Source organism: Lygodium microphyllum, chromosome 16 (assembly GCF_053477565.2).
Source record: "Lygodium microphyllum isolate KBCC chromosome 16, Lygodium_microphyllum_v1.1.10, whole genome shotgun sequence".
Lineage (NCBI taxonomy): Eukaryota > Viridiplantae > Streptophyta > Polypodiopsida > Schizaeales > Lygodiaceae > Lygodium > Lygodium microphyllum.
The window spans coordinates 73,322,671-73,394,759 of NC_141150.1; the positions used below are offsets into that span (position 1 = coordinate 73,322,671).

A 72,089-nucleotide genomic window follows, 5' to 3' on the forward strand; every position below is an offset into this window, starting at 1 on the left:
TTTCAACAACTTCTGCATACCTCCCTTTCCAAAATTCAAAGCAAGAGGCAATCCCGTTTCTTGTGCATGGATCTTGGCATCTTTCCAAAAGATGAGCTATTGTGCCAAGGCCTCCTGATAGACAGTATAATCCTTTCTCTCATGTTGCAAACTATCACACCACATACATCTTTTTCCTGGCTTAGGGATTGCTGCCTGTTCCCTATTCTCTTGTTCTTTTTCATCCAAATTTGCAACCTTCAATTGAAGATCCTGCATCCCTTTGACCAATTCATCTAAAACATCTTCCCTAACAGAGGGAACAATAACAGGTATAGCCATAGGGTTAGCCACAGAAGTGGATGGCTTACTGGATACTTCAATTGTCTTGCCCGTAATAGTGGGCAAGCTAGAGACATGCAATCTTTCTCTTCTTCTATGCTTTTTCACAAGTGCAGTAATAACTTCCTTGACATGTCTCCACTCTGTTTTCAAACCTGTCTTTGTACTCTAATCCTCCAGCAAATCATTAAGCTTCTCTTGAAGCTTAGGATCAGCTGCTTGTAGAAACAATTCAATTTTCTGGCTTGCAAGAGCTTGCTGTTCTGCAAGAGATTCAACTGCTCAAATCGACTTTCAAATTCTCTTAATAATTCTGTAGCCACAAGACCCTTATTGGGTTGTAAAACCCACTTTTGAAAAGTCTTGTGCGTAATTAAACTGGTATCTTCAATGTAAAATTCTTCCCTGAGTGTCTTCTTGAAAGCTACCCAGTCAGCATTTTGCATGTATAATTTAGTAATCCACACTTTCAGCTCATGTACAGTAACATGTACAAAATACCGGCTCCATGCGAGTTGAGCTATCCCAAAGAATTCCATTTTCTGAGCATAGGTATGTACACATACAGATACATTCCTGTCATTGAATAATTTCATCTCACACTCAACTGCTTGTAGAGCATTCATTACAACACTTCTGTTTGTGCAGAAGCTTGTATCACCTGTTGTTGTTGTACCTGCGTAAGCATATTCATATTTTGCACCAACTGTTGCAAAACATCACTGGAGATTGTGTTGGAAGGTTCTCTCATCTTGTTTTTCCTTCTTCTGACGACCTTTCACGTCAGGTTCACCAATGTCGGAGGGGTTTTTGTCGAAAGGTCGTATCCACTAGGGATTAGAGGTAGAAGGAAGTAAAGATAGGAGATAGAAGAGAAGAAAGAGAATAGACGAGGTAAACATGACAAAGACAAAACACAATGAATTGAATTAATATGTATTGAAAGAACTTGGAATCCTTACACTACTCAGAAGCAATCTCTAAGCATTAGATCTCCTAGAGCTTTTTCGTAGAATAAAAACGTGGAACAGAAATAACAACTCATTCTCTGTTGCTCGAAATCCAAATCTGATGGCTTAGTTGGCTCCGAAAGGGGGGTAAAACCTCAGGATACCTACCAAGACACCTGGTCAGGGATCTCCCAGATCACTTTGCAGTTTTCTGCTTGTTTATAGCGATCGCAATGCGCGCGATTTCGTCCAGTTTTCTTTTTTATGAAAAATCTAATAACTGATTGAAAAAGTAACTTGCTTTTTGTATGCCATCCTAATCTAGAAGCTTTTCTTAGCTTTTTTGGATTTTTTAACAATAAATAATATAAAAAATATGCTAAAATGATCCAAAAATCTAGTATTTTTGGATAATCCATGCCACTCACACCAGTACTAATGACTCAGATCACATTGACTCTCTACATTAATAAGAAAGTCGGATGATGATGCATTTCATGGTTTTTTTCACACAGTGTCCACATAGTATCATGACAACGTCTATGATGATCAATTGCTCTCTTTTGCTTTTCGTGTGATCTTTGAAGTGTATACTTTATCTTTGTATAAATTGTATCCAAGTTTTCCACATAATGGTTAGCCTCAAAGATCTTATCCTTAGTTTGCAAGATAAATGGTACCTTTTTGCTACCCTCAACTACCTCAAATGGAGCTTTGCAAGTGGAACTATGCATTGTGTTGTTGTAAGCAAAATTAACCAAGGGTAAATATTACTTCCACTATGTCTTGTGGTTTGAAACATTGCACCTCAAATGGAGCTTTGCAAGTGGAACTATGCATTGTGTTGTTGTAAGCAAACTTAACCAAGGGAAAATATTTCTCCCATTATGTCTTGTGGTCTGAATCATTGCATCTCAAAAGATCTAACACTATGGGATTTGCTCCTATCTTATGGTCTGAAACATTGTACCTCAAATGGAGCTTTGCAAGTGGAACTATGCACTATGTTGTTGTAAGCAAACTTAACCAAGGGAAAATATTTCTCCCACTATGTCTTGTGGTCTGAATCCATGCCACTCACACCAGTACTAATGACTCAGATCACATTGACTCTCTATATTAATAAGAAAGTTGGATGATGATGCGTTCCATGGTTTTTTCACACTATGTCCATATAGTATCATGACAACGTTTATGATGATCAACTGCTCTCCTTTGCTTTTCGTGTGATCTTTGAAGTGTATACTTTATCTTTGTATAGACTGTATCCAAGTTTTCCACATAATGGTTAGCCTCAAAGATCTTATCCTTAGTTTGCAAGATAGATGGTACCTTTTTGCTACCCTCAACTACCTCAAATGGAGCTTTGCAAGTGGAACTATACATTGTGTTATTGTAAGCAAAATTAACCAAGGGTAAATATTGCTTCCACTGTCTTGTGGTCTGAAACATTGCACCTCAAATGGAGCTTTGCAAGTGGAACTATGCACTGTGTTGTTGTAAGCAAACTTAACCAAGGGAAAATATTTCTCTCATTATGTCTTGTGGTCTGAATCATTGCATCTCAAAAGATCTAACACTATGGAATTTGCTTTATCAGATCGATCATTTGTTTGTGAACAAAAGGATAATGAGAATTTTAGTATGGTACCTATATTCTCATACAATCCCTTTCAAAATAAATAGGTCATTCGAGGGTCTTGATCACTAATGATCGACTCTGGTATACCATGATACTTAAAGATGTGCTGCAAAAACAATCGTGCTATATGATCAGCCTTTATTTTCTTTCTCATTGGAATAAAATGAGCTTGTTTGCTAAACCTGCAAATCATAATTTATATCCCTTCATTCCCTATAGGTATTCTAGGAAGCTAAAAAATAAAGCCCATTGCAATGCTCTACCAAGGCCTATCTAGAATAGGCAAGGGTTGCAATAAACCCGACATATTTTGCCTAGGATGCTTTACCTTTTGACATATGATATATATTCTGACAAATTGTTCTACCTCATCCTCAAAGTTGGCCAATAAAAGAAATGCTCCATTGCCTTGACCGTAGCATTAATACCTCTGTGTCCTGCATATAGAGAAGTAGGAATTTCAGTGATAACTTTGGGCGTTTAATTGCTTTGTGACACAATGTCCATAGAAATCCATCTCTTAGCACAAAGTGCTCATGTCTCTGGCCATTGCAAAGCTGATCATAAACATCAGCAAAGTTTGAATCAGCAACATATTGCTCTTTTATGGCATCCAATTTAGTGCGATAAACTATGATGACGGCTGAAATTTGTAGCTTACGTGATAGTGCATCAGCCACAACATTCTTTTTACCATCAATATGTATAATTTGAAAATGAAACATATAGAGAAAATTTGCCCATCTCATATGCTTCTTTGATAACTTTGTCCACGTCAAAAATTACCTCAAAAGTTTGATGGTTTGTCTACAGTGTAAAATCCGCCCCCAACAAATAATGTTTCCATGTAGACAATGCATGAATTACAGCCAAGAGCTCTTTCTCATAGACCTACAAAATTTTTTCTACACCATGGAGAATTTGGCTCTCAATAAGCCAGAACTTGGCCATCTTGCATAAGAGTGGCCCCAAGGTTGTTACCACATGCATCACACTGAACTATAAATGACTTTCTTAGATTGGGCAACACAAGTACAAGATCTGAAGTTATTTTTTCCTTCAACTTTTCAAATGCTGAAATATCAATTGTTGTCCATCTAAATGACACATCCTTCTTGTGCAAAGCATGCAATGGAGATGCAATTTTAGCAAACTTGCGTACATACTTCTTGTAGTAAGAAATTAAACTCAAGAAGATGCAGATCTCATGCACATTTCTCAAAGGTTGCCATGATCGTATTGCCTTAACCTTTGCAGGGTCCATGCGAATACCATCAACAGATACAATATGTTCTAAAAAGTGGATTTCATGCAAAAAAAAATCACTTTTCTTGTCATTGATAACTAGCCTATGCTGATGTAGTTCATTGAACACAATGCTCTACCTCATTCTTTGAATAGACAATCATGTTATTAAAGAAAGTGTCCACAAATGCTATATGTGGCTTGAAAACGTGATCCATCATCTAATTGAAAGTGGTAGGAGCATTCGTAAGCCCAAAAGGCATGACAAGAAACTCATATAGCCCAAAAGGTGTTTTGAAAGCTGTCTTAGGTACATCCTTTGGTCTAATGCGTATCTGATAATACTCACTTTTCAAATCTATTTAGCTAAATATGGTTTCTCCTTGCAATCCATCCATAACATCATCAATCCGAGGGATCAGAAAGCAATTCTTTATTGCTTGTGCACCATTATCAAAGAAAATCAATGTATATTGATCTCTAATTTTGCTCCATTCTTTGGACAACTCAGTAGCATCATCATTGGGTTGATCACTAACAATATCGAGCACTAATCTCACTGATGTTTTGGGCTTCTTTTCTTTAGAATCTCCCTCATTTTTTGATTTTTCAACTTTCTGCCTATTGGGACAGTCCCTTGCAATGCAACCCTCATATTCATAAATAAAACATTTATTTGCAGCCATCGATTCCCTATGTTGTGTCAATGTTTTTGAGCCCTTTCTTTGTTGTTTTGGCCTCTTTACAAGTTGATTTTCAGATCTTCCCCTTTTCTCAGCCTTAAATAACTTTTTATTTGGCTTCTCCCCAATTTCTATGAAGCCTAAATTCTTTCCACACAACAAAGCATCGGCTGCAGTAGTAGTATCTATGAGTTGAGACACGCTAGACGCAGTGGATTTAATGCAAAAATCTTTGATTCCTTTGGATAGCCCATAAACATGTTTTTTCACTTGCTCATGAAGGGGTATGAGGCAATAAGAAGTAATAGGCAGCAATGCATCCCAAAACTTCATATTATATTGCTTCAAATTCTTACATTCCTTAGTATCTAGCTTATTCCAAGCTGTTATGATGTCCATCTCAAAGGTACTCGTCAACCAATTCGATGCAAACATTTGCTTGAATTGTATCCACGTTGACAGTACTCTACCTTGTATCAAAAGAGTGGACCACTACTGCAATGCATTTCCTTTCAAGAAAGTGGTTGCCTTTCGAATCTTTGAGGACTTTGTGAAGTTTCCCCCTGAATAGGCTGCATCAAACTATTGAATGAAAGTCAAAGCTTTCAGCCTATCTTGTGCACCATTGAAGGACTTAAACTTCACTTATTTTCCACTCTCATCATAGTCTTTTGTTGCCTCTTTGGGTGTCAAGTTGTCATATATTGGTTGCTGCAAATAGGGTGTACTCGCTGAATTTATATCAAAACTAACACCAAACGGAGAATTTGCATGACTAACACTCATTTGCATGGCAAAGCACATGTATTGGATGTAAAGTTAAAAGGGAAATCAATCCCATTTGTATCCACTTGAATTTTTTCTAAAGTAATGAAAAATCAATTTTCAGCATACTTGGTTTTGTCAAGGATAAAGATGATAGCGAGACTGTTTATAACATGTCTAGTTTAAATAAAGATCTCATGTCTTTGTTTGAAAATGTGTACTCATTGCTTGCCATAGTCACTTCTAGAGCAACTACCACCCAAGAGACTAGAGGATTATGTCATATATCTAATCCTTGGAAGTACCCCTCCTAATATGTCACCAAATAGGGTGAGTGTTGCCCAGTAGGAAGAGACTATGAGTCACATGGATAAGTTGTTAGAAAAAGGGCTAATTCAGCCCAGCTGAACATCCTTTTGATCGCATGTGCTTTTGGTATAGAAGAAGGATGGTTCATAGAGCATATGTGGGAACACTCTTTGATGACATGATTGTAAACTCAAAGAATGAAGAGGAGCATAGAAGGCGCTTGGACATTGTGTTCAACGAGCTGCGTAAGCATTGTTGGGTGATCAATGACAAGAAAGTGAGTTCTCCTTCCATGAAATATCAAGAGATCAGCCATCCACAATTGAATTTGGGGTGCATTTTGACCAGCCAAGGGTCAATTGGTGGCCAATCCCGTGGTAGACCAAGGAGCAAATTAGATTGAAGGCTTGCTCGTAATTTATGATAGCAAGTAGCATTTGATTATGAAGGAGATTGGAGCAATCTCAATGTACTTCTTTGAATTGCAATACACATTAAAGAAATGCCACAAGGGGTGCTAGTTTTGGGCGCAAATGAGAGACTACTGTCCAAGATTAGTTGGTAACATTTTTATTTCAGTTTTGCTTGCTGTAATTAGTGTATAATCAAGTCAACCACCACCCTTTCAGAGGAAGACTAGTTTCATCATGAATATGTGGAGGTTGTTTGGAGGACACAACTAGTGGTTTGTGGTTGCAGATGTGTCTTCTTTAATGTAGCAACTCTTCGTAGATTTGATGGATCATCATGTTGGACCACTATGGCAGGCATAGTCATTAGAATTGGGAGGACCATTGAGATATTGAGGATTGTTGCAAAGAATGTTGTGACCATGAGGATTGTTGTGAAGACCATTGTGATTGTGACACAGACTATGAGGGTGGATTGTGGTGAATGGCCCTTCTCTTTTTCCTTTTCTCATGCCCTTCTCTTTGACTGTTTCAAAAGGGTGTTGAGTGCGTATTCCTATTTTTGGAGTCCAGCCTTCAGGTCTTAAACCAAATATCAGCTTAAGCTATGTGAAATTATGGAGAACGGCAGACCACCTCACATTCAGTTGATATTACATGCCTAGTAGCTCTCCTATACCTAATGTAGTATGGTAGACTACGGACCACTTGTGGTTAGGGTATTGCTATATCCTCATTGTATTCATCATTGTCCAACTTGCAGCAGACATGCGATTTAGGTTTTGACTTTCGTTTTTTTAGTGGGTAACTGTTTCACAGTCTTCTAGTGAGATCCTTTGCTTGATGTCTCAAATATTTATATCTGTCATGCAGAGACACCCATTGTTGGACCTTTCTGCTCTTATTCCTATCTGCTTGCTTGTGTGCTGGCAATAAAAAGTCATTATTATTCTTGCAAATAAGTTATGTCAATAAGATCTAAACTTCTTTTTCTGTTTGGGTTCAGTGGGTTGGTTTAATAGAGTGCAAAGTTTAGGAGCTGCAAAAAATTTGGGGGACTAGGTTCCCTCTTTTTGTCATTCTTATGAGACACCTTGTAGTTTTAGGATGTCATACTCTCCTTATTTATTATCCTGTGTGAAGATTATTCTGCTACATGAATAAAAATCTAAATATAATGTATCAGTGCAGAGTTTTCTTGACCAAAGATCTGATTGTAAATTGTTTATTGTGTGCCATTGTGCAACAGTATAGAGTGGCACAAATGTATATGGTGACAAAGATGCAGCAAGAAAACACCTCCAACAAAGAGGGAGTGGAGGTGCTTGTTAACAAGCCTTTTAAAGATGAGGAATTTGGTGAAGGCCAATATACCTTGAAGATATATCATCTGCAGAGGTATGCTGTTCAATGCAATTAATCAATTTGATTGATGTATCTCCCTATCTTCCACTTATGAGCCACCACCACGACCATAACAATCATGAGTTGATTACTTATCCAACAAAAACTAAAGTGACTCTGTGGACGATGTCTTCGTTTTCTTCTTCTTCATGTCTGTTACAATTTGTCTTGATTGTTTGACCCAACATTCAATTTCTTGTTTCATTCATTTTTTTCTTTGGTGTTGAACACATTTATTTCAAGTAGCTGCATTAGGATTTTGCTTAAGCATTTTAAATGGCACTTGTTGATAATTGCAGCAAATTTCCTTCTTGGGTAACTGCCATAGCACCTGCAAATTCTTTGCAAATTGAGGAAGAAGCTTGGAATGCTTATCCCAAATGCAAAACAGGTGGTTCTCTGACATTATGCCTATATTGTATGCTTTTTATATGATAACTTTGAGTGGTACATGCAGTATTGGGAGATTTTGCTTCTTTTTGGTCCCTTTTTTGGGTGGGGGGAGGGGTCTTTTTGGGGGGAGCAGAGAGGGGGGAAGAGAAGAAAAAACTTTTACTGTCCATGGGGCCATCAATGACCAATGAGATGGATGGATATAAGGCATATTTCCTTTTGCGAGGTGGGGATAGGCTGTAGAGAAAGAGAAGATAAGACTGTTAATATCCATGGGCCATCAATGCCCAATGAGACACATCAATACAATGCATATTTTCTTTTTCATTAAAAGGATCATGGCGTGCATACACCATTGTTGCTTGACTACTCAGAGAGCTGCCATATGTAGGTACCTGGTTTTTGTGTCAGTGAATCCATCCCGAATTTCATACCCATGGAGTGTGTGGATGAAGAGAACATCTAAGAGGGATACCATAGACTTCCTGTCTGACTGTGCAGCCAAGAACAGATTGCATTTTTTGAAGAACATAATTGTGTCTGTAGTATTCTAATGGCTTTTCTTGGTTTCTAGGCATAGGGTGTGTGAATGTGTGGTAGGCTTTCTTATTTATTCACTTTATATTGTGCCAGTCTGGGCATACCAGCACTCCATATTTACATGTGTTTTGAGTTGCTGAGATGACTTCCTAGTTGCAGTCTGTTCGCATATGAAATGGATTCGTATGATCCATACCGTACGATCCTACTAGTATAGTTTGTATGGTTGGTGTACACTGTTCTGTCCAACATAAAATAATGACCCAAACAGCCCATTCAAATGTTTGAACTTCTTGCTCAGCCCTCACCCTCCAAAACAACTGGTCTCCTTGCATTTGATGTCACACTTTCCTTCATCTACTCTTGATTCTTGATCTGCCTTTACCATTCACCTCTTCCTCCTCTTGAGTCATCCATTCCCTCTCCCTCTCCCTCCTTTCTACTCCCTTCTCTTTACCTACCTCAAACCTCTATCCCTATGTCTCTCTCTTTCTCTTCCCCTTCTGCCTCTACCTCTATCTATATCCATACCTTTGCTTAGTCTCTCTCTACCACACTGCCTAAGCCTCTTCATGAAGCTTTTGGATTGTACACCATGAATATTGAGAAGGCCTCGAGCAAATCTAATTGTTACTAGTGAACTCACAAGTTTTGTGGGAAGTCCGACACAAGTAGCATGACTAGGCTTCTTATTCACTTGTCGAATTCAACCCCAAGATGAGTGGACAATCTGACCCATGTCCCAAAATTTCTTGAGCACCAGACAATGAGATAATGAAGTAGTCGCTCATGTCCAACCAAGTAGCAATGTATCTTCAAGCATGGCCAAGGCTCAAGAGGAGGTTGTTACCCTTGGCATGGAAGTTGCAAGAGGTTGAGGAATTGTGTGTGGATAGATGGGACTGTTACACTCACCTTTATATGCTGCAGGTTATGTTTTGCATCCTATATGGAGAGTGAAAAGTCTATATTGTGATGAGGAAGTCAATGAAGAGTGGATGGTTGTGCTTGAAAGGTACACTAATAATGGCATGGCTAAGCAAGGTGTTTTGTGTGATGAGCTAGATGAGTATAAGTTAGAATCAAGTGGTTTGCATGCCCTCTTGAAAGGGAGAAAAGGATGCATTAAGCTGTGAAATGGTGAAAATAATACATCATTGTTGCCAGTCATGGCCATTGACTGCACTTGATGCAAAAGTTGCATGTATAGAGAAAAATATGCACAAAATTAACTTGTGCTATGTAGCACAATACAAAGTATATTGTAAAGGCTTTTACTTGTAGAAATGACTGATGTTGAAAATTCTACATAGAAGGATGGAATAGCCTACGCAGTAGTCATAGTTGTGGAAATGAAGGCTAGAACAAAGATTAAAAAATCTAAGGATGCCAAGTTCTACGGGCTTTCTTGTAGTATTTGTTGATCTGTGAATGCTTTTTAAATCTCATCTCAATCAGAGGAAATCAAGTAGATTGTGTTGAAAAGTTTGTATAAGAGGTCAAAGTCGACTATGATATTGATTGTTGGATTTAGGATATAGGAATGCACATGCAGCTTGGGGAAGAAGAAACTTGAGAACACACAACACTATGTATTGAGTTGTAGCAATATAGGAGATTTACAAGGTTAAGTAAGCTCTAGAGTAAAATAGACATATATACAAGGCTGGGGAAAAAACCTCCTAGAGAGGAAAAAAAGTGTGTTGGTAGTCCAAGTGTGCTCTTACACATCATTATTGAAATTTGGTAATATGAAAGTGGCCTATGAGATAGAACCATGTACAATGGTGATTGTCACTAGACATCAAAGTGTGATGTGCCAAATGTAACAATGCAAACAAAGAAGTGTAAAGTGGTGTACAATACAATGCCCATATAGGGATATAACAAGAAGGTGGGTGGATGTATGGTGTAATACATGGCTAGTTGTATAATTGAATAATGATACACTGATGACTAGCCATTTGGTTAGGATTGGTGGATATAATATGTAATATATCCTTGGTGAGATAGTGTGTGGACAGCATCTGGACCATAGAAATGGGGAATGGCTGTTCCGGCTTGTAGGAATGGCCTAACGCGTTCCAAACCCTCCGAGGAGGTGAAACGGCTAGGGAACGTCCCCTGCCATTCCCAAGGCCGTTCCCTGCCGTTCCCTGTTTGGAACAGCCATTCCAAGCCTGTTGATAAAATATTGACGTCTTTTCTAGTTTTTTCTTTTTGCTTGTGTCAAACTCCTACCACATGTTCACCCATCTCCATTGCCTAATGTGCACACACTAATCTCTTTCTCTCTCTCTCTCTCTCTCGCTGGTTTAAGATTCAAAGTGTCAAGACAACCCACCAATTAGGAGTCCATGCAAAGTTCAAATTTGATGCATTATCAACTCTTGCAAATCACAATCAAATTTCAGCCTATCCTCAATTCCAAGGTAATCATCCATTTATATTGTCTAATTTCAAGGGAAATTGGGATAGTGGGGCAATTTAGAGCAATTTGGAGCTATGGGGGTAATCAAGTCAATTTTGGGACATTTGGGTCAATTTTGAGCATTGAGGGGTATTGGGGTAATTAGAGGGATATTCTTTGGGGTAATTTGGGTCATGCAGGGCATATTTAGGGCACTTAAGATATGTGCCATTCCCCCTGTTCCCATTCCCTGACCTTGGACGTCCCTCCCCGTTCCACGGGGTCCCATTCTCGTTCTCGTTTCCGTTCCCCGTTCCAGGTAATTATGATCTGGACTGATCCCTAAGCTTTCTTAGATATTGCTTGTATTACTTGCAGATCTCCCTTATCTCTCTCTTTGGTGTAGCCTATGTGTTGCAATGTGTGTGGTCATTTAGGAAAAATTTGTGAGTTGTGACGGTTTGTCCCCTTGCCCCATCTCTACAGGGTGCTTCCTTGGAGTAATGATGTGTGGAGCCTTTGGATCTCAAGTAGGATGTGACCCAAGCATCACTGGTTTGGAGACTCTATGACTAGTTTGAGGGGGTGTCTCCTTTGAATAGTGTGGGGTATTTTGCATGGACTGTATTGGTGGTGCTTGCTTGGAGTAATGATTTGTGGAGCCTCTAGATATCAAGTAGGATCTATTGGCCCAAGCATCACCAATTTGGAGACTTTATGACTAGTTTGAGGCGGGTGCCTCCTTTGAATAGTGGTGTATTTTACACGGATTGTATTAGAGGACTAGTGTTGGTGAGCCTTATGTGAAGGTTGGTTGATCCCTAAGTGTTTATCTAGCTGGGCAAGGATATCCTTGGACCACTCATGATTGTTTGATAGTAAGGATAGCTATCGAGTATTACTCCCTTGGGAGACTCTCATTTCTTTATCTTAGTCTTAGCTCTTGGATCTATGTTGTGGACTAAGTGTTTCATTTTGTGTTCCATTTCTTTATAGCCATATCTTGTCCTGCTAGTATGCTTTCACTTGGTGGTTTATAGAGGCAAGTTTTGTTCATAGATTCAATGGACCTATATTGGTAAATGTGGTTCCCCTCATTCTCCACCTCCTCCCAGCACAATTTGTAGATCCTCTTGGCTCTAGAGATATGGGCTACTCTCCTTGTCTCGACCTTGTATTGATGTTAGGAGACCTTGATTTGGCTGATGGCTACTCACATCTCATGTGATAGTAGGTCTAGTGGACAACACTTGAAAATGGTAGGGAATAGAGGTAAATGCAAGGAAAATGAGGATGTACTGCAATAAATTAGGGGCTCTATGGTTGAGCACACTCGAGAAGACCATCATGAGGAGTCACAAGAGCGTGGAGCTTATAGCACTCTCAATGCAACCTTATATAATCATGAGATGCCACACTCAATGAGGATTCTATGTTGGTTTCTAAAATTCACCAAATGGTTGAGTGGATGGCTCATTCTAGTTTGCAAAAATGTAATTGTTTGATAAAGAGAGCAAAGATAAATCTAAAGTTAGATGTCAATTTTAGCCTTTAAACTTGAATTCATAGCAAGGTATAATTGGAAGAAATGAAATTCCTAATAGTAGTTACGAGGTTGGAGAGTCTTCTCAAAGAAATGAGGAACCCAGTGTAAGTATTCGTGCTATAAACTCCCAAGGGATAAGAGGGCAGGGAGTTATAGGTAGATTTCAGCTTGCATTTCAAAAATCATTGTGGCATGTAAATTTCTAGGTATTCAAGTCTCAACGAAACCATCCGTTGTAGTCCTCCCAAAGTGGTCCTTGTAGTATGACATCCGTGGGAGAAGGGGTTGCTAGGTTGAGATTGTATGTTGCATGTGCAATTGATAAAAATCCTATTGCATGACTAGGTCCCTCTTAGTACAAGAGAGGTGTATAGAGGGGGAGTTAGGGTATATTGGAAGGGGAGAAAGTGGTTTGATACCATATCTTATGGGCCATTGCTCAAGTTATGCCATACCATGAGTTCTTGTGTCTTGCTTATGCTAGTTGTCTAGAAGCTTTGAAAGCTCTCTTAGGTAGTCTATCTAGGTGGATGTTGTGTATTCTGTATATGAAGATGATGGTTTGGAAGAGGGCCGCTATCATCATGGGGGATGCAATGTAGCGAACTCTTCTCTATTGATCTCATGTGGTAGTGATGATTTGTTGTAGATAATCTGTGAGAGCACAATAATTTGTTATTGTGAGAAAATAGGAGCAACAAATGGAGGAGAGAGAAATGAGACAGTGATAGTGAGTGAGTTGAAGCAAGAGAGTAGAGTGCACTTGGTGAAGTGAAAGATAAAGTGAAAGTACAACACTACTAGAGTTGGGCTCACTTACTCTAGTTCTTAGTGTCACTACTTTAATGTCTAAAGACACTAGGCACATACACTACATTGACATTTGCATAAGTGTCCATACCACACGAAATACATTGGACACTGCTCAGAATTACCAAATTCTAACATCCCCTTGTAGTGCCAATGTCATGAATTACAAGGATGATCAATCACCAAAGGGTATTAAGTTTATGGACTTTCGAAAAGCTTGAAACTTCTCACACGGTAATGCTTTGGCGAAAATGTTTGCAACATTTTTTGGTGTGGGTACATATATCAAGCTGATCTCTCCTACATAAAATCTCTCTTTGACATAATGGTAATGCACCTCAGTGTGTTTCGTGTGAGCATGAAACATAGGATTTTGTGCTATTGCAATAGCACTCCGACTATTAGAAAGAATGGTTGTAGGACCCTCCAATGATAAATGTAGATCAACCAACAATCTAGGCAACCATACACATTCCACTGTTGCTGTGAAGGCTGCCTTGTACTCACAGCCTCACAAGATGAGGTAGCCACTATAGGCTGTTTCTTACTCAGCCGTGAAATGCATGAACAGTCGAGAAAAAATCAGTGTCCACTAGTAGGCTGCCTAGTGTTTGCATCACCAGCCCAATCTGAATCATTGTAAGCATGTAAGTGAAAGTCTCCTCCCTTGGGAAATGATAATGCTTGTGATTGAGTACCTTGCAAGTATTTGAAGATCTACTTAACAACTTGCCAATGTATGTTCCATGGGTTGTCTGTCACGAGGACGTGAAAATTCGATGCTTTGCTTATGTTTAATTGACATTTGATTAAAGGATTAATCAAATGTGCAATTAAAAGATACACATGTGTTGCACATGTGAGGCACAAGCTACTTTATCACAGTTGAAGACCGAAGGACCCTGTGAAAAAGATAGGTGTCAAAGGCAAAAGTTGTAACAAGTTATACTTGTTAGATTCTAGGTGAATTTTGGTGTCAGTTTGCCCCTAGGACCGTTAATTGGCCATTAAGTGTCAGTGGTGACACTAGGGACTAGGCATTAATTAATGGATTAATGCTTGTCCAAGGGTCAATTAATGCATGGGATCACTTTGGGTTGCAAATGGCCTAGCCAATTAATTTTTGGATGGGCAAGGTCAATTTTCTGGGCATGGATTAAGGGCTGAATTAATTTTCAGAATTAATTAATTCTGAAAATTAATTAAATGGTTGGAAATTGCTGAAAATGGATTAAGAAAGCTACCACTTGGCAAAACTTTTCCATGCAAGTGGGGGAAATGCTAAATAGGGCTGAAGGGAGAGAGAAATCTCGTTTTTTCATTTTGGAGCTGTTGGAAATAGGTGTTGGACTGTTGCTGCTAGCTTTTGGGGCCAATTCCTAGCCATTGGAGACCATTTTGGTGATGGAGATTGCATATTCTTGACCTTGGGAAGCTGACAATTGCTGCTGATGCACTTTCTCCTGAAGATCATAGTCTCTGATGCTTCTATTGTTGTTGGTGCATCCGTTTGGGGCTGGTACAGCAGGGCGGCAACTGATTTTGATCAGTTCTTCGTTACAAATCTCAAAATTTTCTCTCTCTACAGCATTCTCTCATCTCCTTCAGCCTATGCTTAGCCATTCTCAGCAATTCTCAGCCGTTCGGAGGAGATCTCAGCCATTTTTGGTGGGCTGATCTGTATTTTCTGCAGTAAACCCTAATTCACAGCAGAAATTAGGGTTTAGCAGCCACCTTGGGATCCGTGCCAGAGATTGAAGGCTCAAGGGATTGAAATTAGCAGCTGATAATTGAAGATTATCAAGGGATTTCAGGAGTCAGCCCATCCCGAATTGATTTGGGGCAGCATTTGGCCAGCCAAGGATCAAATTGGAGAGGAAATCTTGGGTGAAACAAGGGGCAAATGACCCAAAAGGCTTGCTGGACATTTATGACAGCAAGAGCAATTGGTTAGCAGGAGGAGATTGAAGAATCTCAAGTTGTACTCTTTCCAATTGAATGAAAGCTAAAGAAATACCGCAAGGGGCGTCAATTTTGGGGCCAACAGGGTGTCTACTGTCCAAGAATGTTATGGTAAAGTGTGTATTTCATTTTATGTGCATTTATTTATTGCTATAATTAACTCTTAAATCAGGTTATCACCACCCATTCCAAGAAGGAAGACTGGTTTCAGTTGTGCATATATCTACTTACCTGAGATACTACATATTGAATGTTAGGACGTGTGTTGCAAAGGTAAATGAGGCAGCCAACAACATGGCTGTAAATTGCAACATCATATATTGCTTTACCATCATGTATAGACAGCTTTAAGCTTGGTTCCATAGGAGTGTACATAGGTTTGCAATCTTGCATATTAAACCTATGTAATAGCTTACCTACATACTGTGATTGTGACATGATGATACCATGCTGATTTTTGGTAAATTGAACCCCCAAATGATAGTATAGACAGTCCATATCTGACATAGCGAATGCATGTTTTAATCCAACCTTAAAATCTGCAAATTTTCCTTTTGTAGGTCCAATGAGCAGCATGTCATCCACATAAAGAATGATAATCAAGATCAGCAATGAAGGAGAGAGAAACAAGACAATGATAGTGAGCGAACTGAAGCAAGAGAGTATTATGTACTTACTAAACTGAAAGATAGAGTGAAAGTACAACACTAGTTTAGATTGACCTAACCAGCCTTCCACCAACTAACTAGAGTTATGCTAACTTACTCTAGTTTCTAGTGTCACTACTTTAATGTCTAAAGACATTAGGCACACACACTACATTGACACTTGAATAAGTGTCCACACCACACAAAATACATTGTGCAGTGCCCAGAATTACCAAATTCTAACAGTTGTCTCTCAATGTGTCCATAGATGTATATCTCGGCTAGATGAAATGTCCACCAAGGATTCATCAACCTCCACACGAGATTTGACACAAGCCATATCCATGAGTATATAGGAATTGGACATTAGATTGATCTCCTAGCCATATAGCCAAATGGGCTCACCCTCAAGCTTCAGAGCCAGCATCACATAGGCTCACAACCATGTCTCAAGACTTGGCGTCCTATATCACTAGCCCATACCATCCCAGTGTATGGGGTGTTGGTCTATGAGCCAAGAGTGTTGATTAGATAATGAATGTGATAATAGCGCTTGGAGTCCTATAATAGGACTCGACTAGGCTAAACCCGAAGTGCCTTTAGTGCATTCACATAGTTACTTCATGACCATTGTGACCAATGCTACTAGCACCTGTCTGGATATCCAAGGATGTAACACTTCTCCCCTTATGAATGATTGCCGTTCTCAATGATATCCTTAGGAACGAAGTGGGAAGACGACTCTTCAATGAACATACTGGCTCCCAATAGCCTTCACCTCCACCTCTGCCTTTACCTCTAGATGGTTCTTTTACTAAACCAAATACTTAGGATAAATGGTTCGACGAGATCGTTTAGTCCTATGGTCGAGAACCAATTCGGGTTCAAGTGGAATAGATTGAGCAATGTTCTTGAGCCATGAGGCTTTCTCGATTGGAACAATCAGTTCACGTTATCTAAGTTGTTCTTTTAAACAACTCACGTGGAATGTAGGATAAACTTGGATGTTTGGAGGCAAGTCAAGCTTGTAGTATATACTACTTATATTCTTGGTTATTTGGAAAGGGTTGCTGAGATGCCAAACTCAACATGAGCTTACACTCATGTACTTGGATGACCGCATACATGTTGGCCATAGATGTCCTTCAAGAAAGTACTTGCAAGAAAACAAAGAAGATGTTGCCATTGGGATGTGCTCCACCTATACGGGGTCAACAAAATATGTATTTGTAGTGTAGATGGGGTAGTATCCGAGATGAGAGAGACGACTCAATACTGAGCGGAGAGGGGGAGTAGTGAACGCAGATGAGTACAGGTCTTCAACATGTAAACACAGCCAATCTGAGGGTTGGTAATAGACCAAGAGTGCTTGGAAGTGGAATACTTGCAATAGATGCAGATCTAGCCTGCTTCAGTCCTGACAGAGAGGCCACCTAGCACCAATAACAAGTTGCCCAGGTCACAAAAGACCAGCCAGCATGAAACAAAGAAAACTAAAATGAAAGAGTCTCTTCCCCTGAAACAGGTTGCCCAACCTGCAAAGGTGCTGCTCACGAGGAACGGTGGCCTGCCCACACAAAACGCAGACCAGAGACAGCTGCCTGATCTGAAACGTTGGCCTGTTCCTATAGAGATGGTGCCGCCCAGCTTGTATAATGGCTGCCTAGCCTGTCAGAAGCTGCCCAGGTGCAGGAATAGTGCTGTCCACCCTGAATAATGGCTGCGTAGGTCAAAACATAGAATGGCCGTGGTAAACACAGCCTATAATGGGCTGGAAACAGGCTGCCCTGCACTTTATGATGTCAAACACAAGGGATGCAGCACGTGTGGATGACGCCTAGTTGGATTTGTCACGGACAGCACACTCCTCTTCAAGATCTCCAACTCCCAGCATGGCTCTGGTACCATGTGAGAGTGCACAATGGAAAGAGGAAAGTGAACACAGAGAGGAGACAAAGAGAGAATGTAGGAGAGAGAAGGAACAACGTGATTGCAATGGCTGAAGGTAGAAGGCTGCAACAGTCAGTCCCAACATGCAGCTCTATGTGTCAGTATGGGCACTATATGCTAGCAAGGGATGAGAGAATGAGGAGGGCTGGTTGATCATGAAGGATCAATGATGGATAATGAGAGTGGGAGGGCAAGCCGCCTATATATAGGCAAATTGGGGCCAAAACTGGTAATAAAGTGGCTAAGCCCAAAATAGGGCGCCCAGGATAGCCAAAAATGCCCAAAAAGAAATGCACTAATGTGCCCTTCACCTAAAGTGTCTAAAGCATATAAAATGATAGAGAAATACAATGTCAAAACTCCTAATGTCCTTGTCTAACTTAGATTTCAAATAGCTACCTTTGTGTGTGGGGCTTATGGAAGGGCACTTGATCACATTGTCTCTCTAACATGGTTAATACTACATATTCTCATGTAAGTCGATCTTTGGCTACCTATGCCATGGTGAATCTCCCAGTGGATGCAATGAATGTGATCCCCAAGGAGACATATGAATTTAATACTTGCAACTATTCAACTCCTATAGTGAAGATTGATCTCCTTTGTATTGGGGTTGCTGTTTGGAAAATTAGGATCCTGGCTTTCCTAAGATTAATTGTCAATCCATGCTATTTGCAGAAGTCATGTAGGGCATGGAGATGTCGTTGTGGACCCTCCTACGACTTAGAGATCAAGACAATATTGTCAACGTAAAGTGCGATAGAGAGCAATGTACTTGCTATGCCCACCCCATCTTCTCCTCCTCATGTGATACAGTTCTCTATCTCGTTGATGTAGAGTCTAGAGTGTAGGGGGGAGAGGGCATCTGTGCTTCATGCTGATAGTGCTAGATACACATTTGAGAGTGCTCTTGGACATCTGACTTGGCCTACCACCCTCTCTTAGGGTGCGTAGGTGCCCCCGATCATGTCTAATTGGAACCCAAGTGTTTGTAGCTCTATGGTATTCTATCTTGTAGGATTGTATCAAAAGCCTTGTGGAAATTCACAAAGTAGTAGTAAAGTCTCTCTCCCCGCCCCCCCCCCCCCCCCCCCCCCCCCCCCCCCTTTTTTTGGGGGCTCTTTGCATAGGTGCTCAGCTTTTCCTCCATATAACTTGTCCAAAGTGTGGCCCACAATGATTGTCCTATAATTAGTGAACCTAGGGTATCTCTAGACTTGTAGATAGATACAATGGTATGTACTTGTGTGAAAAGCCTTGTGCTAGTTCCCTATTGAACATAAATGCAAAGAGAGGGGCCAAAAATGTCCATTGCATAAATGAAGCATTCACCTTGTATACCTATCCATGCGATCCATCGACCATCCATGCGATAGGTATGTTATTGCTCTCCTCACCATATCCTATGTGAAGAGGTGGATGTGGTAGGGTGAGGTTATTGAGGGTGTGGATTTGATAGCTAGTGTGGTGCATCATATAGCCTCTCTACACAGGAGTGCCATGTCTTTGGGTTTACAATGGTGGTGAGCTGGTATGGCTCATGTAATGTGTGCCATGCTATGCTTACATCTCTACTCATGAATAGGTGGTATAGATCCCAGTATTGTGCTTGCTTGTATGGAAAGGGGGGGGGGGGGGGGGTTGGGGGTGGGGTGGGGCTAGTTATTTTTTTTCTATGCTTTTAGAGAGAGAGGGGAAGCAATGTAGAGTGAGGCTAAGTAGAAGAAAGGCCATTGTGCTCTAAAGGGAGATGTGATTTTGGGTTTGGTGTGGTGTGATTGGGGCATATTGACATTAGTTAATGCTATTTTGTTAAATTTTTTCATAAGAGGTTGGCTATGAGTGCACTGATGTCCTGCCAAAAATTGTTTTTGTCTTTCATGTGCTGGCTATTGGCTCTTGAAGTGCTCAAGGTTAGTCATTTACCTCTTCAATGGGGTTACATATAAAAATTACAAGCAATGCACAGACTTTTTTGGTATGTGTCATTAAAGTTTTCCCATTTCAGTGCCCCTATTTTACTAGGTTCAAGCTTACCATTGAGACCATTCATGTGGCTGATAATGGAACCTCACCAAATGTAAGTCTATATGGTCAAGAACTTTACAAATTTAGTCTTTGTTTTCAGTTGAATACTTGGTTTGAATTGTCATTGTAATTGTTTCATATACGAAAGCCAGGTGCATAATTTGGATGCTGAGTCATTAGCTCTCAGAAAAGTTGAATTGTTGGACATTGCATCAAATGCCACTGACTACTGGAGCTACATGCTTGGTGGGTCATCAGCTGATCTGACATCATTTCAGTCAAGAAAGACTGGACGTGGACCACTGATACCTGGATGGCAGGTATTATATCAACCTTTGCTATTCAAGGTTCCAGTTTCAGAAGTGGTTTTGCAAGTCGTTTGTAATCGCAGAGATACTTTCGTAAACTGAAAGATGCGAAGGATGATTGTTGTGTTTCTTGGCAGGTTGGGTTTTGTAAAAACTAGTTTGTTAAATCTTTTTTTCTGGTGTGTGGGGGCTGCGTTTGGTGAGAGATGATTAATAGGAACTGTAAAGGTGCATTCCTCAGGGCTTGCAATTTCTTGCACACAAGAGGGTTAAACAATTCCGAAAATTCTTTGTTTGTTTGTTTGTTTTGTTTTGTTTTTTGTTTTTTTTCTGTAATCAAGTGGCTACCCTAGCAGTAGCCCACTTGCTTTTATTAACCCACTGACCCGGGTTCAATTCTCCCTTTTTGTAACACCTATACTAAACGACTGTGCAGAATATGGGAGTGAGAATGATCCAGGGAGCAAGTAGCGAATCGATGGCAGCTGGTGTTTTGGTTTGTTGAGAGATAAGTAGATTATATTAGTGGTTGTGAAGAGACCAAAGTGGCCTATGGGACCCAACCGATACAATGTCAGGATTCCATCACATACTTCACCTGTACAAAAGAAAAGAAAAGTGCCTACTAGACTTAAATGCTGAAACTGATAAAGTGACCTAGACTACTCTAGATCTACAATCATTGTAGGCAGGAGCAGGTTACATGTACATATATCTCAATGAGAGGGCACAACAATGTGGGGATGAAGACTCGTGAGGACGAAGTTGGCTCAAGTAGGAAACTCTGTCATTTGAGAGAGAGAGAGAGAGAGAGAGAGAGAGAGAGAGAGAGAGAGAGAGATTATACTACCCCCATTGTGCTTGCTTTTCGATCCCCTTCTTCTATTCTTGTAGCCGTGTATTTTTGTAGCCTTTTGGCTTCATGAGTGCTTGCTGCCTGTTGGTCGTGCTTGATGTTGGGGGTAAAGGCGTCTCCGCCTAGCTGCCCGTGTATTACTACATTGATAGTACCCGCCACTGCACACTGCAGGTGGCGGGCGCCCGTCACAGTCACTTATTCTTTATTCTTTAGTGACAGTTTGAATAAAGGAAGGCCCGGCCACACATTGTGGTTGTTGGAGTTCTCACTTTTGAGTCTCTCTTTCTTGGCTCTTGCTCTCCATCCGCCATAGCTCTCACCGCCAAGCTTCTTCCTCTTGGGTTCTACTTCCCTTCCAACTGGTATCAAAGCAAAGGCATTGGTACTTACCCGGCATTCTGTTCAACCCGGATTTGAAGAGCTTCAACCCGAGCTTCAATAACAGCCATGGCACCTTCATTTGCAGGTATGTTTTGATCTCCCGCCTCCTCTCCGAGCTTCCGGACCTTCAACGGCTTCTTCCCGGGTTGCATTAGAGTCCCCTCGACATTGCCAAGTGCTCCCGAGGGTTGTAGAAGATCCCCCAGCCCCCAGAAGCAGCCAACGCAAAATGCGGCGTATTTTTAGGGGGCTGGGCTAATCCCCTCCTGGCATTTCCAGCTCCTTCCCCGGTTTCCCGGCATTGTTTGCAACCTTTCCGCGGACTCCCCGGCATTGGATCTTGGCTCCCAATGTCCGATTCGAGTGCTTCCCTCTTGAGCCCTTTGTTGTATACACAGTCCCAGGACTGTCAAAACAGGGAAACACTTGACATTTACTGTTTAATGCTTCTAAGCATTGTCTATTTGATACCTATTGATGCCCGGTGATGCTCGGATATTATGGGATGCTATATCTATGCTTTGGGACTGATTTGGAGCAGATTTGAGCACCATTTGAGCTTCATATAATAGTAAATTGCTTGCTGTAATACAATGGGCTGAAGCTCATTTACTTGGTGTATGCATTGGTTCATGGATACGGGGTGCTTACTAGAGGTTTGAATGATCATACCAATGTATTTGGAGGTTGTCAAATGCTTATTCTTGGTTTCGGAATGCTTTTGAGCTTGGATTAGGCTCCGAATTGGTCGTTCTTCATTGGTATTTGGCTTTAGTTGGCATGCTTTGGACTGGTCTATGCCTATTGTCACTGCTTGACATTTAGGCCTCTTGTATTTATGCTTTGGTCAAATATGGATGCCACTTGGTTTGCCCATGCTTGATAGTTACTTGGAGCTTCGTCTTCAGATGTATTTGAGCATTTTGGATCTATCGGGCATTACATTTGGTTGTCAGTTACCTACTCTTTGAATGCTTTCAGGCTTATGCTTTACGGGCTTGAGATACCTTGGGATTTATGCTCCGGATGTAACCTACTAGGATTTGGCATGTCTAATGCTATGTATTCGATGTATTTAAGCGTTGCTTGCTCTCTTTGCATTTGACTTCATTTCTAGTGGGAGCCTCTTGGTATCTTCAGATGTACGCAAAGTCTTATTTACAGATGAGCTTGAGCTTGAGCTTGTGGGACAGTTACATGCATTTGCTCTCTTGAGAGCTTTATGTCTGCAGTTTGTTTGTAGTGGGCTGATTTGATACGCCTATTGGGGTAGACACCTATCTCCGTTACACAGGTTTGTCAGTTTTGTATGCATCTTGGATGGTTATGTATTGAGCCTCTTGCTCTATCAGTTCTGCTTGTGGTTGGTCTCTTCTCTTACCCCGAGATCCATTACATGCATGACTTCTGGACCTATGAGATATCTCTTGCCTGACAAGTTATTGGTTTGACAGTTCTTGGTACCTTCTTGCCCCTGGAAACTCATTGTTGGATGTATCTTGTTACTTGGCAGTTATAGTGACATATGTATCAGTGATTGCTTCATTTTGGGACAATTTTACATACTACTGTCATTTATTACAACAGGCTGAAATTTGCAGATTTTGAGCACTTCTATGAGGGTAATACTTACTATTTGATGTTATCTTGGTCATGTATGGTGGACATATGTTTCTCTTGGTAAAATCCACTCTTTCAGTCAGTTTTAACAGTGGTTTTAGTGCATTTTTTGCTAATTACAGCAACTTGCAATTTTGCTTTTTTGCATTGATTTGGGACAGTATGGCTGGTCATCTGAAAGACGCAACTCTCTTTAACATTGCCAAGTTGGATGGTACCAACTATGGGTATTGGAAGTCCCAAATATGACAGGTTTTGGTGTAGAAGTTGTAGATTAAACCCTCGCGTTTCAAGGGTATCAAACCTGAGGATATGGATGATGATGTTTGGATGGAAGTTGATGAGCTATGTAAGTCTACCATCATTTTGTCATTCTCAGAAGAGGTCCATCATAATGTTGTTGAAGATGAAAATCAGAGTGCATGGGATTTATGGGAGAAGATTCAAGAGCTTTATGCGCAGCAAAGTCTTGCGTCAGAGATGTATTGATTGAAGTAGTTAATGGACCTTCGCATGAAGGAGGGGACCTCTCTTTCATCTCATTTTAGTCAGTTTCATGCTATCATGAAGAGTCTATTGTCATAGGGTATTGAGTTCAAAGACGACTTGCACCCGTTATTTCTGCTTGGCACCTTGCCTGAATCATGGAATGTCTTCCGTACTGCCATATGCACAAACAAGCTTGATGGGCTGAAAATCAAAGATGTTGAGAGTGCTTTATTGACTAAGGAAATCAACAGGAGAAACAATGATGCTTTCCGTTCTTCATATGCATTGATCGTTAGAGGTGGCAGAAATGGCAGGCATGATAATGATCATAAGGGTAGGGACTCTCAGAAGTCTAGGTCCAAGTCACATGGTTGCAGTAAGTCCCGTGGACGGAAGTCTGATCTTACCTGCCATTATTGTGGGAAAGTAGGACATATTAGGCCGCAGTGCTATAAAATGCAGATGATAAGCGCAAAGAAAAGGGAAAGAAAAAGTGCAAGAAAAGTCTTCTGAGCGCAGTATTGTATTTGCAAAGTCCAGTGCGAATATAGAAGAGGTTAATGTCATGCAGGCCATTGATTCCGATGATGATTATATATTTGCAGCTTCTTCATGCGATGCCTTACAGACTTTTAAGATACATTCTATGTATACGCAGTGCTGGCTCTTGGATTCGGTTGCGTCCTTTCATACGACACCTTGTAGAGATTGGTTTCTTATCTATTGTACTATGTCTGGTTCTGTGCGTCTTGGTGATGACAGGTCTCTTGATATTATGGGCATTGGAGATGTTAGGCTGCAGTTTCCTTCTGCCAGTTCTTTTGTTTGGCATGATGTATGCCATGTATTTGCGTTGACTCACATCCTTATGTCAGTTGGACAGCTTGATGATGTAGGGTATTTTGTGTGTTTTGGAAAATCTGCATGGAAGATTACTCGTGGTAGGCTTGTTCTTGCAAGAGGTGCCAAGTCTGGCAGCCTCTATTCCTTACTTGTATTTGGAGCTACATTGGATCATGTTTTGTCTGTGGGTTTCATTTCCCATGTATCTCTTTGGCATGCTCGTTTGGGACATATGTATCGTAAAGGAATGAAAATGCTCCGTGCTTTGATGTATCTTCCGCCTTTTGACTCTTCACATTTTGATTCTTGTGATCATTGTTTGTATGGCAGACATACTAGAAATACACATAAAAATTCTGGTAAGAAACGCATGGGTGAGTCCTTGGCTTTTGTGCACTCAGATGTATGTGGGCCCATGTTCTGTCAGTCACTTGGTGGGGCAAAATACTTTGTTATTTTCATAGATGATTACTCATGTAATGCTTAGGCTTATCTCATAAAGAGAAAATCCGATGTCTTAGACACATTTCAGCATTGGCTTGCATTGGCAGAGAACTAGTTTGGAAAAAGGCTCAAATGCCTAAGGTCAGATAATGAGGGTGAGTATGTATCGCGTGCTTTTGAGCAGTTTTGTGTTGAGCGGGGTATTAAGCATCAGTTGACCGCCCCTTACATCCCATCCTAGAATGGTATGGCTGAACGCATAAATAGGATCATTCAGGAAAGGGTCCGTAGCATGCTTAGCCAGGCTGGCTTACCACAGCACTTTTGGGCTGAGATAATTACTACTGCAGTGCATCTCATTAATAGGTCGCCTAGCAGTAGCATTGACTTTCAGGTTGCAGAGGAGGTATGGACAAGCAAGCCCCTCTCTTATGATTATTTGCGTGTCTTTGGGTGTGAGGCATTCTGTCATGTGCCCAAGGACAAACGCAATAAGCTGGATCCTAAAAGTGTCAAATGCATTTTCATTGGCTATGGAGATACAAGAGAGATGGGTTACCGTCTATGGGATCTGTAGGCGCGGAAAGTGATCCGTAGCCATGATGTCATCTTTCATGAGGACAAAATGCATATGCAGCCTGAGAAAGTGGTTGAGATACGCAAAGTTATCTTTCAGGAGGAGCCACCTGCTCCCGTTCAGTCCGCTCCATGGCTAGCTAGATAGCGTGTAGCATCACCTGATGCTCATGGCCCAGATGCTGGACATGCTGATGTTAGGCAGGATGTCGGTCAGGCAGCAGAGCCTGGATTGAGGCGTTCTATTAGAGATAGACGACCTCCTGATCGTTTTGCGCCCTCTATGGATTATGTACTGGTTACAGATGCAGGAATCATTTATGATAAGGCTATGCACAGGGGTGATTGTCACTCTTGGGAGAGGGCTATGCAGTCTGAGTTTGACTCATTGCATAAGAATTAGACTTGGGATTTGGTTTCCTTGTCTCAAGGTAAGAAGGCTTTGCCATGCAAGTGGGTGTACAAGTTGAAAAGTACCCCTAGACACCCCAAGCCGGTATATAAGGCTCAATTGGTTGCTAAGGGTTTTAAGCAGGAGCATGGTGTTGAATTTGATGAAGTCTTTTCTCATGTGGTCAAGATGACCATTCTACGCTTAGTCTTGGCCTTGGTTGCACAGCTTGACCTGGACTTGTACCAGATGGATGTCAAGACGGCTTTTTTACATGGGGACTTGAATGATGAGATTTACATGGAGCAATCTAAGGGCTTTGCAGACCCTGGCAGGGAACACCTAGTGTGCAAGGTAAAGAAGAGTCTATATGGCTTGAAGTAGGCACCTAGGGAATGGTACCATAAGTTTGATGCATTCATGTAGTCAGAGGGCTACAGTCGCAGTGCTATGGATCCGTGCTTGTATATGAAGAAAGCCCGTGATAGTTCTTTATTGCGTTTGGTACTCTATGTGGATGACATGCTTTTAGCAGGGCTAGCTCATGAGGAGTTAGATGCTCTTAAGGCTCAGCTCAAGAAGAGCTTTGAGATGAAAGATCTGGGATAGGCCTCTCATATACTTGGTATGCAAATTACGTGCGATCGATCTCAGGGACTACTCTATCTATCACAGAGGGAGTACATTCATAAAGTCCTTGAGCGCTTCCGCATGTAGGATGTTAAGTCTATTGGCTGTCCATTACCTTCTCATGTGAAGGTTTCACATGCCGATTGTCCGCAGACAGATGAGCAGAGGGCCGAGATGGCGAAGTTTCCCTATGCATCAGCCGTGGGCAGTCTTATGTATGCCATGATAGCCACCCATCTAGATATTGCTTTTGCAATTGGGGTTGTGGCACATTGTATGGCTATATACCTGGCAAGAAACATTGAGATGCTGTGAAGGGTATCATGAGGTACCTGAAGGGCACAACAGATATGTGTCTTTGTTATGGCAACCAGGATACAAGAGTCGTGAAGAACTGACTCTGATTATGTAGGACATGCAGATAGTAGGAAGTCCACTTCTGGCTATGTGTTCACTTATGCTGGAGGGGTTATCTCTTGGATGTCCAGGGCGCAGAAGTGTACGACCCTTTTTACTACAGCGGCTGAGTATATTGTAGCTACAAAGGCTTGCAAGGAGGCTATCTGGTTAGGCCATTTGATTGCAGAACTTGGTATGACAGATGCTATGCCTACACTGCATTGGGATTCTATGAGTGCCATTCAGTTGGCTAAGAATCCGGTCTTCCATGCGAAGATGAAACATATTGAGGTGACGTATCACTTCATTCACGAGGTTGTTGAGGACAGGTCTGTTGACCTTGTTAAGATTCCGATTGAGCAGAATCCTGCATACTTGCTCATGAAGAGCCTCACTACTGAGCACTTCCGCCTTCCTCAGGAGATTGATGGGCATTGGATGAGATGACGTCTTTTTCCTCATCCTGTTGTACATGTGTACATGTTGTATTGTCTTTTCTTTTTTCTCTCTCACTGGGGTAGATTTGTCTTTAAGTGGGAGGGTTTTGGGGGTAAGGGCGCCTCCGCCTAGCCTCCCGTGTATTACTACACTGACAGTATCCGCCACTGCACACTGCAGGTGGCGGGCGCTCGTCACAGTCACTTATTCTTTATTCTTTAGTGACAGTTTGAATAAAGGAAAGCCCGGCCACACATTGTGGTTGTTGGAGTTCCCACTTTTGAGTCTCTCTCTCTCTCTCTCGGCTCTTGCTCTCCATCCGCCATAGCTCTCACCGTCAAACTTCTTCCTCTTGGGTTCCACTTTCCTTTCACTTGACTGCCTTTCATGTCTTCGTGATCATGCCTGGAAGAAGGATGCCATTCTTAAGGCACACCATTTTGTTAAACTTTTGGTTGGTGGTCTCTTCCCTTGGGCCAATAAATAAACTTGGATTCTAGAAGTTATCATAGTTTCTACTCAGTTGTGTTTTGTGTTTCTTGTCAACAAAGACTTTCATGGTTTTACAATTGAAGATTGAAGTGAAGTTTTGCTGCCTATATAAGAAATGGATTTTGATGCAGAACACTGGTAGTCCCATGATGACAGCTTACAAGCTTGTTACAGTTGATGCTCCCTATTGGGGTTTTGGCTATCGAATGGAGCAAGCTCTTTTGGGGGTAATATTCCTGTCACCCCTGTTTAACTTCAATGTTCTTTAATTTCATAGTTGCATATATTCTGGACACTACTGTGTTCCTAATCTTTTGTTGAACTTTTGTGTCTGTTTTCTCTTTGGAGTTATCATGCAAAAAAAGCTTCCTGTTGTCTGAAGGGAAAAATTTGAAGTTATCTAATCCTTTCAGACCTGATTCCAGTTCTTGAATTGCTAAACTTGCACATATCTATCTTGAACAGTTATTGCTATTGTAGTTTTTCTGTTGAACTGTTGCATTAGTTGTCTCTCTAGAGGACATCATGCAAAAAGTCAGGAGTGTATAGATGCAAAGTCTAAAGCATATAAACAAAGAAGAATCAAGAACTGTGAAAAAAAGCAATGTCCTAACCCCTAAAATGCTTTGGGGGGCAATATTGAAAACCTCTCTCCTCTAGGTAGGTCATGGCTCTGAGAAGAGAGATTATGTCCATGGTTGCTTTGTTCAATTTGGAGGTTGCAAGGAAGGCAACTAGGAACATGAGCTCATTGGGAGGGTATCTAGAAAAATGGATGCTGTGATGGTGGCAGGGGTGTTAGTCAATTCAAGGTGCATGCCTCTATCAACAAACATCCCCAGTTCAATTGTGCAAGTTGTTCACAACTATCATCTTGATTATACCCCAAGTATCTGTCTAAGAAGCTATATACCTCCTTGCCCTGACATGATATCAATGCATGATTTCTCTACATTGCCACATTAACTTCTGTTATATCCACTAACTTTTTGTCCTTTTTTTGGCACAGTGACAATTGGGAAATTGAAACTGTGTGTTCAATTTATATATAAGCTAACCTAGAGACTCTTCTAAAGCCCCTTGATAATGGTAGCATGGTACCCCATAATTTGGGTTTATTAGATATGACCATTGTTTGATCTTTTATTATTTTGGTAATCTATCAATTCAGCCTAGTAAACAAAATCTGTGGGGATTCACTCATGGCTGGAATTTGGAAGGAAACGAAGATGAGTTTGAAGAGAGAAATGGAATTTGGCAGCTGGAAGGGATTGTTGGGACTGTTATTGAAGGAAAGTTGCTATTGCTACTTTCGTAGTTTCTGCTTTTAATTTGGCAATGGTGGGGTTCTTCAGAAGTTTCCTGAGCTGATCTGTGCAGGAACAAACTAACCAGAAGTAGTGTCATGCCCAACCTTGATTTGGAGAGCCATAACCTGGAACTGCTAAGGAAATAAGGTATGCAGAATCCCACAATGCCAGTAAAGGGATCCTCTATTAGAGCTAGACAAAAGGGGTAGCTCGTAACTTCACAAACTGATTTGCTACTATTGCCAGTGTGAGCATGCTCGTGCAAAGGGAAAGATTCCTTTGCAATCAAGGCTATAAACTCACATATCCTGTCAAGGTATCCTAGATTAAAAAGAACAAGTCATGTGTGAGAGTATGTAAGGAGCATTATGCTTATACTGGTAACTGAAAGAATAGTAAATCTCTGAATAGAAGCTAAACAGCTAACCATCTTTGGTGAAGTACATACACCTGTGCACCCTAGCAAGCTGGAGTCCCACCTTGAAAAAAAGCCAGCATATGTGCAAGTACTTTGTTTTACCGTCTTGTATACTCAAGGAAACATTTCCAATGTGAGTAATGGGATGGGCTGTATCATCCCTGGTCTCCATGTAGCCTAGAGACTTTGGACTCTGCATCTTTCTAAACCACTCTTCATGAGAAGTCATGTGGTTAGAGAGACATTTGAGTTTACATGCCATACATTATTCTTAGATGAACCATCAACAGTTATAGTATTCATAAAATGTTGCATGATAAAAAGGTGCTTACTTTTGTCATCATTATTTTTGCTAGTGGAAGTATAATTTCCTTGTTTTTTCACATTTCTAATTTTAGCTTTCTGTTTGAAACAATTACTGAAAATATGACATTTCTCACCACAATGCTAGCATTCCCTATTATTATTAGAATTCTGTTTTGCTGTCGGTTAAAATGTGCAACTTGTCCTCTTTGGCTCCCCCTTCCTCAGGACTATCCTCCCCTATTTTGCTATGCGCCATAACTTTGAGTAGACTTTCTTTTACTTAAAGAAGAAGAGGAATCCAAGCTAAGGCTCTTCTCCTTAAGTATCAGCATAGAGATCAAATTTGCAAAGTTAGGGATATCATCCTTGGTATTCATAAATGACTTGAAGCTCTGAGCTTCCACAATACTCTTGATCTTTAATGTATAGTCATTGATGGATAGATTTTCTTTTTTAACTTGATTCAGCTTTAATTTGAGTAGCAGTTTTTTGGCCTTTGTGTTTACCTCAAACAACCTTGCCAAATTCTTCGAAGTAATTAGGGGGGTTTTAGATTCTTGTAAATAGCCCATCAAACTATTTAGTGACACTCACAAGAGCCAATAACCACTTTTAAGGCTGTTTGGTCTACATTATTGAAAGATTAGGCATACCATCACTATAGAAACATGAAGTGTTCCTTGAGACTATTCGGCATGGCCCATTGACATACCAATTTTGTGGCTTCTTGTGAGACTTTAAGTGGGGTTTCCAAGATCTAATTGAAGTAAAGCCCATGTGATTCTTTCAATTGAGACTTGCTGGCTATCCTTTTGAGAGGTTGTTTGGAAGCATCAAATAATGAGAAAAGGTTTGCTTCTTGTGGTAGGTAACATCAAGTAGGCTATAAGCACTGATAAATGTTATCTATTAAGACATTGCTGTTTTATATTTTGAATTTTAACAAATATTTCTATATAGAATATTAATCGAAAAGCTAATTTTAAACAAGTAACATGTTTTGTCAGTTTTGCAACATTGTTGTAGAAAAATCCTTAAAAAACAACACATATTTTTCCAACATGTTTAAACAGATAAGTGTGTGCATAAAGTGCCTGGCTAGCTGTCAAGTAACTGAATGAAAGTGTTCTCGCAGGCTGAGAGAGCTCTCTTTCTTGAGAGCCATAAACGCTGCTTTGCATGGATAGATGAATGGTTTGGACTTTCTGAGGATGAAGTGAGACAGTTGGAAGCTGAAAGTGATGCTATTCTTTACAAGGTTTGTGCAGCGTACCAGAGTGGGTTCTTTTTTCCCACTTGCTAATAGGGAAACAAGGTGGTCAACATGTTTTTAAAGGAAAGAAATGATTAGGTTCACGTGGATTCTGACAGATGGTATATGAGCATTGCATGATGCATTAATGGCAATTTGTGTAAGAAGCAGAGGTCATGGCTTTGGAAGATAATGAATCAAGATTTTTTCAATGAGAATTTTTGAATTAGTTTCTTTTTGTTGAATCAAGAAAAGACAAAATGTTCCTTTTAAAATCACTTTCTGAAAGGTGGGATCTTTCCTAGAACTTAAGAGACAACGCTTTCAAAACTTGTTTGGACTCAGATTATTAGTGTTATTTTTACTGTTGCGAATAGTCTCATTATTATTGTAAATGAAAACATACTTACAAAATCCAAGTGTTCCCTTTTAGTATATAATTTGAGGATTTAAAAAAAGGCCTATCACAAGAAAAATATGGTTGGCGAAGTCCATCTACTCTTTGTTTGTAAAAACTGATGTTATGAGTGTTTGTTGCAATTACCTTGAAATATTTGCATGCCTTCTGGATTGTTCTATTGACCAAAATGCATATCACCTCTTTGTTCATGATTTCTCTTGTGTTGTAGGGATTTAAAAACATTTGTAGCGGCTGGCTGATTAATGAAGCTAGTAAATCCTCAATGACAATCATGGGGAATATTGCCATATCACATACCACTTGAGAGAAGCAAGGTAGTCAGTGACAAAGTGAGGTTCTGCTCGTGTTTATTAGGCAGTTAGGCTGTGTCACTGTTTTTTGCCGTGTTTTGAGCGTTCATCCTCAACCGTCCAGTAATCCTTAATGGCTTCCTCACGTCAGGGTGGTAATGTGTTTTCCTCTGCTCTTAAGACACTTTTGGAGCGTTACAAATCTTTGGGAAACTCAACGATAATCATGGATGAGTCACAATCAAGTTCCAAATGGATTCTTCCTGAGATTGGTACATCTCATATACATGGTGAGAATCAACTATTTAAGTTTAAAGCTTCCATAATGTATATTGAAGACCAAGGTATTTTGACAATAGGAGATACTCTCTCTGAAGATCAACATGTTAATCTTCTAGCACTTGTACTCCCAAAAATCCAAAAACACCAACACAAAAAAGACTATCCATATCTCCACCTCGGATATATAGCCATATGAATTATTCCCCTCTTTTGTCGGGGCCTAAATGCCTCTTGTATGGCTGCTGTTTTGGACACCAGACACCTTCAACTTCATGTCTTTGAATTACACCCTAACTATGTAATAGCTATGGATGACCCCTATCTAGTAGAATTGTTGGTACTTCATGTTAGAACTATGGGATTACAAATGAAGGCATCTTCTACCCATTTAGCAATTCAATATAGAATGGTATTTCACTGTATGTCTCTAGCAATACCAAGAGTTGTAGAAGGAGTCAATTTTCCTAAAGATAAAGGCTAGACCATCATCATGAAGTCAGATGAGACTACACAATGGTTTCTCCTTGATTGTGTAAATTGGTCTGAGATTGAGTTTCCACACGAATGGTAGATGGATATAGCTTCTCTAAAAAAGAAAGAACTCTTGCCTCCAAAGGTCATTAAAGTACAAAATATTAGAGGCAAGACATTGTTTTTGCCCCAACAACAAGCTCAAGAACTACTTGTTGCTGACCCAATGGTCCCTCAATTTCCATTACAACCAGAGCTCAAGGTTTCCCCTTCTAAGAAGGCAAATGTATTAAAGTTTCACACTCAACCTTGTTCCCATGATCACATAATTCATGGTGTGTGCCAACATTGTAAAAAATTAATAGAAAAGGCTTCTTCCTCTTGTTCAGTTCTCAATGTTGTACAGGAATTCGAATATGAAAATAATCAATATCAGGTTGCTTCCTACTTGAGACCCCAAGATACTCCTTGAATTGCTGAACTTCAAGCTGCAAATTGGACACATTTAGCACTTACTAGTTTGATAGAAAAAATGGATTCCCTTCAACAACTTTTTGATCAAATACTTGCCTTATGTCAACAATTGGTAAAATCTTCCACATCAAAATCAGCTCCGATATTGCGTACAAGTACAATCTCTTTACTTGTGCCTACTACAACTGCTGTTACAGATTGGACAAATTTCTCCAACAAAAAATTGCAGAAGGGATAGGGCTCTCATTTTTCCTCTTCATCAACAAGAATCTTAAATGTTCATCAAGTTTTTGATCATAAGGGAAAAGAAAAAATGATTATCCCTACGGCAAAAGGGACTCCAGGCATCGTAAAAATCCCTCCAATCCTAGAAAATGATCTTTATTGCTATGAAGATCTTGATACTTCTGATGAAGAATATGTTGATGATCTTTTACAAGAAATACATCACATTTATTACCCTATGATGCCAGATGTACAACATAAATCTCCTTTGAGCTCTAGCTTATTTTAGAAACCTCTCCAACTTGGCCATACTGTTGAAGAATTAGCAGAATATCTCGAATTTATGTTTCCAGATTGGTCAGATCAAGATTAACATGCTGCTTTTGACATTATTGATGATTATGATCTTAGCCGAACCAAAAGACAAAGAGAAGCAAATCAAGTGCTAGATCAAATGCCTTTGCGCATTGACCCAAAAAATAGACATAAAGAAGATCTACAAAGGCATGTCAAAGCCCGCATTGATTCTAGGATGATGGGTGAGAGTATTGAACAACGCCCTCCAAATATTTCTCCTAATGAGCTTCCATCATGGTATTTTAGAGACTAATCTGCCTATACCCTTTTCTCTTCAGATGAGGATGGTGACAGTGTGATCGATGAAGACTTTGTCCCAATCAATCTACATAGATTACAGGTCTCTTCAACTTCGGTTTTCCAAGCTCAGCTAAATGCTTATGATGTAAGTAAAACATATTAAAAAATGTATCCGTTTAATGCTTTCACTGTTCCAGTAAATGCTACTTCTACTTCTACCTCTTCTTCAAAACCTTCTTACAATCAATTCTACAAGAATATTGGTGTGCTCGAAAAGGTGGGCTCATTTCCCATTTGGTCTATGGACAGGAACTCTCCTGAGGAGATCAAACTCCTCATATACATGATGTATGCATATGTGGGACAAGAAATAGTAGAAAAACCCCAAACAAATAGAATAGACATTTTGAATGCCATGATGCATGGATTTGTTGGTGGCCTCAAATAGTGGTAGGTATATATACATCCCCAAGTTAAATTGGCTATTGTTCAACATACTAATCCAGTTTGAACTTCTTCTTGGTGAGTTAGTTGGAAATAAACTGGATGATGTGCTAGAAGCACATGAAGCATTCTTCAAGTCTAAATTGTGTGACCCCAGATTGTACAAAGAATATCTTATTTACATGAGAGATTTGCTCTATGAAGGTCTTGGTGCTCATGACAACTCAATGAAAGAACAAAGGACGAAAAATGAAAATAGAGATTTCATTGATAGTGTGGGATAGATCATTCAAACTATAGAACAGACTATTAAAGAAGTTTGTCATCACCAAGATGACCCAAGTAAATCAGAAGTTTCCTAAGTTTGTATGCAAAATAGCCTCCAAATTTGAGGTTGATTTTGGTTGTAAAAATTGTAACTGTGGACCTACTAGTCACAATGGCTACAATGGCCATAGACATCGCCACTCCTCCAACCGCTACTATAAAAATTCAAAATCCTACTTCAACAAACAAGACTACAGCCACAGATCCTCCAGACACTCCAGGCATTCCCATCGCCACAGGCATGGCAAGATATACCACAAGTTTGATAAATTCAGAAACCATGACAAAGATTAGATGAAGGAACTTAAATGCTACATTTGTGGTAGTTTCTCCCATTTAGCCAACAAATGCCCTAAAAAAGAAAAGGCACAGACAAATGCTGCAAAAGTCAATATGCATTATTACAATTCTTCCTCATCAGATGAATACTATGAGTATTCCGATACTGATAGCTACTTTTATGACAGCAATGACAACTCTACTAACTCTAGGAATAGCAACACTTCTTGGCATACTGCCAATTCAGATACAAGTGATGCTACAGACACTGAATTTGATATAATATTAGATTACACTAAAGATTCTGAGGATGACATCATTCATCCTGACAAGTTTGAACCCGTGAATGCACATGCAATGCTTTTCTCTGGAAGGAAAGACAAGTTGGATAAAATGTTTATGGGAACCTCTTCTACTTTTAGAGATGAATCTTCAAGGAAGGCCAAAGGAAAGCAAACAAAGCAAAGCTCATTAGAATCTGATGATAAGCCGAAGACCGCTATAAGACTGCTTTTTGCGTCCCTCAAGGACATTATCAATGGACTGTCCTAGCTTTTGGCATAAAAATTAATTGTACCAATTTTCAGGAATGGACAGATTCCATTTTTGCCAAGTTTCCTTTCTGTTTGGTGTACATTGATGACATTCTTGCCTTCTCAGAGATAGTTGAAGAGCATATTGAGCATTTGACTCAATTTGCTAAGGCAATTGAAGATGTTGGCATGGTCCTATCCCCAACTAAATCCGTGATGTTCTAGACCACTATTGAATTTCTAGGATTGGAAGTCAACCAAGGCACAATCAAACTACAGGATCATGTTCTCACTAAAAATCTTGATATGCCAGATACCTTTACTAGTATGAAGCAATTATAGCAATTTTTAGGCTGTTTAAATTGGATAAACTCCTTTACACCTAACATAGCTACTTATTCCAAGGATCTTTATCCTCTCCTTCGAAAAGATCATTTTCATTGGAAACCAATCCACACCTTGGCTATTCAAAATATTTTTAAAAATCTCATCAAGCATTTGCCTCCCCTTCGTCTTCCTATAGGATTGCCACTAATCCTTTACACTAATGCCTCTGATTCCGACTGGGGAGCATGTTTATGTGAAGAAGTTTCTTCTACCCTTCACCTTTGCAGATACGCCTCAGGAATCTTTTCTAGTACTCAACAAAATTACCCCTCTTACCAACAAGAGATACTGGCCATGATTAAAGCAATAAAAGCTTTTAGATTTTTCATTGAGTTTGATCCTTTCACTATTCGGATAGACTTAAAGCATGTACCAAGCTATTTGTCAAAGAAGGCTCCTAATGAGATCGGGAATAAAAGACTTTTGAGGTGGTCTCTCTTTTTCGATGCCCTTGATGTAACATTCGAACATGTTCTAGGCATCCAGAACACTATTGCTGATCTTTTATCTTGACAACCACCTTGACACTTGTAAAGGTCATAGACAATATTCCCCATGATGTTGTATACTATCTTTTGTATTTTCCTGCCAAAAGGCATCCAAATTCTTTTGTCAGCAAGCACTGTCTAAGATGCTTTCTTATCCCTTTACGCGGATAAGTGTATCCTTCCCTCCAAAGCCTATAAATACCCCCTTTGTATTTCATTTCGACAAGAATGCAATCAGAGTTCAGTTCTCCAGCACTATATGGTCTTCTGAAGCTTTCAAAGTGTCACTTACCCTAGCAACTCAAGCATCTTTCTTGAAGTGTCTAAGCTTTCTATTCTCACGCACAAAACCCTAACTTGTCTCCTTGGAAAGAAGGAGACAAGTTAGGGTTTTGTGCAGCAATTTTCAACAAGAAAGTAGTATATGTCGAAAGGCGTTTGCTCTTTGAGTAGATACATAATGTGGAATACATCTATTCTGTCACAGGGAATGTGTGTATTCTTGGTGTGTGCAGCAACAAAATTTGTTTGCTCTTTTTTGGAGGATGAAACTCATGCTAGGAATACCTAGAATCTTGTGTGAGAGGCTTGAAGCACAAACATTGCTAAATCCTAATGTGGATGGGGTAGGTAGATCCTGTATCATGCAGTGTTGGCAAAGAAGGGAATCTGGCTGTAATAATACAGTATAAAAGAAGCAGTCCACTCTGGTTTCCTGTTAACTAATTTCAAAGAAATAGATACAAACAGCTACAAGGGTTAGAAGCAGTTCTACTTTGGGGCTTCATCTCTAAACTGGAAAATATTTTGCAGCTGGCCCCATCTAGCAAGGAGTTTATCGCATCACTGTTCTTAATTTTGAGAAGGACATTAGACATCAAGTCTTCTGTGAGAGAGTGAAAAGTATCAATTCAAATTAATGCAAAAATGATGCTTCTAAGAGGTCCATTACTTTCCCATGCTTGCCAACACTTGACCGAAATTCCCAGTGATGATATTGGATCAGCATAAGGGGAACAAAAGAATGAGAGAATGTGTGAGAAAAATACATGTGAGTTACCCTCACCCAAGGCCCATCAACACCCTACAATGTGCAAACTTTTCGGGGGGTAGACTCTTGGTGAGAAAGTTTGTAGGGTTATCATTAGTATGAAATTTGATAAGCCCCCAACTTGCCTATCTTCAAGTACCTGATGAATGAAGTGATACCTCACTTCTATGTGCTGGGTTTTTGCATGAAACATAGGATTCTTTGCCAACATGATGGCACTCTGACTATCACTGTGCAACAATGGTGTGTCTTCACACGGAGGCCCAGGTCTCTCACTAGATAAGTACACCATATGGCTTCTTTGATCTATGAATTCAGAGAATGTAAATGACACAGCTTTGTATATGGAAATGATGTGATTATCCTTGAAGGGTTTGGCATCCTTGGAGGTGTTGTAGATTGCAATGCTCTAATACAATGTTTAATTTCCCCACAAAACCAGGACACCAACACATATTGCAGAGTCCACCTTGATTTCAAGATGAAGTAGAGGAAAGACAGCCAGATATTTTGGGTTCCACATGGTCCTTGACTTCACAAAACATCAATTTTTCATTGTGATCAATTCTCTCTAGTGTTGGAGGTTATTCAAATGCCCAACTCTGTGTTACCCATAGAAGGGCCCCATAGCAGAAACGCCTCTCAAACCAAAGTGAGCTACATGATAAAAATCCACAATGATCATTGGATGTTGGTAGGGTTCCCTGTTTAGACACTACATGGGGTCTGTCTATCAGATGCAATTAGGGGATGGCCTATGTGAATCTCATAGTTGGGGCAAGTTAGGAGTGAATGCAGGTAGTGGAGTAGACATCTGAGGCATGTTGCCTTGGACGAGAAGTTATCAAATGTTTCTATCATAAGGTTTGGAGCAATAGCCCTGATTGGGGATCTGAGGGCAGCAGTTGCCTAGCGAAATGTCAAGGGTGGGAGCCCCCTGCCCGACAGTACATATAATTCTCCTCAGAATATCCCCTTATACATGAGCCAATGTAGGTGGATGAGTAGGTCAAATTGGACCATACAAGCAGTAAGTCTAGTTGGATTCAGACGTAAGCAAGGGAGGTCCCATCTGTACTTTTTGTTTTCTTATAACAACAATAATAAATATTTTGCCCGGGGGAGGAGGGTGTGAAGAAATCTGCTAGGGTTTGCATTGAGGACACATAAAGTGTACGACCACGACAGAAACACAAAGGGACAGACGTAGACACAGAGAGCAAAACTCAAACCCTAAATGCAAAACTCAAAACTCAAACATAGAAACTCCAACACAAACAGAAGAAGGGAGAGAGAGAACTCAACTCTGAATCCCAAGTCTGTGACCACCAGTCGGAGTGTGAAGAGAGAGGAAACTGCAAAACAATGGTATCAGAGGCTGTTGAAGAACCAAACGCAAGCAGTAGAGGATGCAGGGGGCGGCCCCAAAAAGCTGCAAACATAGTAGATAGAGTGTTGCTTGATGGAGGAGAGCATCGACCAACAGTCGCCTGGCAGTGGAGGACCAAAACGCAGGGTATTGGAGGTCGCTTGATGAAGGAGGAGGGCTGCCTACTGCCGCCAACAGCTAGAAGCTGCAAACATAGAGAGCAGATGAAGGTGGAGGTGCTGGCGATGAGGAACAGGGCCAAATGCGGCAGGAGGGATGGTGCCAAACAGTGGGCGACAGCTGGAAGAAGGCGCCAGGGCGTTGCAAGGTTGGATGGAGAAGTGGCAATAGTTGCAAAGGTTGGACAGCCATGTGGAGGTAGACTGATGGCTGAAATCTGCACTGGAGAGTGTGAAACCTGCACAGACAGAATGAGGCTGAATGGGGGCAGACTGTCTATTTATAGATGTGGAAGGGTGCCCCAAAAATTAGGGTTTTTGGAAGACCATTGAAACTCTCTTGGACCGCTCCCCTTTTTAGGGTTTTTCATTAATGAAGTGTGTTTTGGGGCTGTTTAAGAATGCTAATCAGCTGAAAAGCGTGTTTTAGCTCAATAGAGGGGGACAAGCGGGCGGGGTCCCCATCCATATGCAAGGGAGTTGGTGAAGAAGGCAAGGGTTGTGGACAAGGAGAGGAGCTTGGCTGCAGTAGGGGGACGTGTGAAAGGGTGCATTGCCCATTGACTGGGCTGTCTACTAGCTCTATGAAGGCCCTTATGCTCTCTTTCACTTGCCATGACATCTGTGGATCTTGCAGATCCCTCATTGACAGTTGCTATGCAGGGTTTTGGGGGGGGGGGGTGTTTCCAGCCTGTGGGGTGGGCTGCTGCTGCATTCTGCTCAAACCTAGAGGAGTCAACTGCTTGGTGACTGGACTCACGACATCAATGCACTGGTTTCATTGCTCAGCACTGATCTTTGACCACCAAATCATGATGTCACCTGCCACAAGCCCAATGGCTGCATCCCAGAGGTGTGCATGGTAGCTATTCAATCCTTCAGCACGAACGCCAATCACTGCATCATCGGTGGAGGCAGGTAGTGCCCACACTGAAGAGACAGTCGATATCCTCCAGAACATTGCATTTTGCTGGCAAACTTGGGAAAAGAAGACTGATTAGGTGATGGGGGAATCATAGTGCAAACTGAAATCCTTCACACCAAACCACTAAACAAAGGAACTGTGTAAATGATCGTGTGGCAGAATGCCATGAAAGCAAGCATTCATGTTCAAAGTTATTTGTCTAATTCTTATTAGAGCATTGTCCAAGTCTTTTGAGTTGATCAAGGTGGATGGGAGCCTCAGTTAACATACTATCTATGCTCATGACTAGGATATATATGTGCGTGCGTGCATGTGTGTGTGTTTTTGAATTTTCATGTCCATGAGCACTTTAAATCTCTGCATTAAGTCAGATGGATGAGCATCTTTTGACTTTGAAGCTCTATATTAAGTAGAACTACAAAATGGATAAAACTAACTTTTCTTACTCTTTTAATGCTTTGACTAAGCTCTAGATTGCTGTGTCATTGTTAATTTCCAGGTATTGCATGAAGGTGCTGAAGGATCAAGTCATTCTAATTTTGGAGAAAATTCACAAAGTGCAGGTTTGAGGGAAGCAACTATGGTGTCAGACAGTGCCTAGGAAGGCAGCTATCTTCTGTTATAATCAGTTTCTCATGTTATGTGATCAGAAATGGCCCCAACCAATCTCACCATTATTGTGAAAATGGCACTCCCTGCGAAATAAAGGACATAGCCGGGGAAACCTTGGGTGATTGGATTATGTAGAGAAAGCTCTACTATTTTGGGCCGCATGATACCATGATGCCTGGGGCCTAATTGGGTGGAGGTGCCCTTTTCACACATTGTGCCACAAAGGCGAATTCCATTTGCAACAACTCATTATAGAACACAATTCCCATATTCCTTTTCCATTGTAATCTATACGCTTTGTAGCCAAAGCAGGCAGCACGCAAATTCTTTACTTGTATATATTTAGGTGATGTTATTAATCAGAGCAGAGAACGGTAGCTCACAACAGTGCGCTTGATTTTGGAGCAGAGTGGCGTGCATTGTTCTTGCTGCGGCGCCCAGTAAACAATGCATTTCTACATGAACCCACAACTGTTCAAAAACCCTCTCATCCTTTAGTCGAGTGTGAAACTCCAACCGTTTTGGGTGCATCAAAGCAGAGATTTCTCCTATGTATTGCAGAGGCATTAAATCTAAGAGAGGGTAGACCTTTTACACCATTCAAGGGACTTAGGAATTTCTTGAGTGTAGTGATAGGGATACTAGAGTACTTAAGGGGGCTGATTGTATTGCTCAGAATTGTTGGAGCCACTAATGACCTTGATTGAGATATGTTATTCTGAATTCTATTCAAAGGTTTAATGTAGAATCCACAAACTTTTGCCACTAATGACCTTGACTGAGATATGTAGTTCTGAATTCTATTCAAGGCTGTAATGTAGAATCCGCAAACTTTTGCCATACAAGATCTGCAAGGGCACTCTATTGACACCATTCAATTGGCCTTCTTACCCTTGTGTGTGTTTTGGCTGACACAAAAATGAAAAGGAATCAATTTAGATTTGAAGAGGATTATACTTGAAGGCTGAGCTGCTAAGGCGGCAAGATGTGTGCACAAAGGGTTTGCTTCAATCCCAGGGATGGACCAACCTTGGCACCTTAAAAATGTATCACAACATGTTCCAACCTTCATAATTAGGATCATTATAAGAAATTTGTTACCTTTGTTTGTTAGGGCATATGCTATTACAATGGTGTGGTGACAAAGGCGATTCTTCTTTGAAAAATTGCCCCTAGTTAACTTGTGAAGTGGTCCATTTACAGACACTTTTTTGCTTGCTTGTGAAGGGGCACACTTACTAGACTCTTTTTAAAGCAAAATCTTGAGTGAGCCCTTACTTTTTGGAAGAAAAGTAATGCTAGGAGCTGTTCTTTGACACAAAAGGGCAATGCTTCCATGCACTCTCGTTTGCTTAATTCTTCCTTGTTTAAGACTAACCAACTCCTCTAAATCTAACCTTCAAAGCAAAATTCTACATGAAATTTGTCTTAATCAATTCATGCAATTATGTGCTCGTGTGCCTTCTAAATCTCTACATGGAAGTAATTCAACACTACAAATATTACGAGGGCATCAATCATTGTACGCAAGGTTTCATAGATTCAATTAATATGACTTTTGACAATATTCTCACTTAAGGAGGGAAGACCATCATGGGCAAGCAAAAAGTGTGCAACAAGGACGTATGAATGATATGTCCTAGTAGGCCTTAAATGCACTCTCCCGATGTCTTTTTTAAGCTTGGTGCTGTTGTTTAAGGAGTCACCTCTTGGAGGTGTAGATTACCAATGTAAATGTATGGATAACCTCATAGTTTGGTGCAATCTCCTTGGGCTTGGGAGTGGTTGGATGGATGGAGTTATGTTTGATTTTAATGTTTGCTTGTTATTAGATTAAAAAGGTCTTAAATGGGTTTTGAAAATAAGATGTCAAAATTTGAGCATGTTCCTATATTAAAGAGGTCTTGAATGGGTTATAAAACTATGATCTTGAAATTTGAGCATGTTTTAACTTGAAGTATATTTACTTAATGTAATCAATAGTATACACATAGGTGTGTGCGCATGTGCACACAGAGAAAAGGAAAGCAAAGGAAAATGAAAATTTTATCATGTCCTTTTAGATGTCTCAAAGGCATCTAAAATGAAAGGAAAAGGAAAAGGGAAAGGAAAATTGTATTATTTGAGACATCTAAAAGGAAAGGAAAAGGAAAATTGTATTATGTTTTTTTAGATGCCTCAAAGACATATATGACAAAAAGGTGTGCATCATAGGTTTCAGTCACAATCCACTTCAGAGTGCCATTTGCACAAAAAGGAAATAAATTACTTATCAAAATTACCAGATATATGATGATCCAAAAGTAACTTAGTGCTTTGGCTTTTGGAACTCTTGCCGATGACTTTGCCAACTTAGTAAATTGTCCATTCGCCCTCCTATTGTGTTGCCTTCATCTTGGCAACTTTACTTGATCATGCTTTGAGTTGAGTTGGTGTAAGTTCATTTGTGGTCCATAATTGGTTTCCTTGATAAATTTTGATGCTTTAATACTTCACCTTTATCTTTCATGCTTCCAACTACAAAGTTGCTTGATGCTTTCCTTGCTCGATGATTTTCCATGGTGTTATCCACTCGAACCCTTTTTCTTTTAACATTGGTCTTATTGTGGTCTCTAGCTTGTATGTCCTTGAACATCCTTGGCCTCTTTTGTGAGTTGGTTCCTCTTGTTTCTTCATGCCAACCCTCAAGAAGGCCTTGTGAACATGCATGGAAAGTAATTCTTTTTTGCAATATAGCTTCATAAACTACTAAAAAGATGGTGTTTGTCATATTTTTTTGATGTGACTCTTTTGCTTTGATTTTATGATGTACTTGTTGATTTGCCTCCATTGTTTTGATTATTTATATAATTTCTCATGCACTTTGGTCATTTGGTAGAGTGAGATAGTGTTGATGAATACACGATTGAGACAAACATTGATTGACTTGGAGAAAAACATTGGGGAGAGAGAGAGAGAGAGAGAGAGAGAGAGAGTGTGTGTGTGTGTGTGTGTGGGAATTCCAATAGTCACAACATGTGACTTGCCTTTCCCTATTCTTTTTGTCACACTAAAAGAATAAAGAATAAAGTGACAATGATGGGTGCTTGCCACCCGAAGGTACATATGTGAGTCTCTATACAATAAATGTAGGCGGCTAGGCATAGGTTGACTTCAATGCCCTACAATCTGCCACTTAAAGATAAACATGTCTCAGTGAAGAGTAAAAGAAAAAGAAAATTACAACATGTAGATAGATTACAATAGGATGATGAAAGATGTTATTTCATCCTACACTGATCAACCTCTTAAGAAATGTATATTATTCAATTGGGAGACTTTTAATGAGTAGATCTATAAGATTTGTATCCATAGGGATTTTAACAAGCTCAATGGACTTGTCCTCTACCACCTCCATGATGAAGTGATAGTGCATCTCAATAAGCTTTGTCTTTGCATTGAAGACTAGATTATGGGCTAACTGAATGGTGCTCATCAAATCGGAATGTATTGTAGGAGTCATAGTCACATCAAGATTTGCAAACTAGTAGCTTAACAAAAGGGCCTCCTTGCAATCCTAAGTGGCTGCAATGTGCTCAGTCTCAATAGTAGACAAGGCCATGCATTTCTGTACCCTAGATATCCAAGAGATAGTATCTCCAATATTAGTAAAGACATACCTAGAGGTGGACTTTCTATTGTCTACATGTCCTGCATAATCTAAGTTAGTGTAACTAGTGACTCTTGTATTCTAGCTACTATAGCAAATACACATATTTACTGTTTCTTTTAGGTATCTCATGATACCCTTCGTGACATCCCAATGTTACTTATAGGTGTAGCCATATAAGGTGCCACAGCTCCTCCTCCAAATGGTATACGAGGATGAATGGCTATCATGGCATATATCAAACTGCCTATTGCAGATGCATACAAGACCTTGGCCATCTTGGTCCTATCATCATCTGACTGTGGACAATTGACTTGACTAATCTTCATATGAGAAGCTAAAGGACAACCAATAGGCTTACCATCTTGCATATGGAATCACTCTTTCGCACATCTAGCTCAACATGAGCATTGCTAGCTATAAATATATCATCAACTTGTAAACCCACTTACATGGCAATGCATGTTTTCCATCAAGCAAGAAAATTAAGTTCAATGTATGGTTTTTCTATAGCAAATCAAACTCAGAGAGCATAGCCCTCTCCCAAGAATGAGAATCACCTCTTTGCATAGCCTTCTCATAGGTAAGTGGCTTAATAGAGTCTCTCACCAATTTAGAAACCATAGAGGGCTCATAGTGGTTAAGAGGATGTGAAGCTTTGACATAGCACCTCATTGTAGGACTTGTATCGTAGATCCTAGGCCACTACATCATTGAATGTAGTAGACTGTCTCATTGGTCTAGCTATATGATAACATGAGGTTCCTCCTAAAAGATCATCCTACGTACCTCAACCAATTGCTCTAGTCTCATGTGCATCTTATCCTCATGGAAGATAACTTCATGGCTATGGATAATCTTCTAGGCCTAAGGATCCCAACGATGATCGCCTATCTCACTTGCATCCCTATATCTAAGAAAGATGCATTATAGACTTTAGATCTAGCTTATTGTGCTTGTCTTTATGAATGAATATGGCAAAAAGCCTCACATCCAAAGACTCACAAGTGTGCATATGGGGGAGGTTTCCCATAACATATCTCCTTTGAAACTCTACTACTAAGAGTATTATATGGGGATCTATTAATGAGATGCATAGTAGTAGTAATTGTTTCAGCTCAAAAGTATTGTGGTAAGCCTACTTGACTAAGTATACTACGGACCCTTTCTTGAATAGTCCTATTCATGCACTCTACAATACCATTCTAGGGTGGAATGTATGGGGTGGTCAACATATACTTAATACCCCTCTCATCACATAACTGTTCAAAAGTCATAGATACATATTCACCCCCATTATTAGAATGTAGTTATTTTAGCCTATATCCAGACTAGTTCTCAACCATGGTGAGAAAGCATTGAAATGTGGGTAAGACATCTGATTTTTGCTTAATGGGATAGAACCAATGCTTATGTGAAAAATCATCTATGAACATAACAAAATACTTCGCACCTCCCAAGTTCCACCCAAGGATTGATAGGGCATGCAGCCATAAACATTCACTCACCACATGTGTAGAATCAAACTTCTTATGCATATAATGAGTCTACCTACCATAAAGATAATGATCACATGAATCAAAACAAGAGAATCTGAGGGTAGGACTGCGAATAGGTCAAGAATTTCTTTCCTTCTAGAGACATGTGTCCAAGGTGATAATGCCATAAAGATACATGGTCAACAAACCCAAAAACAAGCAAAGGGTAGAGGCTACCAACCTTGGAACCTCTAGCCAAAACCAAACTGCCACAGGCGATATTCCATGAAGAATCATCAAAGGATACATGGTACCTAGCATAATCAAAATGTCTAGCTGAAATAAGACATTTCATCAAAGCCAAGATATGGCATACATCATGAAGCACAAATAAAGCACCAATACCAAACTAACATCATCTATGCCAAGGATATCCAATGTAGTGTCATCCCCTAGTTTAACTGAATCCATAACAGTATTGTAGCTATGGAACCAATGGTGATGTGGAGTAATATGAAAGGGAGCCCCCAAATTAAGAAGCCAACATAGCTAAAAGATATAACTCTAATGTCAACATAGACATGTTCAAGAACATACATTAGTGCCAAGCATGCACATATAAGCATTTACATGATCATGTGGTATACTTAAGAAGCATGTAAATTTTAATACATAGAGTTTTACCAGTTAACTGCTTGCTTCCCAAATAGTGTATAGTAGTAAAACTCTACACAAACTAAGCTATTTGAGTTCAAAGAAATTCAATAAGCACCTTAAGGCATTAGTATAATATTCGGGCATCAAAGCTAAGCTCTAAAGGCATCATATAAGCAAGGAGGAGCTCAATACATGTTGCCCTGGATTATTTACATAGATCTGCACTATTCCATTGTAGTCAATGGTGGTTGAAGTACTTCACTTCGAAGAAGGAACCAAATGTAACCAAGAAATATCAAAATGAATCACAAGTGTTTAACCAAGTTCCCTAGAGGTCCAAGAATTGGAGTAGAGGTGAAATCTGAGCAGAAAAGGGGGCAATGATAGTAGATGCAGCCATGCTAGATTTGGCTACACTCCTTACTGGTTGGGTTGAGGGTCAGGCGGCGCAGCACATTGTAATGCTCAAGGCATCCCCATTTAGGTCTTGGATTGAGCATCAATGGCTACTTGGGGAAGAAGAGGGTTGAGTTGCCATGAAACCTTCAAGTTGAAGCTTTGAATTCAGGGTGAAACTCCTTGAGTCTAAGCTCTGATAGTAGTTGGAAGCTAGAGCTTGAGTGGAATAATTACATAAGTGGATGCAAAAGCAAAGCAAGAGCTATGGCAGATTGAGCAACAGAGAAAGAGAGACATACACCATATAAGGAAACTCTAACAGTCACAATGTGTGACCTACATTTCCTTGTTCTATTTGTCACTAAAAGAATAAATAATGAAGTGAAAATGATAGGCACATGCCACTTGAAGTGTACATATTTGTGGGCATGTACACAATAAATGTAGGTGGCTAGGCAAATTGGACTTTAACCCCTAACATTGGAGTCACATTCTCTCTCTCTCTCTCTCTCTCTCTCTCTCTCTCTCTCTCTCTCTCTCTCTCTCTCTCTCTCTCTCTCTCTCTCTCTCTCTCTCTCTCTCTCTCTCTCTCTGTGGGTGACTCTTTTACATCTATGTGTGTCACAACATCAAAAAATTGGATAACACATTAGAAGGCATGAGTGGATTTATACTTTAAGAATAGTGTTTTGAACATTTCTAAACTAATGTATTGTAAAATCTCATTTACTATAGATACATTTTAATATGTGCAATCAATGTAGGACTTCTAGCTCTTATGTAACATTTGACCTTGATTTAATCAATGTACAACATGTGACCTTTATTTTGGAGGCTCATTTAGATCATGTGCATATTGGTACATTGGACTTAAGAGCAATTTTACAATCAATGTAGTGCTTTTATTCATATGTAACATTGGATCTTACTTTTTAAGGCTAATTTACGTCTTGTGCATATTGGTAGGTTGGACATGTTTAGAATGACTAGTATGGTAATCCTAGCATATTTATAATCTTATATTGGTTCTAGTTTAGATTCACATAGTTAGTTTCAAAATTTTTAGAATTCTCATGTGAGGATTGCTCACACATAAGCACTTCACTATCATGCTTTCCTTATTATTTTCTTTACTAAGTTGGTCTTAAACATTCAAATAATGATTTTCGTATTTTTGTTAACTCTTTTATAGGAATTTAGGGCATTATATATATAGAAAATACTTTGAATTCTTTCCATTTTTGGAACATTGAATGACCAGTACATAGGAGTTGTTAAGATTGTTTCAAGCTGTATCATTCAATATTTAGATAACTTTTAGTTTGAGATATCAAGTATGGAAATGTATCATGTTTGATAGTATCACCATTTTTGGTATTTATTCAAACACTTTTTGGACATGTATTAAGTTTGAAACACTAATCAATGACAAACTATTCTCTTTCTATGAATCTACCAATTCTCTATTCTATTTCTTTGATGTAATATAGAATGTTTTGAGAGTGGTTCTACAATTTACTACAACTATTAGTAATTATTAATTTGATGTTCTATGAATATCAATGTGTGTTTATCTGATGCTTTTGCAATACTCTTATTCATAGAACTAGGATGTTCAATGATGTTTAATCCATTGTGTCTGCCATGTATCTCAATCCAATTGCATTGAAGTTTGTGCCACCATCTTTAGGAAATCGTACACAAGGACTATGATCCTACTCAAGGGAATGCCATTGACTAGGTGGAGAAGTTGCAAGTGTTTTTGAGTAACTTCTAGAAGGATGTTGCCTCATGAATGTCAATTTTGTGCCGAGTCATGTTTGTTGAAGAATCTATGGAAAAATTTAAGAAGTTAATGAATTTATTGGTTTTGGAAACCTTAATGTTGGACCAAGTGGTTCATTGTGCAAAGAAGGATGATTTGGTTTTGCATGCCAAATTGCAATCTCTTCATGTAAAATCTAGTGAGCATTCATCTAACTTAAAGAAGTGCCACAAGTCTAGGAAGGGTATATGTTCTTCCTTGGAGGAGGAGAGATTAAATTCAAGTAATAGTACCAATGAAGATGCCATGCTAGTTCCAACTTGCATTTGTTAGAAGAGAAAAAGGCTAAGAGGAGGAGTAAGAGCAAGGAGGTTGGAAGGTCTTGGAGTAGGAAGGAAGCCAAGGTACATTATTTTGAGTAGAGGCTTAAGGCATTTTTGAGGAATGTTGCATAGCTCATGAAGCCTCATAGTTGTTTGTTCTTTGGAGTTCTATTTGATACAAGTTATACTCTAAAGGAGTTGAAGGGAAATGCAAAATTTTTGTTCTTGTTATTCTTCATCTTCCTCTCTTTTTATTCTAGTGTCCTTTTTTTTTTTCCAGTGTGTCTCTCTCTTCTTCTTCTTCTTCGTCTCTTTGTTTTTTGTAAGAGAACTCAAGTAAAAATTGTTGTTGTTGTTCTAATTCTTTCCTCAATGTCCCTAGGAAATGAGGAGGATTATTCAAAAGATTGGCTTGATGATCTTGAAATAAGGATCCCTATCCAACAAAGCCTAAATTTTCAACTTGAACCTAAAAGGATGCTTACAAATTTTTATGCATTTATTTTAATGTTATTTCAAATCTATAAAAAAATATGGATAGATTATTCTTCAATAAATAGATCATTCTATTGAAAGAGAATGAATTAGAGAGTTCCAATTAAAGAAAAAGAATAAGAGCATTCATGTCAAAGAAAGTGCATTAGATCATAATGTTGGCATTGCTTTTCTCCTCTCTAGTTCATCAAAGGTACTGCTCATGGCCCCCTCTTTAACATGCATCACATTAGTGTAGGCAACTCCATCCTATGTGTGTGTGTGTGTGTGTGTGTGTAAAACACACAATTGGGGTCTCCTCCTCCTCCTCCTCAAAGTCCTCTCTCTCTCTCTCTCTCTCTCTCTCTCTCTCTCTCTCTCTCTCTCTCTCTCTCTCTCTCTCTCTCTCTCTCTCTCTCTCTCTCTCTCTCTCTCTCTCTCTCTCCCCGGGCGCATGCATGCACATGCACACACACACACACCCCCTCTACACAAGCTTGATTTGTAGGAGTTGAAGGTGAAGGCAACCCATGTAAAAATTGCAAGTGTGTTTTGTTGTCATCATCTTGTTCTTTTCTTTTTCATAAGAACTCAAATAAACATTGTTCTCCTCCTCCTCCTTCTCCTCTCTTTTTGGCTATGTTGGCATGAATGAGAGAGAGAGAGAGGCCAACCACGTTGCTAGTTATTATTATTATTATTATTGTTATTATTATTATTATTATTCTCTCTCTCTCTCTCTCTCTCTCTCCCTCCACATAAGCTTGATCATCCTCTTAGGACATCCCTTGCAATGAGCTTGATACCTCTAGAATAGAAATGTGACAATCATTATCATACGAGCAAGTAGTGGAGCTCTCCACATCAAAGGACCAATGATGAAATGATGGTGTAAGATTGTGGTTGTGGGTGTGTTGATCTGTGAAAGAGCCTTAAGGGTATGTGGATAAAAGCCATACCCTAGGGCTATGAGGTAACGTTCCTTTCTACTTTTGGTTCAAATGTGTATTTTTTAAAGAGTAAAGCAATGGTGGGATGTGACGTGGAGGCTTTGGATTGAAAGAGGATTGAGATAGAGAGAAGCACCTAAGAGAGAGGCTTTGGATTGAAAGAGGGTTGAGATAGAGAGAAGCACCTAAGAGAGCATTATAGGTACAACAAATAATACCCTTATTCTTTTTTATCTTTGCTTATCTTTGACTCATTAGGGAAAATTTGAGTTCAAAAAATGGCATTTTAAGGGATTTTGATAAAAACTTTTCCTAAAAAAATAGGGGCACAATAGAAGTTTCCCAACTAAACTCCAAACTTGTTAGAGGTTTCCATTTTAGAACCCACTCGTCAAGAGCTTTCCTTTGAAAATTTAGGCTAAAATCCCTTACAAAGTTATCTTTTGACCTCAAATTTTCCCTAATGCTATATTGTGTACTTATATAAGAGGTGCCCTTTTGACTATTGGCCATTGAACTTTAGCCCACTTTAGCCCAACAACCTCCCACTTAAAGGCCAATACACCTTTATGGGAGTATAAGAAGAAAGTGAAGATACTATCCAATGTCCGTGAGCACTCTACAATTTGCAAATCACTCAGAAGGTAGACTCTTCATGATGATAGTATCTATGATGTCATCATATGTGGATCTTGATAAGCTCAATGTGCTTGTCCTCAAGCATCTCCTTGATGAAGTGAAACTTCACCCTGATATACTTTGTGCTTGCATGAAAGACAAAGTTTCATGCCAACCGAATGATACTCTAAGTATCGCAGTGCAATGTAGACACCTCTTTTACAAACTTAGTCTCAATGGTAGATAAAGTTGTACATGGCTACAATCAAGAGACCCAAGTGACTACTCTGCATGTGAAAGTAAAAACAAAACCTATAGTAGATCTCCTAGATCTATGCTTATTGCAAAATTTACATTTATAGATCCAAGAATAGATTCACTCTTTCCTTGGAAGCATATGCATATAGCTCTAGTACCACTCAAGTATCTCATGATACTCTTTATTGCCTCCCAATGCTTCTTGCTAGGGTTTGCCATATACCTGCTAACTATCCCATTGTATAGCTAGACCATGTGTAGTAACCATGGAGTACACTAATAAGCTACTAAGTGTGGATGCATAAGGAACCTTTTTCATTTCAATCTTTTTCTCATCTAACATGGGGCTATTGTCCTCTTGACTAAGTTTCAAATATGGAGGCAACGAAACATTGATTGCTTTTTCCCTATTTGTATTGAAATGCTCTAATGCCTTCCCAATGTATTCATTTTGAGATAGATAGAGTATCCTTTTTTCTCTATCCATATCATGTGCATGCCAAGAATGTGACCATCCAAGTCCATATTTGTCTCAAAATGAATACATTTATTTGCATCCACATCCATGACCGACTTTCTAGAAATCAATGTCATCCATATAGAGAATCAAAATCATAAGGTTGCCATCATGACCATAACTCCTCTAAAATTTTGCATCCAATGGCTTACTAGGAGTGTTGATCAAGTGCACTCCTCTTTTTGCAAATTCAATCCAAAATCCATTTGTGAGACCAATATTAGAGAACATACTATATACCCCTTCCTTAGTGCTTATATCATCTTCATAATCACACCATTTTGAGCAAGATTTTCAAGAGTTATCAACTCTTTATTGATACTATGGCTTTATAAAAGTTTGTAAAGGCATGAGAAATATATTCACCACCACTGTCAATTCTTGAGAACTTAAGCTTTTTGATTGATAGATTCTTTGCAAATGCTAAGAACCTTGGAAATGCATCTAGCATATCCTTCTTTTCACGAGGAGAGTAAGTCCAACCCTTCTCTTGGTTGCATCATCTATGAAAGTGACAAAATATAAAGCTCCATCCAATGAGACCCTAGGCATAGGCCTACACAAATCACTATGAACCAAATTGGAGTACTCTAATCTTGTAGTACCATTACCTCTCTTATATAACAATTTAGTTTATTTATAAATAAGACAATGCTCACTAAAAAACCAAGATAAAAAAGTTCAAATATAGAAGATAATTCAAATGACAAAAAGCTTAGATTTTAGTAATTGACATGTGTAGCAAAAATTGGCAACGGCATCATAAAGAAATAGATGAGTGTCTTGTGATAGCTACAAGATAGTCTTTAACCCTAGAAACACGCAAAGGATATGTAGGACTAGATTTATGCCCTTTGGCAACAATGACAAACCTTTTGCAAATTTTCAATAAATGTGTCATACACCAATGATGTGGTCAAGCAATTTGTCTATGCCTATATAAGCAACACATTTCCCACAATGCAAGAATCTCACAATCACAATTAACATGAATACAAATCTATTTTGCATTTAACATTTACCTATATTGCCTTTTCTTTTCATCTCCACACACACACACACGCACACACAAATATTTCAACATCCCCTTTTTCTAGATACACATATCACAGGCAATTCTCCCACCACCTTCACACACACACACACACACACACACACACACACACACACACACACACACACACACACACACACACACACACACACACACACACACACACACACACACACACACACACACACACACACACACACACACACACACACACACACACACACACACACACACACACACACACACACACACACACACACACACACACACACACACACACACACACACACACACACACACACACACACACACACACACACACACACACACACACACACACACACACACCCACACGCGCACGCACACGCACGCGCACGTGCACGCACACGCACATGCACAGGCGCACGCGCGCGCGTGCACACACACACACACACACACACACACACGAATTCTTTCAACATCCCTTTTTTCTAGATACACATATCACAGACAATTCTCCCACCACCTTCCCCTCTGTCTATCCGTGCCCTATATTCCCTCCTCAAATTCCCCATTGATCATGTTCATGGCACCACCATTTGTGCTGGCCTACAGTGATAAAAAGTAGAAACGAGTTCCCTGGTGGGCTATGCAAAATCCCAATAGTTTATATTCTTCATTTGTCTTCTTCTCTGAAAGAGCTAGCCATTCAAGTAATACCATGACTCTCGTCCCATCTTCAAGCAATCATGTTTGTTCCTTCTTCCCTCTTCCTTTGAATATTCTACAGTATTGACCTAGGGAAAGGGCCTCTCATGCCTCACCCTTTTACCATACCCCCCAAAACTAGGGTATAGTTTGGTTAAAAAATGTAGCATTGAATTCTACATACTTTGTGGTTTTCTTAACATGCACTCCTAACATGCTCATATTATTTCTATTTTTAATGCCTCTGATGGTGTAAGATGTGGTTCTATGAATTCTAGACTGAATAATTAAATGTCTTTGATACAATCCAAACCATTGCATAGCAACCTAGTAACATGAACCATTTTATCTCTTTCGCTCTCTTTCTCTCAATAAGTAGTCTATATTGGCTCCAAAAATAGCTCATGACCATTACTATTGGAAATAACATCATGTAATCTTTTAGAACTAGCACCTAATCATGACATGGATAATCTCAGTATCCTAGGGCTATTGTTGTACTGTCAAAAACCTACAACAATCCCTAATAGGTGTGGTGCCCATTTGATCCCAATTGTAGAACTTATCCCAGTAATTGATACCTCTCGATCCCTTAGTTCTAATTTGACAACCAATGAGAAAATAGATATAATTGTTATACATAAAAGTGGCTCAGATCTTAGCTGTGATGCCCTAGGTTGTAGGCCCCTCTATGTGTCCTCCCCATGATATAAACAGAGGAAGAAGAAATATCAGTACCCTTGATTTGCATACAGATGTGACCATTGATGCATAAGCAAAATATTGAAATAATCTTAAGAAAATTAAACATCTTAGATGCATGCTATCGACCAGTTATCACGTAAAACTAGAATTTATGTTTTTTAATGTTTAGGTAACTTGGCTGCTAGTTGGATGTTAGAAGTCCCTTAAGTTATAGTCTTTTTACTCTGATATGCCAGGACCATTGTAATTAGGATTAGATGGTAGGATATGATTATGAGGGAACTAATCTCTACTTGTATGAATAGTATAACCAAACCCCTCCATGAAAATACTTTTTTTATTCTGGTAGGTATGATGAAAGATACTTCAAGGTGGTATTGTAGGGTCTTTTCTAGAAAGCCATGAGGTTTGATGTATCTTACGATTGTTGGTAATAGATAATAATGACTTTAAACTATAGGATGATTCATGGATAAAGTTTTTTCATTGCAAAAGCATGAAATATACCGATGTGTTTTAATATACAAATTGTATAAATTGCCCGGTCAATAAAACATGGAATTTATGATAAGATTAATCCATGGTAAATACATGCTTGTTATTGTAGTGTATTGATAATTAAAGCCTACAAGATAGTTATGTATGTCTCTATTTATAGGTATGAATATTGAAATAGACCTATTTACCATGGATGCTGAAGTGCAAGTTGTAAGTCTTTTTTACTATATTTGTATGTCAAGGCTACTGTTACAAGACATGTCATGAACACGGACCATGTACCCAAAAAGAAGCAGAGGAAGACCAAGGAAGCCGAAGTCAAAAAGTGAATGGAGAAGCTCATTCTGCCCATGCAAGAAAAGTGGAGGAGAAGGAAATCTGAGAAAAAACGTGGGAGAGCACCGAGTATTCTAGCAAGGTGCTCTCTCAATAAGGATCAAGAATGCTCTCTCAAGGATTAAGGAGAGCCTCTGAGGGCTCTCACAAGGAAAGTGCAGGGCGCAATGTAATTCATTTTATAAGAATGCCAGGCTCCCTCCTGTGCAAGTTGTAAATTCTAAACAGACATAGGTGAAGGGATAAGGCAACTAGAAGGGAATAGGGAAATAGGACCTTGGCAAAATGCTCGGTCATGTAAAAAAGGGGACGGGTGCCCAAGGGATTTAGGGCTTGTATATAAACCTGAAAATGAATGAGGAGATCATTCTTTGGTGCATGGAAAAAGTGGTCTCTTCTTCTTCTCTTCTTCTCTCCTTCTTGCTTGCTTGTGTGTGCTTGAGAGGGAGTGTGAGGGAGTGAGAGAGAGAGGGATGTTGGACAAGAATCTCTCCATCATCTCCTCTCTTCTTCTTCTTTGCTCTTGTCTCACGCACATCTATGGAGGATGGATCTCAAAGGAGGAGGCTTGAGGTTGCTTGAGCTCACATCTCAAATTGTACAGCTATCGGCTTGCTTGAGGGAGGAGGCTACTCATTCGGGCATCAAGGTAAGCTCACTACACCCCTGTAGGATTGAAGGTGCATTGGCTAGGTGAGAGATAGCCATTTGTGCTCACTTGACATGCTTGAAGCAATAAGTGGTCCATGGGTCTTGCAGGTTGAGTGTGAGCACCCACTACATTTTGGTTTCGTTGCTGAGACCAATGTATTCAAGCTTGAGCACTTGCGCACCTCAAATTGAGCATCGAAGTAGGGTTGTAACCTCGAATCGCTGCTTGATATAGGTAGGAGATTTGGGGTTTTTAATCTTCAAAAAAAGTAAGTATTTTAGGTTTTTGATAAGTAGAAAAGTAGGACAAATCATTTCAGTATTTGGGTTTTGATTTTTGTTGCATTAAGAGTAGAATAAGATCAAGAAATCGAACTGACTTACGGTTTCTGCTGTAGAACAAGCCCAAACAAGGCACAAATAAGGGAAAAATCAGGAAAAAGAGTGCTTAGATGTGTTACTATTGCAAGGGGAGCAATTGGAGTGGTCAAGGTTGAGGAGAACAAGGATTTAAGGCCCCAAAGGGCAAGGGGGAAGCTCGTTTGCATCCTCAACAGTGAGAGAGAGCTCTTGAGAGAGAGAGAGAGGGAGACCTTGTACTTTAGGTGAATCGATTAGCTTCCACATGAGTTTTTTGCATGTATTAGGTAGATAGAATCCTCCATGTGTATTCGTTCTTTCATTTTGGAGTTCCTTGCATGTTGGCGTGACCAAAATCGTTACCATGAGTTGATTTTTTGTCATCGATGTTTGCATGCCGTTGTAATTGGACATGGCTCACAACGTTTGATTCACATAATCGGACAATCGGATGCTTGATTCTATCCAATTGGATGTTTAGACTTCCTCAACCTATCTGATCGAATGGTATTTATCTGATCCTAAAAATCAAACCATCCCTTGCCTGTCCGATTGAACATTCAAAATATCCATCAAACAATCGAACATATCACAACCAGTCACTTCTAAAATTAGACCAGTCTAAATTGGACGTAGAACAATTGGATGCTAGAATCAAACTAGTTTGAATCGGACGCACGAAAATCAGATACTTGAAAATCAGATGTCCAATTTTGGGGATTGGACATTGCAAAAAGAATCATATTGCTCACAAGGATGCTTATGCTGTTCATAGTAATGATCAAGTGGCTTATGATATTGAATACTCCATTTTTGTAGTTGCTCATGCCTCTAATATTACAGATCATATTGATTGCTCCATTGTTGATAGTGATACTACTCTCCATGTACATACTAATATACATTTACATGTTGCTACCCATGTACATAAGGATGCACAATAACCATAATGTGGCTCATAAGAATATGCTAGTCATCACATGCATGCTGCTTCTCATAATATGCACAATCATCATATGCACATTAGTCATAAGTATACATATGCTGCTGCCTTTGCTGATTGGACCCATACCAATGGTCTTGGTGTTCATAATTCCCATAAAAATGCCCATGCTAGTACTCATAATTATGTTGATCCATCCTTCTAATCACAACCATTTGAGAAACTTGAGTTATAAGGTTTGGAAGTTTGCCATTGGTTGCCTTGTCTTGAGTGTTGGTAGCTGAGATATCAAGGATTAGTTGATTGTTGGATGTTAAAATGACTAGATTTTTTGGTTGATTTTTGTTGTTTTTGAGGCATGAATGGTTGATTTTTGATGGATTTTGAGTGATGATTGGTTGTTTTGGAATTTTTTGAAATTTTTTGGATGATATTGATTATGTTTTGGAAGCTCATGATGATTCTTAGCAGAAGTATGAGGCTTTGTGATGTTCTGATAGGTCCTGTTGAGGTTCTGATACCTTCTGTTTAGCTTATGTTTTGCTCTGATTTTCTTTTGTATGATGTATGGATTGATGATTGATGAAGGTTGAGATATTTTGAAAGCTTATTGAGTAGTTTTTGAAAGTTTGGAATGGTTTTAGTATGAGTTATGAGGTTCTGATGTTCTCTGATGACCTTCTGTTAACCCTCTGTAGAGCCTATGTTTCTGCTCTATTCTTGCTCTGTTTCTGTTCTGTAAATCCTCTATAGATCTTTTGTAAGTGTTCTGTGATATGAGGGTGTACTTTGGGAAAGTTTTCTAACTTTTGGAAATGATGAATCTAAGTTCAAAAGAGTTAAAAAAAATGGAAGAAGTAGCTGCTGAAGACTGAAGAGAAGACTGAAGTGAAGTGATAGTTGTGAGCTATGAAGAGACACTGTAGTGGCTCTAGTGCCCTTTCGTACCTCCCATACCTCTTGGGAGGTGCATCCACAAACTAAGAAGGAATATTATGAGTGATTATTGAGCATTTTAGTGAGGAGATAATGTACTATTGATTGAGAGAGAAAGAGAGAGTCAGAGATAGCCAAATATATCAAAACAATGTATCTATCTATGAGAGATTGAGAGAAAAAAACTATGAAGACAATGAAGATGAATATTATGTGATTATTTCCATTAAAAAATGGTGTATTATTTTGTGTTCCTTGTTCTATTGATGGATTCTATGAAGATGTTGAAGATTATGGTTGATTCTATCAAATTCGTGGGAGATATCTACTATGATGTTGCATGAAGATTTGTTCTTTTCCTTGTTGTGGTTATCTAAAGAATGAAACAAAATCTTGTTGATGTTACATGATAGATTTTCTTGCAGTAGAAACCCCTTTTCCTTGGTGTCTCTCTTGGGGCTCCATGTTTTTGTGCATAGCCGAGGAAACTTGCCATCAACAAGCATCAAAAGAGGTTGAAAAGGAAGGAAATGGCATTACCAAGAAGAGGAGAATTCAATGGATGCTTGCAAAGTTCATTCTTCCACTGAAGATTTGGAGATTCTTATTGCCAAAGCCACTTTCTACAAGGAGTTCATCCCACAATGGCAGAAACATATTACTATCATGATGCAGGCTCTATGTGTTGGACTATTTCCTCTTTCAATTGAAGCAACAGAGATGTGCATCTTGGTAGCAAATTGTTTGGAAACAATTGAAGAGTAGAAACAGAGAGAATGACCATTCATGGAAGATTTGGCATTCATTGAGAAGTTTCCAGACATCATCAAGTGGGAGATCATGAAGAAGCTTCAGGAGTCATGGTCAGTGGAGGTTCACGAAAATAAGAAGGAAAAAAGTTGGGACCTGCTTGTGGATGCTCAACAACAAGATATGTGGGATGCTTGGTGCATTGACAACCTCCTGTTTGTTCAATTAGAAATCCACTGGAAGTTGGTAGACAGAGTGTTTTACACAACATACACTGTTGAAACCCTCAGAAACTAGCATTATTATAATGATGGCATAACAATGATCCTAACAAGAACGAGTTTTGATACTTTCAAAATGGAATATCTCCCCCTCTATAGTGGTTTGAAAGTTGAATTCAGAGATGTTGAAAAGAAGGAAGTAGAAGAAATGTTGGCCAGAGAGTCCTCTAGAGACTGAATCCCCTCTGATTCTATTATGTTGAGTACAGACCAACTGGTTGGAGCCAATCCCCTGATGAATGACGCAAATAAGAGGCAAGCGCTAGAACGAGTTTAGAGATACGTGAGAAGAGAGATCGGCAAGAATCGAGGTTGAGAATGAGCTTGCAGTAGAAGCCTTCTTTGACGCCCTAAAAGCACTCTTTACAGAAGTCCCCATGGTAACTCAAGGTCCCCTTCCTAGTCAGATTTGTCCTGGAAATATTAATGATAGGCCAGCAAATGTAGTCACATTGCCAATTTTTAAGGGAGAGTACAATGAAGACCCTGATCTTCATGTAGCAGAGTTTAAGGTAGCATGTGTGGCTAACAATGCTAGAACCCTCGAGAATTGGTTAGCAATATTCCCCGCCACTTTCAAGGGCGTGGTGTTTCAATGGTATGAGAGACGAGCAACATGAAATTTTGGCACATAGGATGACTTGAAGTTGGCCTTCCTCACTAAATTCAGGCATGAAGGTTTTGAAGAGCGGATGCGAGAGGAGTTCATGAACCTTAGTCAGTCCTCTGGAGAAAGAGTAGAAGCTTACATTTCACGAATGGAATCCATCCTGAAGATATGGACCAGTCATCATTTGGATGAAGGCATCCAAAAAGGAGTGTTCCTTAGAGGTCTACAACTAGAAGTTTGCAAGTTTGTGGAATTAAGAAGACCAGTCAATCTGCAACAAGCAAGCTACAGTGGAAGGTGCAAGACTATATGACGAAGTTGAAGCAAGGCTGTCAATGACCTCAGGAAGAGGAGTCTTACCTCCTCCCATGCCATGAATGATATACCCACCAAATGCAGTTCCAAGGACAATTCCCTACCCCTTTCCCCGGATGCAAACAGTGCCTGAGTACAATGCACCTAATCCACAGTGGTCGCAAATGACAATGCCTCAAATGATGGCTCAACCACAATAGCAGTGGCCTCAAACAGTTCCTCAAATGGCGACTCAACAACTGTGGAATCCTACCCACCGGAGTCAACAACCCCAAGTCTCAACAAGAGCTCTAAATCAGAACCAGAATAGAGGACCTCCTGGATCAACCCAACTCATTTATGCAGTAATTACAGAAGCTTCCCAACCTGTTTATGCAGTAGTTACAGAAGCTTCCCAAAACCCTACTACAAGTATATCAGGAGGTGAAAATCTGAAGGACTAGCTGTCCAATTCAGTGGCAAGTATTAAGAAAGAGCTTATGGATTTGATTACAGAGCAGCTACAAATGCGTAGGAGGTGGGAGAGATGTGATGTGTTCTAATACATGGTATGGAAAATGCCATCAAGAGGGACATTTAGCCATTGAATGTACTTGAAAACCAACCATTCATGGAGCCTTGTGTTCATATTGTTTGAGGAAGAACCATACAGAGGAAATCTGCTCTCTGCTGAAAGAGATACACGAATGAAGACAGAAAGATGAAAATACAAGATTCAACTTGCTAGAATCCAAAATGACAACGCAAGACATTGGACCAAAGTCTAGGAAGTTTGGTCCTAATTTTGGTCCAAGGAGGTTTCCCTCTCAAAGTTACAAAGGACGATAGTCTGACAGAAGTGGAATGTTACAGATGTGGAGAAAAGGGTCATATCTCACCGAATTGTCCAAACCCTAGAAGATTTGTGGATTACAAGCCCTTATGCAGTTGATGCAAAGGAGAAGTCCATACTGCAAAAGATTGTCCAATTCCAGCCCCTATGAAATCTACTTTTGATACCCAACAGAAGACCAAAGAACCTGCTTTCAATTTGGTGGAATTGGAAGTGGTCGCAATAACGTGAGCAAAGAAAGGAGAACCTGTAGTTCCAAAAGAGAATGTTCCTTCTACCAAGACTGTGAAGTTCAACCTCCCTCGAGAAAAATAGAACAATGCAATCTAGAATAAGGAAGTACAGAGCACTATAGAGCCACAGAGAGTTCTCTCCAGAAGCAAAGACAAGACCAGAGGTCCAAGAAGTAGCAGATGTGGAAGTCCCTTCTCATGAAGAAAAAGCGCATATGTCGCCACTCCTGGAAGAAAAAGGGAAGATAAAAGTGGGCGTGGCTCCATTTCCCAGTTGATTGGAAAAGCCTGTGGATCCTATCAAAGAGTATGATTTGGTCAAAGACCTAGATACCTTTAAACCAAACCTAACATTCTGACAGTTGCTGATGCTGTCTCCCAATTGCCGAAAAAGATTCAAAAGCATCTTGACAAGAAGACACAGCCTAAGGATTGCTCCCCCAACAACAACAAAGTCCAATAGAGCCTCAAAACTTGTGAAGTAAGTGGATGTGGCTAACGCCTTCCTAGATCCTGGAACCCTAGAGATTAGTGTATGGATAGAAGGATGCTTTATTCCAGATGCATTGATTGATGAAGGCTCATCAGTAAACATAATGACAGATGTGATAATGAAGGATCTAGGTTTGCAAGGAATTCAACAAACACAAGATTAGCAGACCAAAGCAAAATTAAATCGTTGGGCATCCTCCCATATGTAAAAACAACCCTTGCAGGAAGAGACTATTGTCTGACATATTTGGTGGTCAAATCAAATTCTTATGGGACCTCGTACCCTCTGCTGCTGGGAAGACCTTGGCTTTTCAAAGCAAGAGCCAGGACGGATTGGTTCAAAGGAACCCTAACCCTAGGCAGAGAACCCAATAAAGTGGTGTTGAAATTGTATGGATCCCAAAAAGGCAATGGATTCACATCCATCGAAGTCATAACAGACTCCTCCAATGAAGTAACAGATGGTACATCAGGAGACGAAGAGGCTGTTAAACAAATCTTTCCTAAGAAAACAGAGGCACAGTCCTTAACAGTCGGGGCACTGTAAGCCAACTACCAAGAGAAGCAAAGTCTTTATCCATGGGAGAATGCCTCATGCCTTAACTCGAATTGACTTCTAAAATTACCTCTGCAAAATAGAAGCATGGATGTACTATTCTCCCTATTACATGCAGTTGCAGAGATAGAAGCAGAGTCAGAAGCAGAGATAGAACCAAAGATAGCAGAGGCAAAAGCAGAAGCAGACACAGAGACAGAGGACCTGTTCTTCTCCTACAGAGCCTCTACAGAAGTCGAGACAGAGCCTGCAGAGGAAGAGGATGAAAATGATGAGGAAGAAAAAGAAGCAGGTTATGAAAGTGTAGTTGAAGAAGATCCTTTGATAGTGGACGATCTTGTTGATGTCCCTACATAGACCTCACGGAGAGGCCGAGGATCTCGGGTGTTGGATGGAATGACCATGGTTCCATTTGGGTTGACCAATGGATCACAAAGCATGCAAAATTTGCATAAGAAATGGGTCAAAGGTATAAAAATTAAGTTCACAGTGGCTCCTATCGCCCTGACCATTCATTCTGGAGAAAAGATGATGATGATGCCCCTTGTTAATAGAAGCCAGAGCCATCAAAGCCACGGCTTATAGAAGGTCTATGCTGTGTGACATTCTTGGATGCATCCTTTGAAGATGAATCCCTAAGTCCAGAAGAAATCACCACTCACACAGAAGCAAACAAAGCTCTGATACCCTTTTAGCGATCCCAACAGACAAATGAGTCATCTGTTCAGAAGGAGGACACTGGTTCTAGTGGAACATTAGACGATGACACTACTCCCTTGAAGGAGTTAGATCTCTATCCAGAAGCAATCCGTGGGACTTTTATCCATGAAGTGAAAGGTAAAAGGAAATTGATGTTCCTGGATGCTAACAGTACTAAACGTCACCCGAAAGTGGGTCTAAACCTTTCAAAAGAAGAGCTAGTGGTTTTGCGAGACCTACTGAAGGAGAACTTAGACGTGTTTGCTTGGTTATATAAAGATCTAAAGGGGATTGATCCCACTGGTGTACAGATTGGATGCTGTATTCGTATGTAGCGAGCGTCAAAAGGTCCCCAAGAACAAAAGAACTCTACTTTTGCATAAAAAACAAGAGAGAAGACTTGCACGATATGAAGCAAAAGACTAATTGGGTACAATCTCCCCCATGCCTTGTATGAGCGCTCCACAAAGCATGTATTTGATATATTATTCATCTCCAAGCTCAAAAAATAGCCTAAATTTACAATTACACGCTTTAGCTTTTGTGTTTGCTTTTGTCCAACTAAAGAATAAAGCGGTTGGGCACCCAAAGAGTCAATAACAAATATTTAAATCATGTGTCCATGCGCATACAAAATAGTAAATAAATGTCAAGCGCTTCAATAAATAAGCGCGTCAAAATAAATATTGGTGCCACGTCTAAGATGTGCACCCATCAAAAATGATAATTTCTTCTAAATAACTTGAATACACGCTATCGCCCACAGTGCTTCCCAATGCCACCGCTACCTGCTCTATACATCAACTGAAGCATTCACAATTGTTAGAAAATAATAAAATTAAACCGACAAAAATGAATACTTAGCAGTCATCAGCTACAAAATAAATAAATTGGTTAGAACTCAATCCTAACCTTAATTTATTACGAGTGCGCACTCTAAACTCATAAACATCCATTAATTTAAATATGCATTTTGCGGAATCACCCGCTATGGAATCACCCACTTGCACATTAAATTAACGAGACGCTCGAAAAGGACAGGTGTCCCCATCGACTTTTCACACAAGGAATCCACCTTATGTATGAGCCCCGACAATAAATATAATTTTACGGAATACACTGCAAAACCTCACGGAATCCACCGTGGAATATGCCTCCTGGCATCATACCCCCGGGGTGGGATAGCAATTGTCCTCAATTGTTATTAGCTCAATGTGGAGCCAATAGTGAGGGGTAAGAACTTAGGTCTCGAGCATGCATCCATTGGGCCTCTTCAACGGGATGATTTTCAAATTTAACCAAATATCTAGAATATCTACCGCAAGTTCTGGTAGTCATAAAGTCAGTATCTAGAATAGTTTCTGGTTCAAGGATTTCAGTTTCTTCTTCTAACAAAGTAGGATTTTCATAGACAGGGTGTATAGGTAATTGGCCTCTAAAAGGTCGTAACAAACTAATATGAAAAGTGTTGTGGATTTTCCAGCGTTGTGGTAATTCTAGTTTAAATGCATTATCATTGATTTTGTGAATGATCTTAAAAGGTCCATAAAATCAAGGAGCTAACTTTACAACAGGGTGTTTGTCTCAACACTTTGTAATCTTCGCTTTTCAATGCATAACCAAACATAATCATCAACTTTGAAACTCATAGCTTTTCTTTTCTTGTTAGCTTGTTTTGTGTATGATTGTTGGGCTTTCGCAATCATATCTTTAACTTCATAAAAAATAGTAGCATGCATGTTAGCAATATCATCAGCAGCTTAAACTTTGTTTGACAATGATGCAATTGGTGTAGGCAATCGATATCCATAAATAATTTCAAATGGTGCTTTTTGTGTAGCTTTATGTGGTGTGTTATTGTATGCAAATTGAAGTAAATGTAAATGTGTATCCCATGTTTGTGGTTTTGAAATTGTGTATGCACGCAAAAGATCTAAAATTGTACTGTTAGTAGCTTCTATTTGCTCATTTGTTTTAGGATGAAATGCATATGAAAAATCAATCTTTGTTCCTAAATTAGCAAATAAAGTAATCCAAAAATTATTACAAAATCTAGAATCATGACAAAAAATAATAAATTTTGACAAACCGTGATTAGTGAAAACAATTTTCAAAAACTATTGAGTAGCTTGAGATGCAGTTAACATTTTCTTGCATGGAATGAAATATACTTGTTTGTTAAATCTATCGACAATAGTCCAAATCATATCATGATTAGCTTTAGTGTTAGGCAGACCAGTGATAAAATCCATTGAAATATGTTCCCATGGTTGTTCTGAAATTGGTAAAGGCATTAATAAACCATATTGTTTACCATGGTGTCATTTAACAGTGAAACAAAGTAGAAATAATTCCTCTATGGCCTTGATATGGGGGACAATGAATTTCATGCAAGACAAATGATCGAAATGGAACAGTTACACATAATCTTTTTTCATAAAACATAAATCCATCAGCGTAAGACAATGAATCAATTGGAATCTAGTTATTTGCAACTAAATTATTCCAATCAGTTTGAAAACTAGGGTCTTGGTCATAGGTATCTTTCATAGGGAAAAAAGAATCAAAAGATATCACAGAGATATTATGAATAGTTGGTCTTCTACTTAAAGCATCGACAACAATATTTTTTTTTCCGGGTTGATATTGTATGAGAGGATGAAAACTTTGAATAAAAACAACCCATTTAATGTGTCGATAAGATATTTGTGGTTGACTAAGGAGATGTTTAATACTTTCTTGGTCAGTTTTGATCATGAATTAAGATCCCATTAAATAGTGTTTCCATTGACGTAAAGCTTATCATATGTAGAATACTTAAGTTCAGAGGGTTTAAGTTTGCAGCTAGAGTAGGCTATGGGATGGGAATCTTGAATAAGGACTGCTCCTATTCTAGATCCACTAGTGTCAGTGACTATTAGGAAAAATGGTCTATTGAAGTCAGGTAATTGCAACATAGGAGCATGAGTTAAAGCATGTTTCAGTAAATTAAAGGACTTTTGTTGATTGTCGGACCAATGATACACAATGCCATTCTTTAATAATTTTGTCAAAGGTAATGCAAGCAATGAAAGATTTCTCACCAATTTTCTGTAAAAGCTAGCAAGACCTAAGAAAGAACGTAATTCTTGCACATTTTTAGGTATCGGCCAATTCAAAATTGCTTCTATCTTTTTAGGGTCAACTTTAATACCTTCAAATGAAACAATATACCCTAGGTATTCAATTTGTGTTTGGGAAAATTCACTCTTTTCAGGATTAGCATATAATTGATTCTCTTTCAATAATTTGAAGAATGGGAAACTTTGAATATGTGTGGACTTTTGGAAGCTGAACTTGAAGACGAAGAAAGATCACTTCCCTATCCCCGTCACAGACCAACTGTTGGACACAGTGGCATGCCATGAGTTGTGTTCCCTCTTGGATGGATTCAGCGGATACATCCAAGTCCAAATCGCAGAAGAGAATCAATCCAAAAAAACCTTTACAACAGAATGGGGAATCTATGCTTACAAAGTGATGCCATTTGGGCTCTATAATGCTCATGCTACCTTCCAATGAGTAATGATTGTTGCCTTCAAGAACCATCTACATGATTTCATTGAGGTGTATCTCGATGACTTCTGTGTCTATAGCCTAATCCGTGAGCATTGGGAACACCTAGAGTAATATTTTGACAGATGCCGAGAGTATGGGATCTCTCTCAACCCCGACAAATGTGTCTTTGGCGTCTCACCAGGAGTTCTTATTGGCCATATTGTCTCTGCACAAGGGATTCCAACAAACCCGGTGAAGATTGAGAAGATTGCCACCTTGACAGCACCAACAAACCTCAAGTAATTGAGAGGATTTCTTAGCCATGTGGGCTACTACAAAAGATTTATTACACATTTTGCAACCCAGGCAGCCCCTCTACACAAGCTCCTAAGGAAAGATGCGGATTTCCTTTGGACTGATGATTGCGAAGAAGCCTTCAATACCCTGAAACAATGCCTCATCAAAGTACCTATTTTGTAGCCTATTGACTAGACGAAGGAGTTCCATGTGCATATAGATGGATTAGTTGAAGAGCTAGGTGCTATTTTATGTCAAAAGGACCCCTCTAAATTAGATCAACCAATATATTATGCAAGTCAGAAAGTAATTGATGAGAGCGGAACTACATAGTGACAGAGCTTGAGTGCTTAGCAATGGTGTTTGCACTGGAGAAATTTCGACACTATTTTTTGTCGACGCATTTCAAGTTCTATATGGACCATGAAGCCCTGTCCTTCCTGATGAACAAAGCAGATGTCAAAGGACGAATGATGAGATGGTTGCTCATGTTTGAGGAGTTCGATTTTTAAGTGGTCACTAAGCCTGACCATTCCCATGTCCTAGCCGATCATCTATCACGGATCCCTCAAATTGCAGAACAGGAATAGGATGATCCAGACGTTCCTGATGCTTCCTTGTTTCTAGTTGACACAGTTACTCCCCATGGTACGCAAACGTAGCCAACCTCTTGGAAACCCAACACTATCCTCTTGGCATCTCAAGCCACGACAAGAAGAAGAAGCTTTTGTTGGAATCAACCCCCTACACCTTGCTAGTAGGCAGTGCACTATACAAGAAAAGTAAAGATGAAGTGTTGCGAAGATGTGTTGTAGGAGATGAGATCAGGATTATTCTTAAAGCTTGTCATGACGAGCCATGTGGTGAACACTTCGCAGGAGAAGCAACAGCCAGGAAGGCTATGTTAGTAGGATACTGGTGGTGGCCGACCCTCCACAAGGATGCATATGACTACTGCAAGAGATGTGATGCTTGTTCGTGAATGGGGAAACCAATCAAAACAAGTGTCATGCCACTACAACCTATCCTTCCCCTAAAACCGTTCGAGAAGTGGGAGATTGATTTCGTGGGTCCCATTGATCCGCCCACCATACAGAAGCAGAACAGATACATCCTGGTATGTACGGATTATATCACCAAGTGGTGTGAAGCTAAAGCTCTATAGCGGGACGATGGTAACAGCGTAGCCCTATTCATGTATGAAAACATTATCACTCGTTTTGGCAATTCCCTAGATCTTGTAAGTGACAGAGGTACTCATTTCCTTAATAAGATCATGGAAGAGTTGACAAAACTGTATAAGATCCGCCATTGCAAGTCCACCCCCTATTACCCCAAAGCCAATGGGCAAGTTGAAGTCACCAATCACATCCTCTGCTCAATCCTAACAAGGATGATTGCTACACATCGTCGTTTTGAAAACTTTCGTGAATGCGCAAAATGAAATGCGCTCGGGTTTTGGACCACGTTTTTTTTCTCTGTGGAGCCGCTATTTGCATCGCTATTAGCGTTGCATTTGCGCCGCTAATAACGAGGCAAATAACAACGCCGCTATTTATCGTTGCTAATCAGCGTCGCTATGACCTGATATCCTTGTAGTGTTTCCATTCAAAAATGGTGTATTATTTTGTGTTCCTTGTTCTATTGATGGATTCTATGAAGATGTTGAAGATTGTGGTTGATTCTATCAAATCCGTGGGAGATATCTACTGTGATGTTGTGTGAAGATTTGTTCTTTTCCTTGTCGTGGTTATCTAAAGAATGAAACAAAATCTTGTTGATGTTACAAGATAGATTTTCTTGCAGTAGAAACCCCTTTTCCTTGATGTCTCTCTTGGGGCTCCATTGATCCATCTTAGATATGACTTTATTGTGTCTCTCAATCTGTTGGTTGTGTCTCTTAGCCTTGATAGATTCTTGTTGCCATAGAATGGAATGGAATTCAATGCATTCATTCCACGATATCAAAAGTGAGAAAAGGGGCTACAACTAGGAGCAATAACTACATTCATCTAGCATATCATATGTAGTGCATACCCTATTTGATCTATCCTTATTTTGCACTAGTTTGCTTGTTGGAGTCAACCAAATGTCTAAATCAAGTACAAAGCATTGCTGAGCTACTAGTCTCTTTTTCCTCAAGTATCCATTGACCTCCAAATTAAACATCAATTCTACTAGTAGTAGCAATTGCTGCTATTGCTCGTGCCAACACTACTCCTATTGCTACAACTAAAGCTAGTGTTTGCATATACAATTGCAGACTTTTGATGAAATCTTAAACCCCAAGTTTGTAGGGTGCAGCTTCAGGCACCAAAAACTATATATTGTAGCTACTAATAGTACCCCTCTATAGGGGGGCTATTTACAAGCCATATTATAGCAATATGACCCACTATCTTATAGAAAAGATTTATTAGCAAGGGGTGGGGATTTTTCCTCGATCAACAATTCAAATGGAGATATTTTTTTTGAAGCACCTTAAAATCTTGTTGAAATGTCCTAATGAAATCAGAAATTGAAACAATGCTCTTAACTTGAGCTTTTGATGTACTCTTTGCTGCTATTGTTGGAGTCTATTTGATCCTAAGTTCAACACTAGCAATGACTCCTTAGATGGAAATGATTTCATAAAACTCATCAAGATGTCCAAAAGAGAAGCCTAGCTACAAGAAAATTACAAGATCTCAGCATTGATCACCCTTCTATTGACTATAGATTCCCAATTTGATTCACATTAAGACCTTGTGCTATATTTTCAAGATATAAGAGAATATATACTATGCAAATATGGCACTAGCTTAGCAAAGAGGAGTTGTGATCATCCAACTCTTGCACTATGTTGAGGGCTACTATGTTGAGGACAACATGCACCATCAAACTAGGGGAGATAGAACTAGAATGGGGCAACTATGTTGAGGAGTCCACACATGCATGAAAACTGAAGAAGCCCTTCCCATTGCTACTTCTTCTTGGGGTTCTCAATTGTGCTATGATTGCATGATGAGACAATAATAGTCTCAAGCAGTGATTCCTTTAGGTAGCTTATATCAATCATCAATGTTCTACTTTCCAACTTTTTAGCAAGCCCAAGCTTTGTCATCCCATGTTAAAACTACCGTGGACAAGCTCATGTAGTTGGTCTTCTGACTAGTATTATGCCAACTATTTTGATGTTCCAAATGCTTCTCTCCTTGAGCTATCAAGAGTTTGCAAGGCTTGTAGTCATGCTTCTATATTCAAATCCAAAGTAGCTACTTCTATAGAGAATTGGATTGAGCTTACGTCATTGGTAAAGTCTCTAGAAAATCAATAATGATGGATGGAGTCACCAGGTAACTCAATCAACTAGAAGTCCAATGGTTCTTTATCTATACACTAAGCTCTGTCCAATCATTCACATGGAAGCCCTTGACACATCCCATTCAGCAACTATTGAGCTTTTGCTTGTGGAGCCATGAATTGTGCCATATGGAGCTATGCATTGAATTCGAGAATCGATAAGTTGTAGGTGTCAAGAATCACGTGATGGGGGACTTTCTTGAGTTGTTGTGCCAAACACACACCATATACAAAAGAGAAAGCTCACTCAATGACACAAGAAGAGAGATGGAGGTCAAAACGTTTTTTGGTTGGTTTTTTCTTCTTCCTCCACACAGAGTACAATGTACATAAAGTATAGATAATATACAACATAAAAGAAAGTAACCTACTAAGTCAAACATTGCATAACTGACTATACTAATTGACTGGCACTATATCTATGCCAGCTATAGGTGGATGTAACCAAATAAATATAATAAGTGATAAGTTAGTGGCCATGTGAGAGTAATAATGACCATTGATGTGCTAAGTGTAGATATGTGGACCCATCTAGCCACATAGTCCATCATCAATATCTACACGTATTAAGCTTGCCATCTCAACACTCACTCTCAAGCTCAATTGTATTTTTACAACTCCAAGTGAGGTTCAAAACTTTCAATGCTTCTCTACATCCAATGCCTTTGTGAAAATGTCAGCTATTTGGTTCTATGTGTTGACATATACCAAGTCAACCTCTCCTGCAAGTACCCTCTCTCTTAGAAAGTGGTAGTGCATCTCAATGTGTTTTGTCCTAGCATGGAACACTGGGTTTCTAGCTATCTGTATTCTGCTCATATTGTTACAATGAATGACAACTAGACCATGGAGCCCCAAGAGGAACACCAAGGAAAATGGGATTCTACTGCAAGAAAATCTATCTTGTAACATTAACAAGCTTTTATTTGATTCTTTTGATCATCGAAACAAAGAAAACAACAAATCTTCATGCAGCATCATAGTAGATATCTCCCACGGATTTGATAGAATCAACCATAATCTTCAACATCTTCATAGAATCCATCAATAGAACAAAGAACCTAGAAGAATACACCATCTTTGAATGGAAATCAATCACATAGTATTCATCTTCAATGTCTTTATAGTTCTCTCTCTCAATCTCTCATATACAGTTACACTGTTTTGATAGAATTGGCTATCTCTAGCTTTCTCTCTTTCTCTCTCTCAATAGTACATCATATCCTCACTACAATACTCTCATAATAACTCTTAATAATCCTTCTTAGGTCGTGGATGCACCTCCTAAGAGGTATGTTTGATGTGAAGAGACACCAGAGCCACTATAGTATCCCTTCGAAGCTCACTACTGTCACAGTCACTTCAGTCTTCTCTTTAGTCTTCAGCAACTTCTTCTTCCATTTTTTTTAGCTCTTTTGAACTTAGATTCATCCTTTCCAAAAGTTAGAAAACTTTCCCAAAGTCACACATACTTTCTATATAACACTTACAGAATATCTACAAAATAGTACAGTACAATACCAGAGTAGATACAGAATAGTTACAGAGCAGAGACAGAGCAGAGATAGAGGCTCTACAGAAGGTTTACAGAAGTCCATCAAAACCTCATAACTCATACTCAAACCATTCCAGACTATCAAAAACTATTCAATAGGCTTTCAAAATATTTCAATCTTCATCAATCATCAATCCATACTTCATACAAAAGAAAATCAGAACAAAACAGAAGCTATACAAAACCAATCAAAACCTCAACAGAACCTATCTAAACATCACAGAGCTTCATATCTCTACTAAAAATCATCACGATCTTCCAAAAAATAATCAATATCATCCAAAACACTCTCAAACACTTTCATTAACAACCATACATCACTCTAAATCCATCAAAAATCAATCATTCAGACCTCAAAAATAACAAAAATCAATAAAAAATTCAATCTTTTTTCACTCTCAACATATCCCCACACTTAGAAAGGAAGTGTCCTCACGACCTAAGGAAAAGAAGAATATAAGTTCACTAAAGAGCTCAATTTTATCTTCTGTAGGATCTTCAATAATCTCTCTTAACCACGACCCCAACTTATTACCTGTATCTTGAGAAAAATTACTACTAAAGGAAAACTTCGTTATTCATTAACACATCAGATAATCATTTTAAAAATCATAACAAATTTATAAAGGATATAAGAGGTTCTTCTTCAGCTTTCCATCATAGGTGTTCCATCCACCATCAATAGTTTGAAAAGAGCTATCGAACAAATTATTCTCAATCAGCATGAACTCATCACATACAATTATTAGAACACACACACAAATACTAACACAACCATCTAAATGACACCTCCAAAAAGAGATATAT

The 72,089-nt window shown here is 39.5% G+C and overlaps 1 protein-coding gene across 5 annotated transcripts; it reads left to right on the top strand.

Moving 5' to 3' along the window:
* Positions 1-7,584: 7,584 nt before the first annotated feature.
* Positions 7,585-41,479, top strand: LOC148022980 (uncharacterized). Of its 5 annotated transcripts, XM_087695934.1 has the most exons (7): positions 7,585-7,723; positions 8,029-8,120; positions 19,996-20,067; positions 20,168-20,335; positions 28,017-28,112; positions 31,055-31,177; positions 40,413-41,454. In XM_087695934.1, exons 2-7 carry the CDS (start codon positions 8,097-8,099, stop codon positions 40,512-40,514), a joined length of 585 nt encoding a protein of 194 aa, XP_087552060.1. In that variant the 5' UTR covers positions 7,585-7,723; positions 8,029-8,096; the 3' UTR covers positions 40,515-41,454. The 5 variants fall into 5 exon arrangements, with proteins under 5 accessions (XP_087552060.1, XP_087552061.1, XP_087552059.1 ...); XM_087695935.1 differs by lacking the exon at positions 7,585-7,723 and having other exon boundaries at positions 8,095-8,120; positions 20,164-20,335; positions 40,413-41,459; XM_087695933.1 differs by lacking the exons at positions 7,585-7,723; positions 8,029-8,120 and adding an exon at positions 19,117-19,900 and having other exon boundaries at positions 40,413-41,455.
* Positions 41,480-72,089: the final 30,610 nt, after the last annotated feature.

Excerpts from the sequence above, each read along its gene's own strand:
- LOC148022980 (XM_087695933.1), top strand. The coding sequence starts at position 19,826 with ATGAGTGCACTGATGTCCTGCCAAAAATTGTTTTTGTCTTTCATGTGC. Across the intron at positions 19,901-19,995 it reads TGGCTCTTGAAGTGCTCAAG|TGCCCCTATTTTACTAGGTT; the intron begins GTTAGTCATTTA and ends TTCCCATTTCAG. Across the intron at positions 28,113-31,054 it reads TGGAGCAAGCTCTTTTGGGG|GCTGAGAGAGCTCTCTTTCT; the intron begins GTAATATTCCTG and ends GTGTTCTCGCAG.